A 51,430-nucleotide genomic window follows, 5' to 3' on the forward strand; every position below is an offset into this window, starting at 1 on the left:
AGGGCCCCGGCACCCAAAACAAACGTATCAACTTCAGCCATCTCTTCTTCTCTTTTTCGTCGATGGGAAATCGGCAATAAGAGATTGTTTTGTTCACGTTGTTTCTGTTATTGCAACACGGAATACAGCACTGCACTAATTTGTTTGTTTTTTTTTTTGGGGGGGGGTTTACGAGAATAAAGTCGTAATGTTACGGGAATAATGTAATAATAATACAAGAAAAAAAGTACCAAAAATAATAATTTTTTTCTCTCAGTATGGCCCTAATACTCTGTCCTACTGCACCATTTTACTGTTATTGAACCGTTAGAATATTAGCGAATGGACACGGAAGTGGCTTTTTGGATATGATGATGTAGCACCTAGCCATGCCCATTGGACCTTTAAAGTCCCAAATATTGATATTGGTATCACCCTCAAGAATCTACTATCGATTGGTCTACAGTTTCTGCGAAGCTTTTGATACATTCCGATCAGTCTGGGCCACCAATCCAAGCTTTTCAGTGCCACCTTTAAACTTAAGTACAGTAATTAATACTCAATCAATCGATAGTATTCCTTTGAAGCAATAATTCAACATTTTGGGAAATACATATATTCGCTTTCTTGTCTAAGATGATGAAGATGAGAACATCAGTGTAATTTGCATAAAGACCGTAAACGGAGGGAGACAGCTACACTGGCTCTGTCTAAAAGTACAAAATATCCACCAGTAGCCAGTAGTCATACATTTACCAGAGGAATGTGAGTTCATATTGATCTTCTCGATATTAACTGTTGGCAAAAAAGTATGTTTTGCTAAATGTTAACAGGGCGACTGCGCCCATCATTCCTCTGTCACAGCTATTGGAAGGTGAGGGCAGGCACGAGAGATGGCAGATAAGGGCAAAAGCATAAAGAAGAGCAACAGTGAACCTCCCTGATTTTCTCCCCGTGCCTTTTAATATTCATTCATGTTGGATTGCTTTCATGTTCAAAAGGAAATCAGAGAATCAAGGACATGGCAGAACCTCTCACAGTTCAGACATAATACTTGAAAGAGAAAACTGAATGATCAGTTTGTGATGAGGCACTGCCTCTAGAGGGCAGATGGGCTGATTGTAAATGAATGTATGATGAAGTACCCGATTGTAGAAGATATTTAGATGGTTCAGAGAGTTCTTTATGTTCAAGGCAAAGTTTTGGCGTCTGTCTTAGAAACCAAAATGTATTAGCTGTGGAAAACAAATATCACCTTCTTCACAGGAACATGTTGTGACATTTCAAATGGTGCTTGACGAAACCTACACTATAAGCCCTTTTTGATGAACTTTTGCTGAGATGTTAATGCTAACACTCCAGTGGGAATCACATGATAGCTGACGTAGCTAATGTGGAAATAGCACATCTCTAGTGTTATCTAGCATTATCCCTCAGTGTACTCCCTGAGCAAATAACAAAGCATCACATCTCTACTTCAAACCTAAAGGCCACTGTAGGATGCTCAGAGTGTGTGCGTACGTGTCTGTGTGTGTGTCCTTGCTTCACTGTGTTCTGTAAGTTTGATCTAACTCCGGTGAGGGAAGCATTACATTGGTCGCCTGTGCTTGCTCAACACCCTGGGCCTATCTAATCTCTGCTGCTCTGAAACATCCCATTCAATTTCTTCTGTTGATAGATGCCACTGCTCTTTGAGCCCTCTGGGAGCACATTCTTTCCTTCCCGCTTGTCTCCGACTCTTCGCTTGTGTAAGACAGATTCATCAGGTCAGCCACCTATTGTAAACAAGCGAGATCTGCTTCGCACAGATCCAAAGGTCAGCAGGAGGGCTGAAAATCAACATCCACACACCAGTCTCTTGTCCGCACTCGCTTCATTTATGTAAGTAGATGTTGATGAACACAATTGTTTGCCGTGCACAGGAAGGATGTTTTCATGAAGAGTGATACAATCACACTCCCATGTTAACAAGAAGTGACATTCTTGTTAATTGAGAGCAGTCAATTACAGTTAGTACATGGTGATACATTCTAATTGTAGTCCTCATTAAGGATGAGTAAGAAACTCAATCACAGCTTTTCTACCTGTTTATGAACTCACTTTTTTTCATTTGAAGACATGGATGCTAATGTTAATTAAATTAGATTTTGCAGCAAGGTTGGTAGACCACCTTTGAAACAAGCACACATCCCCTTGAGGTGAATAAAATCTAACCTAAAAGGGCTCCAAACACCTAAAGGAAGGAGAATGAATGTCCCTACTGTAGCAGCTCATATTGATCTCAGAGGAGAATAACATACATGTGACTTGTAATTGACAGCATAACTGCGTAACATTGCAGTAACTGTGGAATTATGAAACAATAAAGTAGAATTTTAAATATGTTATTCACAATTCTTGTTTTATTTGCGCCACAGTATTTTTCAACTACCATTTCCTAGTCACCTAACCACCTTCAAGACCCTCTGGAGACCCAGAAGTAATGTTTTTTTTTTTCACCATTGAGCATGGAGGACGATGGTCATCACGCTCTGAGTGAACACACATTGTGGGGAGGGTGGGCTGCAGAGGAAGGTCAGAAGGCCAGAGGGGAACAGGAGGTGAGAGGAAATATAATAATGATAAACAGATTTCCAGCAACAGCGCCCATCGCCTCGTCTCTGGGGTACCTTTCCACCTTGTCATGTCCAAAGACCTTGCATAATACTCGACAAAGGGACAGGAGATAGCAAAAAATGTGTGTGTATGTGTGTTTGCGCATGCATTTCTAATTTATTGGCCCACTGATTTGCTGATGTGTGTGAGGCTGCATGCAGCTCAGAGCACTAGCCTGGAACTTCCGGGCCTTGCTTCATTAGGTGCTCACGCCCTTAAGCTGCTGACATTTCAAAACTTGTTTCCCAGTCTTCTAATTGTCGTGAAAAATTGGACAAAGCCACCAAATTTGAGAGGCAGCGTGGTACATCTTGAATTGATAACATTTCTCTTGTCTGAGTGTCATTTACCTTGCTGCTTGAATGTGGAACACAAAAACTTGCTTACATCTGTCTTGGACTCAATAAGTGATGAAGGAAATGAGACTACTGTTCTTACTGTTCATACATCATCCACAACAAATAGGTCTGACTCTCAATTCTTTTTTTATTTGTATTTTTCAGACTACTTTATGCATTTATTTAACAGACATAGCTGAAGTGAGACAGGTAATGGGGAGAGAAAAAGGGGACAACATGCATGGGCCCCAGGCTGGAATCAAACCTGGGCTGCTGCGTTAAGGAGCCTTAGTACATTATAATATATATATATATATATATATATATATATATATATATATATATAAACAGAATGAAATACATGTGAATTTTATTAATGTTAACAATGTAGTGTTATCCATTGTATCAATGGTATATTGTAAACCACATATACATATAATATGTCAGAAGTTGAAATACCAGTAATCAAGAACTAAAGCTTTCATTAAATTCTCTGGAACACAGAATCCAAAAAGCTGCCATCACCTTAACATATAAACTTAAAATAACTAGATTTTGGATTATTTGTAATACACTTTCTATTTTTGTTACTCCGTCGCACTCCGACACACACATCCACTCACATGCACTAATACACAGAGCCTCAAATCAATTAACAGTGCATGCAAATCCATTCTCACCCAGATAACAAATGTCACTGCTAAATGTCAACACAGCATTACGACATTACTGTGGACCACACATCATAGCTTATAATGTGTTTTAGCATTAAAGTTCAAATTAAATAAATACTGACAAAAAGTTTTAAAAGACTATTATTTGCTGTTTTAGATTAACGAATGATCATAAGTATATCACACTTCAGAAAGAGGTTTTGTTTCTGTATTTGCCATTGACAGTATCATTTAGTATTCATTTAAAGCTGCAATAGGCAAAACCTGTGCAAAACCTCCCACCTCTTTCTCTGCTTTCTCCCAGAACACGTCAATTACAATAATCTGAAAGGTTAGTATGGAAGATTTGCCCAATGACACAAAAAAAAACCAACTACCACAGCTTTAACAGTAACTAAAAGGGTAAATAAATAAAGGATAAATCATCCTGTTACACCTGTAATACTTCCATTTCTTTGCTGGCAGCTACAGTATTTCATATGCGAAACCTATTTTTAGATTTTATAATAAGTGTTTACATTATAAGCTTTAAAATGTAAACACTGCAAGTGCAAAATATCTCTTGGTAGTCTCCTGAGACTAAGCACATTACCACAAAAACAATATTTTCATAGGCAGATTACAGTGAAATAACAGTTAAATTGAATAACAAAACAGAAAAGCAGATGTGTGCGTTCATGATCATTTGAAAAAAAATAAGTTATTTACAGCAAACATTCACTCTCAGATATTAAAGGACCAGTGTGTAGGATTTACTGGAATCTAGAAATTTGTTCTAACAATCGTGGTCCACAGACTTTGAAGATCCTCTGAGTTTTCCTCAATATGCGGTTGATATTTGGGTTTTTAAGGAATATTTCGACCACTATTGGTTGGACTGCCATGAAATTTAGTTAAAAAATCTTGTTCCCCTCAGGATGAATTGTAAGAACTCTGGTGAGTCCCTGACTTTTCATCTAGCTTCATCATCGTTTTGAGAAAATACTTGCAAAACTGACATTCCCATCAGCCATAATTAGCTAATGTTAGCATGCTAACACAGTACACTAAGATGGTAAACATGTTAGCATGCTGACATTAGCATTTAGCTTAAAGCCAGTGTTGTTGTAGTGCACAGTTGCTGAGATGACTGTTGACTAACAGATCGAGTGAATGACTGTGCAAGTGTGTTTCCATCCACCTGTTTATATGTGCATTTTCAATTTGTGCATTAAAAAACTGTTTGAGGTTTAACTGCGCCCTCTTCTTCTGCAAGGATTTAATCCCACCTGACCGGAGGATTAGCACCACCAGCTGTTTATCCTGATAAACAAACTGCTAATATTTGCATAATGGTAGTGGATGGAAAGTCCCATTAATTCTGGAAATTTGGTTAAAATCAGGGCTACAGTTGGACGGAAACATGGCTGATGGGCAAACTGCTATTTGGAATAGAATTGCATTCACACCTGCAAACACACTTACATACATGTGCCCCTGTTATGCATGCTAAATAGAGGAATCACATTTCATTTGGTGCGTTCTCTGGACATGGATCTCTCTGGGCTCCGTTCTTCTCTTTACCTTCAGGCTCAGATTGTTCCATCGCTGCCTCAGAGGTCTGTTTCATCTCCACCTGGTCCTTGTTCTCTATGTTTTTTTGGTTCTGCTCTCTGTCCTTTGCCATCTCCTCTTTTTTCAGCATGTGGTAGTTGAAGATGTTCATGACTAAAAGAAAGAGCCCGCCAGTCACGATCACTGAGCCACACATGAAGAAAAGGTACTTGTAGTGACCAAAGATGTCCACCAGCATTCCTGTTCAAAGAAGCATGCAAAGAAATTATTATATTTCAAAACCAAGGTGAGTGTCAGGTCTACCCATTTTATGCCACACTATGTCAGTAAAAACAAAACCACACTTGGAAATGTTGTACATCATGACAAGCAAAACACAGTATGTCGCCGAACAGTATCTTCATTCGACCAACAGTTTGAAGGTGAAGAGCAAAACCAAGTTCGGATTTGGCTTATATGTGTGTGTGCAAGGGAGTGAGAGTGACCATGGGCCAATTTGAGCAGAGCCATGTCGGAAATGACAGAGGGCCATTACACCCTCCTTGGCTCACCCTGCATCTCTGGGAAGGCAATTTGGACGGCCGCTACCAAAACGAATCAGAAGGGAGGCCCATTCTCAGAGCCATAAATATCAAGGCCAATTCTGCAGAAAAGTGACAAATGTAGTTTAGATCAGATTTAAGCCTCCAGAATTTCAGAGTCTTAACCGCACCCCACCCCGACCCCCCGGCCTCCAGACATGGATCGATGGGCAAGTGTCGCTATCTCTCTCAGTCTCAGCATATATGACGGCCTGTCTGTCTGTCCATCTCACTGTATTACAATCCCTCCTTTAAACTATTTTAAAGCCTTACTGAATCAATGGAAGAGTGATTCAATATGAGACTCATTTTGAGAAGGAATGTGTTCTCTTTATGGTCCTTAAAGTCACCGAAATTAACTTAACTTTCAAAAAATTCTGAGAAGGGAAGAGATATATTATTTGTTATTTGATCACCTAGTTCGGGAGTGTTTCTGACAACCTGGTTTAGTTCTAGTTCTTTAGACTCTCTGACTGGCGGGCTCCATTAAGGCGCCTTTATTGCGGAGCACATTATAGTATCTTATAAAAATCTATTAAATTGAAGGGCAATTTCCTTGGTAGGTCTCCTTAAGTACACCAATTACCATCTTTACGACAAACAATGACGGTAATGATGTTTGTGTGTGTGCATGTACTGTACTGTACTGTACACTAGGAGGGGTCACTTTGCATTTGGATGAGTTTCTCAGTGCAGGCTGTATCATCTGATTGATAGCACTCATCTGGCTTGTGTATGCCAATGACCATCACCCTCATTAAGACGGTCCTTGATTGGCTGAGCGGTAATTAAGTCCATCTGGCATGCTCACCTCTTTTTTAATGTATTCACACAGCTTAATTATGGCCCAGGTACAAGACTTCAATGACGAGAGTTTGAACTGAGCGTCATTAAACACCCAAAGCAAAAGGCTAATTACACCCACTTACCTCACTTCCTCCTAATTGGATTGACCCGGAGGTTTGGGGGAGCAGTAACAAGCAGACTAGTTAGGGGAGACACGATTGTGCCCTCTGGAGGAGATTGTTAGACGTGCAGGGAGGCACTTATTTACCCTATTAAATGAGCGCCTCAGAACAGGGTCGCACCAGACAAACTGGGGGGCCTATCAATTTTCACCTCATTAAAACTCAGGTTGGAGGCAAAGGAAAAGTTTGTCAGTGGGCCCACATGCACAGCTGATTAAGTCATGCAGCTACAGTGCTGTACGTCCGCAGTGAATCTTTCTAGGACACTAAACAGGCCTTTCTAAGTGAACTAGAAAGTTGACATATTGACTGGAACGCACGCTGAGTACTAAATAAGAGCTTTGGATATTTTGATAGTTTGTTAATCCTGAGTCATCAGAAGCACATCATTTACAATACCAGCATTATGATTGACAAAGTTGCTCTGTGTCCTGTTCAATATATGGAAACTGCATAACCCTACGCATTCCATATACTGTATATGGTGCCAATTTTGAGGGGAAACTGCGCATGTGGATAATGTCATGGCTACTACAGTTCCTCACATAGTCTAAGTAAAGTTAAGTAGAACAATGTTTGTTTGTTTGTTTTATGCTATTAAGCTGAGTCATTCTGCATAAAAAGCTGCAATGGCCAGAGTAATTATCAGCAAACAAGGACTTTTTCCAACATATTGGAGTATAATGTGATATATGCATACATACATACATACATACATACATACATACATACATACATACACACATATATATATGTCTTGATTAGTGTAACCGCAAACTTCACATTCTACAGCAGGATGCATTTGATTATGGTAGTGTGTGACAGCAGCCAAAAGGGTTATTTGGGACTGTCGAATTTCTCAATTTCTATCATTGATGTTAGAGCCCATCTTGGGAGCAATCAACCTCATTTAATTTATTATTGCAATTAGTAACTTTGGGTTTTTTTGTGGTGATTTCCAAACAGGTGAGAAGATAAAGATAGCGTGTTTAAGTGTGTTGTACAGAAGCCCTCTGTGACCAATTTGTAAGTTCAAGATTAAATTGACTAGGGCTGCAACTAACAATTATTTTTATTACAGATTAATCAGGCGATATTTTTGTTAGTTTTCCAGAGACCAAGTAGTCTTCAAATCACTTTCAAAAACCAAAGATATTCATTCATTTTACAATCATATAAAACAGAGAGCAATTACAATGGAGAACTGCTGATTATTTTTCTATTGATCAACTAATGCATTTATCAATTAACTGTTTTAGCTTTGAACTTGACCTGTCTTGACTAACGAGTGATAGTTTCCCAACTCATTGTGCCACACTTTCATTAACCAATCCAAGTGCTACTGCTCAATGACTATATTTGACATGTGAAAAATTATCATTAAGGCTGTAAAACGATCACTGCAGAGCCATACTCAGTTGGCTCCCAACTTTTAAGAATGCAATTAAAGTCCTGGTGAAATGAAACATGTCATTTTAACCCTTTGAGATTGCATCCTCAGTTGTATTGTACCCTTATTTAACAATATATGCCAGAAAATTCACAAAAACTCTATTATTACTATTTCTATATCAAAATCAGATCATGCTGTCTTCCTGTAAAACAAAATGTGACGCGTGCTTAAGTAAGCATGAACTAACCGAATTCAACCAATAATATCATCTGTCACTGCCATTAGGTCCCAGTCCTCTGCTTTTACCGAATGAAGACAATAATGTTTTATAGTGTGGGTTTTCCACAAGTGCACTAATCTTGAAAATGGCAAGAAAGCTGAAAGGGTAAACAATATCCTTCTGATTACACAGTTATTTAGACCATGAAGGTAGCTGTCCAACACTTCGATCTAAAGCCCTATCAGGGATGGAAGAATGGAGATAGAATCAGGAGGAGATAGAAGTCATCAGATGAAAAAGGGCTTTTTCTTTTATGTGATGGGCTGGCAGAAAGAGGTCAGTAATTCAGCTCGTAGGTTGATGCTGAGCAGTGAAAATAAAGTCTGATCCGTGATATACATTCCCTACAAACAACATACATGAAATGGTGCCACTTACTTAGTCTTCACCAGAGAAGTCTGTGACAGCCAATGATCTCATCAGGGTAAGGTGACCTCTGGAGCACCCGGGGAACTATCTGGGATTGTTCGGAGCTGTTTACATTACTAAAGCTCAATTAGCTATAAAAACAGAGAGTAGCTGTAGGGTTTGTGTTTTAACCATCTGTCAAGAAATACTGACTGGAAGAAATATGCTGCACATTTCACCCATCTCAGCACAATGCAGGTTCATGTGGAGCAGAGGTTTTCAAACTGTGAGGGAGAGTTGCAGTGAGGACGCAGAGGGAGAGACGTGAGGCAAAGATAGTGCGTGAGGTGAAAGATACTGGTGCATGCTACTGTTCTGAAAACAACGGGAAGTTAGTTATTGTAGTTTGGCCACAACACAGTCAGCAGTTGGAGCGGCACAAAACTAGGCAATTTAAGTACATTAAAAACATTACTGCCTGAATCTGTGACAAACATCTCTCTCTTTCTCATAGTCTGATCTCAGTTAAAGCTGAACACACAAACATATATTTTTAGATTCAGTGTGACTTTCTGAGGTAATCTCTGTATCGGATGTTCATCTCGCATATATGTATATATGTATCTCCCATAAATCGGAGAAAATGTTGCTCCTTATAACTTCCCTGAGAATCATCACAATGTCCCTTTTTGTGTATGTATTGCTAATAGTTTTCTACATTTGAAAGAAATAAAAAAGGTCTTTGGGAAAATGTCTACTTTTTGTCTCGGGCCGGCTCGAAGGGCATGTCGGTATTTGTGTTTGATTGACAGCAGCTGGCAGGCCATAGTGCCGGTGTTACACCGTACAGAACGAGAGACAAAGTAAACAAACCTGCACTGTAGCTACATGTCGTGGACAGACACCGTGTAGTTAGTGGTACTGAACAGTAAGGACCACACCAACTGGACTGAAGTGACATTTAACTAGTTAGCTGGCCTCCAAACTGATGTTAGCAGTTCACTTTTCTCTGGTGTAAGTTGTTGTTTGGCCTGTCACTTAACAAGGGCAAAATGTGCGTTAATGTTTTCTAAGTTAGATAAGAAGGAGACTTTAGCAGGAAAGCTAATGTGGGTTCTTCAGAGTCTGTGGCTCCTGTGTTGTGTGGCAGACTGCTGTCTGTCTCACTGTGACTGTCTGTTTGGCCTATGATAGTCAATGTGAAATATGCAGAATACACTCAGCTTCTTAGCTTTGTGTTCCAAATGTTTGATCATTTGTATGGAGATCAAGTCCTACATTAGACCTGTAGATACAAGCCAGAGACATGCAGGCAGCTTCTTTACAGCAGTAAATAACCGTGGCCAATTACTACTTTTTTGTGGACAACTCATGCACCCCAAAACACCCCTACTCACCCGTAATAATCCTGCTTTCTTACAGTAATGACAGCCTAGCAGGCAACTGAGCTCTGCTGCAACACAATGCTCAGCACATGACTAAGGTAGAGATAAACAGACAAAGGGAGAAAAAGAATTGCTCTTTGCTTTGTTGTTTGCAAAAGAGCTTGCTCCAAACTGGCTATTTATTTCAGCTGTAACAATGGAGTTTTTTTCAACTGCGTGTTTGTATATGTGTACATTATTCACTTCCTCTTGGCCCTTCAGTTGCAGAAAGAAGCAGCCTAAGGCGATCTTTAAAGTGAGCTGAAAGTAAATACTTGTGCCTGTGTCTGGCGTCTTAGATTCAACAATCCATATAAACAAAGTGTTTATGAACAAAAAGTGTTTTGCTGAGAGGTCTTGTTTTTCAGGGAGTCACACTGATTCTGTCAGGTCTGTAAACGGATAGTTAATGATCTGTGTGCACAATTACCTGCAGCAGGTGGTCCCAGTAGCATGGGGAAGCACTCGATGATGGTGACCAGTCCAACTGCACTGGGGAAGCGTTGACTTCCCATCAGGTCCATCAGACATTCAAATATCAGCGCAAAAACCATGCCGAAACCCACGCCAAAAAACACTGCGTAGACCACCATGTAGGCGTAGCTTGTTATCAGCGGGCACAGTAAGTGGCACGTGCCGTTGAAAATCATGGCAAAGCTGAAGAAGTACTGGATTCTTGGCCTGATCCACTTGCTGTTGGCTATCAGGCCTGTGCCAGGCCGGACAAACATGTCCACAAAGCCCATAATAGAGAGTAAATAGGCTGCGGAGTACTCCTCTACGCCTTGGCTAACAGCATAGGCTGACAGGAACACAATGGGAGCATAGGCACCGAAGATGAACATTATGTTCCCAATGAGGTAAATGACAAAGCCTCTATCCTTGAAGAAGGTCATATCCAAGAAACTCCCTGCATTCTTCATACAGCGTCCGTTTCGCTTAGTGCTGCAGCCATTTGGCAGTTCCTTCACTTCATTCTGTGGGGCACTACAGGATGGCTTACAAGATACAATAACAGGTCTCATCAGGGCCCCGGCAACACAGCAATTGAGCATCAGACCCCCGAGGATTAGGAGACTTCCTCTCCAGCCAAACTTGACCAGTAAATATTGGTTGACAGGGGCCAGGAAACATAGAAACACAGGACTCCCAGCCATGGCTAGTCCGTTGGCTAACGGACGCCTGGCAAGGAAATACTTGCTGATGATGGTGAGAGAGGCATTGAGGTTTAAGGAGAGTCCACAGCCTGTATGAAGAAAGAAAACAACACTCAAAATCATGACTCAAAATCACACTTCAAAAATCCTGAGTAAGAAAACCTTGATCCTAAACTCCAAAGGGTACTCACTAAATTAAATCAAGACTGATTCTGCCTGGTGCTCATTAAGTTTCCATCTCATTTCACTTTTGCTGGCTAAAATCTCATTACAGAATGCTGGAATTATTTCAGAAATAATTTCTCCATTTAAGTAGAAATAAATTAGAGAGCTTTGGTAATACATTCGCTCTCTTGCCTTTATACCTAAAATAACCTTATTTTCCATGAAGATGCAACAGGTAGATACTGAGGGTGCTTTACTTCTCCTTCTCAATGTCATCTTTGGTTCCACAATAAAGCTGAAGGAAAAAAAAGATTTTCTTTTTTTGTGAATATCTCAAAGTGGATGCAAACAGAGGGTTACCATATGAAGATATATAGAAAAGAGTCTTGGCAAAGGGGAATAGTATACAGTAGGGATAATATAATATTTCAGATTTCTCAACATCTGGGGAAATCTTTGGTTATCTAAACATTAAGCATCACAAAGTAGCATCTTATTGTGTATTTGGCAAAGAAGGGATGAAGGCAATACAAAAAACAGTGAAATGTTAAAGTAAAATGATGTTTAGCTTTAGATACATTAAAAAGTATGCTAAATTCTGACTGAATTTGACATTTGGTTTAATATATTTCTGTTAAAGGAATACTCCACTGTTGTTCAACAGTGTGTCTTTAGTCGAAAGGGTGATTATGGATGCATGGTCTAAAGTCCATCAACACTCTCTGTATTGCAAGGCACCCAACCAGAGCACACCTGATTGTCCACAAGTCAATGTAGACATGCAGACATTAAAAACTACAGAAACTGGATTGTTTGTCACTAAAAAAGATGCAGTGGGACAACAAAGAAAGACAATCAGTTAAATTTGAAATCTTGGCTAGGATAAATACAAGAATACGTCCTTAATAAAAGAATCTCACTGACTCTGAGGTTTTTCAACTTCATGGTTATCTTTTCGGGTCTGTGTGTGTGAGCATATATCTGCCTGTCTGGTAGGTGAAACTGCCCAATGCCTATGTGTCAGTGTGCCAGGGCACAGGGGAGAGGAGCAGGGTGCATACATGCCCCCGGGCACCACACATGGCCCAGCCACTTGCTGGGCCTATTAATCCTTCACAGCAGTCCTTGGCAGGGTAATGAGCCTCGCAGGGTGGCATGGAGCCCCCATGTGACGACCATGATGGGAGCCTACGGGAGAGTACAGAGGGCCACGGCAGACCACGCTCTCTGGGATCAGGGACAGTTCTGTCTTAATTACTGTCCTGGTTCCCCTGGTGCTCAAACTGCACCCCAGGAGCTGGGGCAGATGTCCTGTGCCCCAACAAACAGCATGGCAACCCAAGGGAACCAGGTCTGGCAACCCAAAGATTCTGAAGGGATGTGAAAAGATTCAGACTTTCTCTATCTCAGAGGGGGCTTAACCAGGGGCTTATGGGAATGGTAAGCAAAGAGGTAAACAAATGTGGGATCCATGTCATGAAATGAGTTGGATTATTCAGCTGACTGCAAACACTTTGTCTTAGTTTGGGGTTGTGATCAACTAATTGTGTAATGATTCCCCGGGCTGGTATGCAAGAAGTAAAATCTATCAACCTGGCTAAAGCTTTCCAGACAGCAGTGTATATATATTGAAATATATTTTTTAAAAATATCCAAGTTCTGTACCTCCAATGATGCCAATGCATAAGTAGAGGTAAATGATGGAGGTCCCAAAAGAAGCGGTTACCATAGAGACCCCGCACATCAGTCCACCCAGCATGACCACTGGCCGGCTTCCAAAACGTTTGACCAACACACTGCTCACTGGTCCTGCAAAGAGAAGGAGAAAGAGAGAGGGGTTCAGAGTTATCATATGTTACATCTCAATATAAACAGTTGGTAGTAAGTTAGTAATAAACGTACCTACTGCTAGTGATCAAGGGGTTCACACAACAGCACCAGTTCTAAACCAAGGGCAAAGCGACATCACAGTGCGTGATCGAACACCACCACACTTTTGTGTCCACTGCAAAGCAACGTGGCGACTCATTATCCTCTCCCCTGATAATGTCAAATACTGCACTCAGTGATCAATCAGCAATTAAACAGCCTTTTATATGCTGTCACTCTTCCCTTCATTCATAACCTTGCCTGAAAGAGTGACATTGCACCACTAGTCCTTCTGCAGCACGCCATAATGAAAACTTCTTTCTTCTCCTTGCTATAAAGACCAATCGTTTGAATATATATTTATTTTACCCAATTCATATAGAAAAATGGGGAGAGCATCAATCAAACTAATATACGGGCTGCCATCATTATTGAAACATGCCGCACCTTTTCAAGTCAGTGGTGGGAAGGGCCTCTGTGTGGATAGTGATAATTGAAAACAGCCCAGTGAGCAGTAAGAGGATTACATGTTTGGCAAACACCTACTGTCTTCAAGAGCATGTTTACCATGGATGATGATTCATTTCTCAGTGCATGAAAAAAAAATACTAAGAGGGAAAGAATGTTGTCTTAAACTGAATCTGTGTGAACTAAATTTTGTTCTGAATTCCTGCAAAACTGTGTATATTTACGATTTATTCGACTGATTTACGATTACAACCAGCCATGAAGGATTTGCATGACCGCATTCTTTATATCCTTCTCCTAATTTAATGTTCTTACTGTCTTCATATGTGGATTGTACTGTACTGATGCCTTGACTTTTTTTTTTCATAACCTATAGTTATGGAATCTGTACATATTTTTCTACAAAACCTTGTAAAAAAAACATTACTGCAGCACTTATCAAGCCAGCAGGCAGCAGTTTGTCCAACGAAATCAGGAACACGGGCCAACTAACAAAAACATTTTAGTGCATCATTTCTTACTGTTTCTTAGAATTAACTTCAAAATGCTATTGCTTGTCCAGAAATCTCTGAACGGTTGTAGGTCCAAGATCAGTACGAACCTTGCAGATCCCTCAGCTCGGCTGGTTCTGGGTTACTGGTTGTTCCCAGAGTCAGAACTACACATGGTGAATCTGCCTTTACAGTAACTTCTGTGCTGCTTAAATGTGGAAAAAACTGCCAGAAGAGTTAAGGCCTGAGACAAAGTTCACTACTTTAAAATTCAAAAGAAAGACCTAAAAGTTTAACGTTGCATTTACTGTAATTTTCCTAAATCAAATTTATTTGTTAGTTTGTTTTATTGTTTTAATTCTGTGGGATTTTCATTGTTAGTTTTAGTGTTTTTTATTGTGTGCCCTCCTTGCTTGTTTTGTTTTTATTATTATTATTATTATTGTTTTTGTGCTCCTGCCTCTTAGCACTAGCCTTCGGGTAGAAAATGTGCTGTATAAATAGATTTGCCTCGCCTTGCCACACACACATTTTTGACCATTAACAACATAACATCTTAAATGTGTTTCCCATACTTTGCTTCCCCGTCAGGCCTCTGTATATCTTTCAGCTACTGCAGTGCATTGCTATTAAGTCTGTTAGCATGTCATGCTGCCATAGGCTAATTCTGATGTCATTTCTTCCACAAACCAATACGGTAATTTCAAGATCCAGGCCTACAAATAATGATTATTTTCATTAATAATTAATTAATTATCAGGAATTAGAAGAAGAAAAACAGTAAAACCTCACAATTTAAGAGCTGGAACCAGAAGATGTTTGCTGTTTTGTCCGAAAACCTACTTGTACAGTATAGAGAGGTTTGAGGAGAATAAAGGAGCACATAAACTATCCCTTTAATAATACACTAAAAAACACATATTTATGCTTATATGCATATACACATATACAGTACATGTGTACAAAATGAGTAAAACACAACTGAGTCAAAATGAAGTTCTTTCCTTTTTTATCATGCTGAGCTGTACAGAACTGTCCTCAACAACTGTATCTGCTGCACCACTGTAACTACACTATATGAAATAAAAATATCCATCCTGCTGTTTATACAGTTAACCAGGTGCCTGCGGGGGTCAAAGATAGATCATCTTTCTCTCTGTAGCTGTGTCACAATAGGGCATCTCCCGCACCACCACCATTTCTACTTCCATTATAACTTTATCATTCGGACTTCTTGAGTCAGAGGTTCTCTGAAAAGGCTGTCACGTCTCTCCCATGGGGACCTGGTGTCAGACCCCAGTGTGCTGAACCTTCCTCTGATATATTCCCCCTGTCTCTCTCCTCCACTGGGTGACATTGCTGAAGCCTTGCCAAGGACAATATGATAAAGCCCTGTGCCTGAGCCACAGTGGAGGGGAATATTTCACCAGTTAGGCCTCTCTCAGTTGAGTGCAGGTGAGTCACATAGAGTGTTGTCCTGTAACCTTGAAAGCAGCTACTGATGTATTCACATAAAGCCTCCACAAGACTTTTATTTTGTCATATTTTGTGTTTTCTAATGAGTTTTCCAAAGAACTCTAAATACCTATATTTTGGAACGAGACCAAACACACATTGTGGAAAAGTCATGTCAGGTTTCTCAGATTGTTTGGCCTGTTGTGGAAGCGGGGATGTAGAATGTATATCCTGTGTGACATATGCCCAGGTGCAATAGTCTTGTTGGGGCCACACATGCAGATATAAATATAATATAAAATATGCAAGGTGAGTGGTAGAAACACATCATTCCCATTACTAAGTTATCTACCACGACTGTGTGCCTGCACATATTTTATTGGCCCTTGGCAGATGACATTGCATTGAGCTCCAGCGAAAGTTGAGCCAGATACAATTTTTCCTCCACAGAGACCTTTGGGTTGGCCTATTCAAATGAATGAGGGGGCTGTGTTTCTTCTGGGAGTCTGTTTGAACACAGCCTTAAGGGGTCGCAAGATTTATCTGGTCACAGTACTATTTATTTAATAGGTTATTATAGGACCAATGTGTAGGATTTAGTGGCAATCTAACAGTGTAGTTACAGATTACAACGCCCTTGCCTCACCCTCCCGTTTCAAGCATGCAGGAGAAATGATGGTGGCTGCAAAACTTAAAAAACATAAATGGCCCTATCTAGAGCCAGTGTTTGGTTTGTAACTTCAGCAATACTGTAGATACATGGCGGTTCAACACTGCGGACTCCATCCCTTGATAGATAAAAAGAGCTCATTTAAAGATAACACTAATGAAAACATAGCTATATATATTATATTCCATATCTGCCAATAAATCTCCTAAATGTTACACACTTGACAGTATACAGAAAAAAAACTTGTCTCCTATACAAAATAATGTTTTTGTATTTTTCAGGTATTTTTCCAGACCTTTCTCAAATCTTAACTTTTCACTTTTCAAAACAGTTTCTTTAATAAGAAACTATCATCATCATAAACAGCTGTTTCTTTAGGCTCTTAGATGCTTTTAAACAAATTACTGAGATACGTTCTGTTCAGTATGAACCTGAAAAAGTGAAATTACTCATAAATAAACAGTGTCAGTGTGCATAGTTTAATTTAAGTCAGGTGAGTAATACAAGCTAACATCACTCCTCTTATTAGGCAGCCTAACACTATTTCAGTGGGTGCAGTAACTCATGTGAACTAAATTGTTCAATTATCTATCTGGAGTATACAGCACAACAGTGGTTTCTTTGTAGAGAAGAGAGATGTTTTTTTCATTTGCTATGTGCGCTTCCGTAGTCAGCTGGCCATTAGCTGTAGTCTCTGTGGTGTGTTCAGGTGTGACTTTTAACGGGAGATGTGAGGCGATGAGTCTGATCAGCGGACCATTATCAGTGCTAGTTCTTGAGATGAACTTGGTGTGTCAAAGCCCTACGGGAATACAATACAATCCAAAAAGAGAGACAAGACCAAGAGAATAAAACAGTTCAGTATGGTTAGGCTGAAGGCTATTGTATGCAGGCCAATACAAATGTGCTATCTAGTCATGTAAAGAGTATTGATTAAGAGGTGCTGACTACAGAACCTGTGATAACCTGAAGCCATGTGACCTCAGATAACAATGAATACCATACAGCTCTGCTGCAACTCTAGATTTAAAGTTAGTGGTTTATTGATACAGTATATCTGTATTTATCATCACGGATATACGAGCGTATATGGGGGTTGATAAGTAACAAGAAACTACAGTACAGAAATGCCAAAGATATATGTTTGAGGTAGTTTGGTAACAGTAGCACCATTACATAGTTTGTCCTCCAGAGAGAACTGTTTTCAATTGTAAAATGTCCTGCTCGTTAAAGCAACTTGCACATATGTCGTCTACATACAAATTATTTATGTTGATTCTTGATTTTTTTCTTTTTCACTTCCCATGACATTAAAACGCGACTATATAACGATATGCTCAACGATGTTTACAGGAATGTGTACCATGTCACTCAGCATGCAGATACACAAAACAAAGATTCGCTCATAAAAAACAGCTACACGTCTAAAACTCCACAGGGAACCTTCAGGTTCTGCTGAACATACAAGAGCTTCATTGGTAAGGAAAGTGCGAACTAAAGTGCATCTAAACCTGACCCTGATCTAATCTGCATATATCCGGATACAAGACACTGGGTCTGGATATAGGTCTGAAATAAAAAACATGCATCTATATTACTGACATCCTGGAAGGAGTTTTATGGAGTGTCAAGGGAGAGGGCTCCACTTTAAATATAAATTGTAAAGGTTGTTGTCATATGACCCAAGTTTTTTTCTATAAAATTGCTATTTCCACAGTCAGTCTTTTTTTTATTGCCTTTAATTGATAGTGATAGCTGAGGAGTGACAGGAAAGGGAGAAGAGAGAGGAGACAACATGCAGCAAAGGGCCACAGGTCGGAGTTGAACCCATGGCCGCTGCAGCAAGGACTCAGCCTTTGGTACATGGGGCTGCCAGCTCCACCAGGTGAGCCAGGCACAGTACCGATGCTCACTGTAATCACCACCATAAAAAAGACAGACAACAGAAGCTTCTCCTGCACTACAACCGGGAAGCATTAAAGACCTGCTTATCAAAGAGACACACAAAGCAATATGCATACTGAGACCATCCCCTTTCAACAACAAATTTAATAAGCAAGCTATTGAAAGACACACGTTTCTAGTTAAATATATTACCAAGCAGAACAAAGGCAACTTAAAGGTAAGCTTATCTTCCTCTCAAAGTATAAAGAAGTGATTTGTGAAAGACCAGTGCTAATTTGTTCACAGGGATACTGATAATAGTCTTTCTTTTTCCATTAGGGTAGACCAATTCAACAAATACTGACTTAATCAACTCACCGCCTGCATACATGGCAGCTAGCATGATGGAGGAAATCAATGCTATTTCACTGAAACTGGACCCCAAGTCCTCTTGGATCTCTTTGAAGAAAATAGACAGGACTTTGGGCGTGGCGTAAGCGAATCCAATGGAAATGTGGGCCCCAAACACCACCATCCAGCCCCAACCACCATCCAGGGGTTTGTGGTCCAACTCATCAGCTGGAGCAGGGGACATGTTCCTGTTCAAAGAGTGGAAAACATACATGACATTGTGTTACCAAAATATATGTTGTGACCTAAAACTGAGACAATTAAGTACATATTAAAATTGCATAAATTATATCAAGCAGAAGTGAGTTTTGCTTTAACTGTAATGAGCTTAAAGTGAGCTTAAAGGAGCCGTGTGCAGGATTTAGTGGCAACTCCCTCACTTCACCCTCCCCTTCCAAGCTCAAAGGAGAAACTACAGTGGCCATGAAACACACAGAAAATCAGAACCGCCTTATCTAAAGCTACTGTTTGGTTTGTTCATTCTGGGATACTGTAGAAACATGGCGGTTCAACATGGCCGACTGCGGCATCTGTAGATAAAATTAGCTCATCTTTCATTTTCAGGTGATTATACACTAACATGCCTGTAAATATTATTTTCCATCTCAGCCAATAGATCCTCCTAAATGTTACTGCCCCTTTAATGTCAACAAATTCAGCAAATTTCAAAATAAAACAATATATATTTAAATAGTATTTTAATAAATGGACTAACACCAGCACTACATGGCAGCTAAATCAAAGGTGCGCTGTTTTCTGAAGCTGTGAAAAGGTTTGTTTACAAAAGTCATGTTAGTAAACACAATAATAGGATTGACTGACCTCTGCAATCAGTTCCTGATAATTAGCACACAATGCTGATTTATCATCATTACATCAGGCTCTTCGGTTACATAGCGACTGAATATGAATATGAATATACATACATGGCCATAATCATTACTCACTGGGCCTTTCATTAATGGAGTTAGTGTTGTTTAGACATCACGTGACAGCGTGCCTAATTACTGAGGGACAGCGTTGACAAAAGTGTAACATATGTCTTATTAAAGCAGTATAAGCAAGAGAAGTTTCGCCTGTATTTGTTGAGTGTTCGGCCGGGCAGACAGCATCTGTTATGTGCCTCCATTCACGGTTAAACTACAAATAACTCCCAACAAGAGCCGCTTCGAGTGTGTGACTGAATCCTAAACGCAGCTTTTTCTCTTAAATTAGTGAGCAAGTGAACCGCTTTCACAGCAGAGGAGTTCAGCGGTGTCAGATAAACAGTTTGAATGAAAGAAAGTAAGGAAGAGAGAAAGAAAGAAAGAGAGACAGGAGATTGGGGGGGGGGATCAGCCACACGTGGACTACGATCGATATCTGAACTGCGGTGTTAAACCCGCAACTTTCAAAGCATTACAGACGGATAAGCTCATAGATATATTCAAGAAAGCCGGAGTAACCCTTACCTTTGTTAGCAGCCCGCTTGTCTCTACAAACCCAGAGACTAAAGTTTCAGCCTGCTGCTTTATTTGACGTGTGGTCACGTGTCACCCCAGTGGCCTGGGGGTTTCCTCGCCGTTTTGACGAGTTACAGGATCATTAGTATGAGAGAGCAATGTCTCTGTCTGCATGAGGTTCAGCCTACAGGTCACACTGCTGCAACATGCTTTACAGTGACTGACTGCTGACTGGGTTGCAACAAGAAGAACAGCATCAACAATGGAGAATAAATGAATACATGTCATCTTTAATCATTTTATTTTCAAATTATGTGCAATGTGAATTTCACAGTTGAGCTCAGCCACCACTATAAACCCAAAAACAGACAGCGAATTTAAATGTGAGGAAAACGCATGAAGAACACAATGGAATAGCACCCATAAGCGATGCATGTAGATGACCGGGGGTGAGCTATGTACTGCAGCCCAGGGGCCACTAGCTCTTTTTTATTTTTTAGCTTGTTGGTTTACATGACTGGTGTTTGAAACGTGACGTAACAATGTAGTTACTTGATCCGTAATGCTTAGTTTCAGTGAGATGTTACAAAAGAAAACACTACTGTACAACAGAGGGAAAGAAAAATCAAAATGTATCACTCGTGCGGGTAATCATTTTTTTCCTCAACAGAGCAGGATTACTCTACCATAACTAAATAGGTAATTACATAAAGAAAAGAACAAAAAAAACAGCCACTGGAGACAACAAAAAGAAAATCACATCTATTTTTTTTTCAAGTTATAAAAGAAACTGAAGAGAAGTTTAAAAAACTGTGCAAGTACAGCAAACCTATAATACAGTATATTACACATAACAAAAACATTTAAATACAGTACTGTGTATCAGTAGAAATCCTGAGAGTTCTCCGTTCCTGGTTCTCAAATGGCCGTCTGTAGACATGTGGATGAAGCTCAAACCTTCTCTCACACCTCATGAGGGCTGTTTTGAGGGCATTGTTCAAGCTGGGTCAATTAAAAATCAGCTCAAAGTCAGTCAACAGTGGATCTTCTCTTGGAGAAGTTATATCCTCTAGTCCTTACTGAATGTGACTCTTCTGGTATTAATTTCCATGTAAATCTCTTTGATGATTGCTGTGTGGTTACTAAAACCTTTTTCGTAATAGAGGGGCACTCTTCGTTAAGATAAAATACAAAGGAAATGTGTAGTGCAAAGATGACACAGGAACCTGCATGAGGAAATTGACGGCACTGAAAATGTCACACTTTCACAGGGAACGCCACTCAGTGGTGGTATTAATTCTTCTATACAAGATTGTCAAAAAAAAAGCAGCACCAACAATTTGTGTCCTCTGTGATGTGGTGGCGTGTAAAGACGGATTCATGGCTGTTAGATGAATTAGCACACAACCCAGGCCACCCTCGCTTGTTTATATAGTCTGCTTGTTCAGGAGGGTGCTTCGTAAAGTTTGCAGTTAAAGGACTGCTGAAGTGGAGAGTGATTCAGTGCAACGCTGAGTAAGACTTCAGATATTCTTCATCAGGAGGAACAGTTTTTTGATTCTGATGCCCCTCTTTAGCCACAGGCACATTGGCATCCCAAATTATCTGCACTAAATTACACATCACTTCAAGCCTGCGCCCATGCAACAGCCACACAATCATTATTGGAACCACTGTGATTTTCACTAGCAGAGACAAGCACACAAAACAATTAATGCACTTTTACTAAAGGTAATATATAACGTAATATAGCCTAATCACAGTTCCATGACTTATTGCTACCACAAAATTATTTCCGATGTCCAGATCAATTATAACAAGACCTCAAATGCGTTTTTTGGCATTTAAGAGGAAGGCTCTTTCAACCTTTTTCAAAGAACTATAATCAAACGTCAAAAAACAACCTCAACAGAGCTCAATGCTGAACTGAGCTTTTCACACAGTTGCTAAATCAACACAATGGCCTGAAATGTCCCTTTTCTCCTAATCAAATATATCTGAAGTTTCTGAGGTAAGCCTGTTAGTTGGTCTGAACTTTCCACTTAGTGTTTGCAACAATTTTGACTCCGTCCTTATTTCTCCAATGTGGAGAGTGAGTACTCTTTAACATTTCACTTAAGTTGTCTTCGCATGTGACACAAAATGGACGCCAACTCAAAAAAGTGGGAGGTGTGAGCCACCCATGCAACTGGAATCTCAAACAAAACTTCAAAATAGCTCGGCAGCCATACATAGTGTATTGTTTGACACACTGACATGTGAAGGAAGAGGGGGCCATAAAAATATCATACAAGCTTCAAGCTTCAAAAACACTAAGGTAATGTAAATCACAAGCACACTTCAAATTTAAACTCATCTATAAAATAAGCTGTAGAGAGACTTGAGCACAGAATAGAAAAAAAAAACCAAACACACCTCAGAGCCAGCAACCTACTAATGAGCTATGGTACTCATCTTACCCGTATGAATATATAGTTTATATAGTTATTTATATATATAGATTTTCACTTTATGCTGACGTGTAGCATCCATATCTCCAGAGGGCAATTTTATCTTGCCAATACCCTCATTTGCATGCTTATCGTTTGTAAAAATCCATACCTATATAAGTATCCAAAACAAAAATAGAACAACATGGCTCAACAACAAGCAAAAAATAGAATAATTGCACTTATGATTCATTGTACGGTTTTGTTAAACAAGCATCAGTGTGGGTAGCTGGTGCCGTCTGGAAAAAAAATACTGCAATCTTTAAAAGCACCCCCATTTTGATCATGTTAAACCAAAGTTTGAAAGACTTAAGACTTAACCAAAAATGGTCCTTGTGGTGCAAACCCAAGGTAACACACCAGGCACAAGGCAGGCAGGACCACACAACTCCCCTCTGCCTCATAGATTGGGTTCACGAAACCAGCTACCTCAAAGCACTTTCTGTAGACACTGTGGGTAAAGTTTGGCCACCACACACTCAAAATGGCGACCCAAATCCCAGAGGCGGTCAGGTGTCTCATAGACTTTGGTCCATACGTCTGCGTCATCGTCGTACTGGTAAAGGGAGTTCTTGCGGCTGGTGCGAAACACGTGCTCCTCCACCATGACCTGTGTGGCTCGTACAAACAAGTGTAGCTTGCCTTGCAGCAGCATGGCCTTTATATATGGGCTTGTGGCTTGGTCAAAGGGCAGATCTCTCTTGCGACTCCATGTGTTCTTCTCAATGTCGTAGACCTCCACAGTGAAGGTGCGCTGGTGGTTCCTGCAGATGCCAGCAATGTAGTAGATGCAGTTCTTATACAAGGCAGCCAGACCCTGACTTCGAGGGACACTCATCGGGGCAAGATGACTCCAATAGTCCTTACGGGGATCAAAGCAAAAGAAATATTCACCTGCAGAAAAAAAGAAAAGTCATTTAGAGCTGTGGTCAACTTCTTTAACATACTGACTCAAATAGGTTTGTCACATAAATATGTTATGTACACATTTTCTGATAAATGAATTGAGTGAATGAGAAATATGACATTAGCACTCAGAGTCATCGTCAGTCCACTGTAGAGATTGCATAGTTTCCCTTAAGCAGTTAAAAAAAAACTCACCTTGGAGGACATAGATGCGGTCCCTGTACTCTACGGCACTGTGAAACTCCATAGCCACTGGCATAGGACTGACTGCTGTCCAACAGTTGTCCCTGGCATCATAGCACTCTACTGACTTTAATGCATTTCGCCCATCACCTTCGTACACTCTGCCTCCCAGGGCATAAAGCTTGCCACAGCAGTGCACAAGCCTGCAGCCTATCCTCGCTCTCAGCAGAGGTGCACGTGGAAGCCATCGGTTGCCTGCGTGCTCGTACTGCCAGAAGTCGCTCTCCGCCCGATGGTCTATGGACACCTCACTGTTGCTCGGTCTGTAACCCCCGGCAATGTAGATGTCATTCTCTGAGGACACCAGGATACCGACCTCCCGGAGATCATTGGGTGGTTTGCAGAGCTTGAACACCCTTCCTGTGGCTATGTCCAGGCAAGGCACTGTCTGCTTCTTCCCTGAGTGTTTGTGAGCAGCGTCAAAGCAGATGACCATCTCAGAAGCAGTCATACCCAGGCGCTGTGGGCAACCATTGGTGCCAGTGAGGCGGGCTTTGGCCTCAGCAGGGTCCTTAGACAGGGACAGGGCACAAGCAAAGGGGGCAGGTATCCGACTGAGGAAGGACTCATCCAGCAAAGGCAGACGGATGCATTGGGAAAAAACTTCGGCTAGGTGGGCTTCACGGCCAGGCAGATCATGCTCCAGCCAGCGGACAATGCTCTCATAGACATGCTCTTCCTTCTCCACGTTGAGATCATCATTGTTCAAAATGCTGACAAGCTGCTCCTTGGTCATCTGGAGGAACTCTTGCTCCCATGACACACACAAGAACTACAAAAAAAAAAAAAAAAAACACAGTTACAAGACCAGAATAAGGGTCTTTTTATGAATTAAGTAAAATTAAGTAGTACCAAGCACAAGCATTAAATCACAATTTAAATAACTTTAAAGAAACCAATCCTGTTCTCATGTTAAACTGACCTTCTTGCGGATGTAGTCCTGCGAGCGTTCCCTCAGCTCCTGGTGCCCATAGGCATCAGCAAACATGTAGACTCCAATACAGTTCTGGGGGTCAAGTCTGCTTATCATAAACTGGGCACACTGGTCCTGCAAGGCAGGAATCTGGAAAATGCTGGCTGCAGTGAACAGGGCCTGGACATTAGATTCAGAGAGCGTGACCCTGGATGTGTAGGCATAGTCTAGGACGAGGTGCATGGATTCAGATTCCACCCCAACAATTCTGACCTCACGCTGGCTGCTCTCTGTAAGGCCACTGGTGAACATGGACCTGGTGAAGATGGTGGCAAAAACAAAAGAAATGCACAAGAACCTATGTTAATAAATTCTCATGCAACACCTGTATTATGATTCAAACATACTACGACTTGACAATGAAGTTGTATCTGAATATTACTACATTGATCAGTTACCCACTAACTGTAACCAAGCTGACTATATAAACCCAGTAATGTTTTGCTTCCAACATTTCCTACCTAAAATAAGGGCTGATTGCTGCAAGGACATTTCGGTGACATGAGAAAGTCCTGCCATGGTCCACTTCTACTACAATGTCTGTGAGCTGTGCTTCATCATACAAGGCTTTGAGCTGCTGAAGGATGTTACAGGCATGAACAGCATCTACCCCGTTGTAGTTGGTGCTTGGAGGTGTCCCATTTTGTACTTGTAACAGCTTCCCTACCTCTGAACAACACAGTACAAAGAAAGAGAAAAACATAAGATCATCATAACACCTTTAGAAATACACAACACTGAAAGACTTGATTAACCTTCAATTAAAAAGAATAAGTGATTTGATAGAGGGCCATACAATTGTAACTGGTAAACATTCATTACGCTTAGCATTTTGAGACCCTTAATGCAATCACATTCATACAGTAGTAACATACATCGACGATGACACTTGTACTGTATTATACATTTTAACAGAACAAAGTGAGTTCACAGATATACACTATGCAAAAACATGTTATATAATTCAAAAGGATTTACAGTAAATGAATACAGCACAGGTTGCTGAGACATGTACAGTATATACTCAGGTAGATCACAAATGTATTGTTCATTTAGGAATAACAATGTGCAGTGTGTACTACAATGGCAACACTGGCAACTTAAAAAAAATAATTCTCATCCCCTTCCCTGTTTTTTTTTTTTTTGTACCTGCTTTTTTTTCTAACTTTGGGACAAAGTTGTTCATGTTCTTACTGACCGACTCGAGACATACGGATAACATGTAGGCCTATAAAGTCGTGGATTCAGTGTTGTCCGTTCCCCTGTGCTACTGACTGCAAAGTAAACATGTTGCTTATCACACGTCTTATGGCAACTTATACAAGTGGCACCCCAACTTTATACCTTCTGTGATGTTTCACTGCGGTCTCATACTCTCAGCTGCTAAGGGACAAAAAAACTTTCCCAACAAATACACGAGGTGAGCAACGCTAACTCCTTGACAGGACAAAGGCTCGCGATGAGTGAACAGAAAACTACTGTCTCGCCAGGTGGTAGCTAGCTTTGCTAACATCTCACATCACTGCCCCGGTACCTGCAGTAACTGTGTGGGTGGCTAATTAGAACTGAAAGACAACTTGAAGAATACAAACCATTTAACGAGCAGGCTGTATGGTGGGTTGTCTGAATGTTTGATCAACAGGGAACAGCAGTAATGCTCGCGGTAACGTTAGCTAGTTGACATGCAAGCTGAACTTTTAGCACACAGCTAGGCACCGAGCTAATGTTAGCAAGCTTTCTTTGACACAACATTGCGAGATAAAAAAAAGGGCGATAAAAACTCAAATGTTTCTGGTCCTTACGTCCCTATCCTAGAGAAACGTGACAGTATTTCGCGTTGTCTAGTGCATTACTATCGATACCAGTAACTATAACTACCACTTGTCCAACCTTTGTCTCTTGTCATAAACAAGTGTTTACACAATCAGCTGTGGGTAGCGAGCTAACCGGCCGAAAGTTAGCCAGACAGCTAACGTTAGCTGCATAGCGAGGCTAACGATAACCAACACTTTTGAGGAGTCGTTTGGAGCCTGACCTCTTTTAGGGAGAATGCAACATGTCATGACGCTTTACATTAGACTATAAGACAACACTCCGTGGACATAGAAACACACAATTTACAACTTTAAAGGACGTTATTTGGGTCTGATTACTACACAAAACAATGAAGATTTTGCTAACCTCCACTGGCAGCCATTCTCTCCGGTCTATCTCGGGGCAGACCGAGAAACGTCAGTGAGTGCACAGCGGAGCCCCGGAAACAAGGAGCAGCCAATCACAATGAGAGCATGGATCTCACAGCCAATCATATTGCTTCCATCTGAAATAGCAAAAAAAAAAAAGTTTATGCTGCATGGGCAAATTACGGTATGCACAGTAACGGCGTTACACACCACAATAAACAACCCAAAAAAAGTCAAAGCAGCCCATCTGTACAGGTAGATAGAGAGTTGTTGAAGCAGTCTGAGTGAAACTGTGACCTGCGCTGTTTGGTATCATAGTGGAGCACTGTAGCAAGACATTACTCTCTGGGAGGAGTCCATTTTCTTTGCATTTGTTCCCATATACTATAGGCAAGATGGTAAATAAGAATGGGGATAGAGGAAGCAATGACATAATATCAACAACAGACTTACTTGTAGAATTGTATTATGTGGTGATTAGAGGGAGCGATTGGCCTTTAGGACTGACATTTTTAATTTCCACTTTATATCAAAGTATATAAAGTCAAAGTTAAAACACTAGTTTCTTGTGACAGTGTATTCAAATATCAATTCAATTCAATTTTATTTGTATAGCACCAATTCACAACAGAAGTTATCTCAGGACACTTTTCAAATAGAGCAGGTGTAGACCGAACTCCTTATAACATTATTTACAGAGACCCAACAGTACCACCATGAGCAAGCAATGGTACGTAGCTTCCCCTGTGTAGCTTCACCCTGACATTATAATATACTCTTACATTACTCTTATTCTAGAATTGTAAAACTTAAACAGCTGGAGCTAAACTACAGTAGAAAACTGACAATGTTGAAGAAAAAAAGGTTTCCAGCTACACAACTGTACAATACTCATTACAGCATTGATGTAAACTACAGAGACTTGCACAACACACACATGCATAGAAAATATATTTGGATAATTGAACATATTTAGCTGAAGTTGGTCACTGCCATTAAAATCAAATCAGTTGGTAAGTGACCATAGAACGTACAATAAGTAATTTCTGTTGCTAAGTGGTTTGTCACATCAAAACAATAGTTCCAGAGTTTGATAACGTTGTGAAGTAGGGTGAGATCATGGGAGTTGTTGTCTTCATCACCGTTGCAGTCACTGCAGTCAGATTCTCCCGGTTAGGATTCCTTCAGTGTTCATTGTTCAGGAGGTTTCTGCCAAGAGCCGAATTATCTGCAAAGGTCTCATTCTCTCCAAAACAGACAGACCCGGTGATACAAACCAGTAAAAAACACAGAATAAAGCAGTTTCACCTTAAAATTCTGTGTTTCTCCGACATTGTTGATCCCGGTGGGCCTGCCAGCTGAGCTGGTGCTGCTAACGCTTTGGCCCAGCTTGTTTTTTTCTGACTTTCTCTGATGACTAAAATCCTTCATCTGGTATAGTTGAAAAGTGTATCATAACAAAATATGGCTTCTGACTGCATGAAAAGTCAATTTATGACAATTTCTGGCAGACAACCTTAACGCTGACGCATACACAACAGGGATATGACGTCATTGACAGGTGATTACATTATTCCTTACGTTTGAATATCATTGGAAACATTTTGGATAGTGTAATTACACAACTTAACAACATATAGAACATAGGTCTTGTGTTTATAGACTTTTTAATGTGAAAATGTTACATATTATAGCTTTAAGGTGAAATCTGTAATAGTCCATTTGTTTTTCTCATCCAGTAACAAAAAATTCAAATAATCTCAAATTGTAAATAGCTGTACTGTCTATATTGACTTTTCAAATTGATTTTATAAAATGTTGTAATCATTCAGTCAGGCAACATGGCCTGTGTGTTGCGAGTCCAAGTCCAAGCAGGAGTCTTTCACAGTCAGTTGAGAGGCTCCTGATTAATCTGGCACGGTGTGACAATAATACGTTTTCCTTATAGCCACATGGAAAGTAATCAACAACAAATACACGCATACAGATATGTAAGGAAAAATATGGTGTGCTGGGATTTATTTTCTTTCTACTGAAAAATATGTTAAATAACTATTTTTTTCTAACTTTTTGGCATATGTGTTGTTTTATGGCCTTGCTCAGGTACTGCCAAGCACAACTCTTTGTTAGCATAGTGTGTTTGTGTGGCACAGAGTAAGTTCAATATCCACTACAGATCATCGAGTTAAATTCCTCACGTAAATGAATGGTGCTGTTCTACAAGGTCGGATTTAAAAGAGATAATTTTTCACATTAAATACATTTTCAGAAGAGCTTAGCCTTGTTTATACATTTACAGTACTTGTTAATGTTGCATATCAGTATAAAAGTGGTGAATACCACAAGGCAATAAAAAAAATGAAAGTTCAAAACACGTACATTTTTTCATATTTTTGTTCAATTTATAAAACACCTCTTATTACTCCTTTCACTTATATTACAGGCCATTTAGATCACAGAGAATTATGCTGAAGCTGAATACCTCTGGCATTTATATTTGACGACCTGGGAATGAAAAGGCTGTGAAGTCTGTAGGAGAAACTATGCTGGTCGTCAGCCAGTGTTTGGTTTTTCCATTCTGGGCTCCTGTAGAAACATGGTGGCTCAACGTGGTGGACTCCACTGCAGGCGACATACAGGATTTTTCTGCATCTCCATCGCTGAGGCCAGTGCAATATACATCTTGATGCATTGCCAACAATTCAATAGATTAAAGATTTTAGAGAGGAGGAATCAATTCAATCTAAGATTATTGGTCACATTTCTAAATAATGAAGGCATAGGGCCTCTACTAATGATTATCTGTAATATTTAAAAATAAATTGTTTTTTTTTCCCGATGCAAAGATGTTAGAAATGATGCATCCCGATTTCATCCCAAATTGTATCCAGTGTACTCTTTTTCAATCGGGCCAATCGCATCTTGAACTTTCATGCTGGTGCGTCTTACTGTCCCTACAGATTTTTATTTATTTATTTATTTGGATTAAATAAATGAGGATTGGTGGTGGCAGAAAATGGAACAGCACTGACAAACATTTATCCCACACAAACTACATTTAGTTTGGCGGACCCCGGCTATGTGCATACACTCTGTGACTCTCCCCAGCATATGCCACCATATGTTATAATTTGTGGTTAACCGGTTTCCCATAACATAAAATTACTCACTTAAGTAGGTGTACAGCAACATTATTAAATCTCTCCATCAGAAGGGAAAATTTAAGATTAAATATTAATAGTTGCTACGGGAAACATGCATTTTTCATCTACCAATTAAGTCAAACTTGAATGTTTTATTTAAATTCTCTGTTTTTACGTTGATTGCATATTTCAGGCTCTTCACACAAACTGTCAACAATAATGAGGCAATGCCCTTTGTGGCGATGGCAGTTGATAATTCATTACAATTATTTGAGCTCTCTCTCAGGGTCCAGTCGGGAGGTTTTGCCATGGTGGATCTTTTGACATTCACAACATGTGGCAGCACCTGCAACCTCATGCTGTCAGGAGAAATAGACTAATTGCTGCTTATTGAACACCACGGCAATTGCCATGTAATAACATGCTGTCATTTAATATCTATTGCTTTTCAATTAGAATTCATCTATTAGTGGATTTGTAAGAATAATTACACAAGCCTGTCTGATTATGTTATTGTTTAGCATCATAAAATGTCTATTGAATAGCGAAAGCATTAGCCTGCTGCTTATGTTGTGCATAACACTTTTCTTCATAATGTGATATTTGTGTTGCTTATTTCTAATATGGAGAGTCAATAAAGGCAATTGACTCTTAATTAATTGTATGTTTTGGGTAACAGTTATCAGATATGAAGCTGAAAAAATATGACTGATAACTTTCTTTACCAGTTTGTAAGAGTTCCAGAGTTAAAACTGTGTTCAGCTCTTATTATTTAACTGAGAATGTATCTGCTTTCACATATTCAATTTCACCTCCTTACACTGTCTTCATTTCCTCTGACACTTCACCTTCCATCAGAGTTTAGACTGAAACTTCTTTTAGCACTTCCATTTTCATTAGCATTTTATCTTTTTTCATAATTTCACTTATTTTAAAAGTTTCATATGCAGCAAGCACATATACATGTTCTTCAGAAGACTCACCCTTCTATATTTATACACACCTTTTTCACAGTAGCAATTTAGACATGGAATAGTAGGGCAAACACAGGTGTTTGACTGTACATTAACAGTAAATTCTGGCAACTACATTACTTTCACAGTAAGTTACTGTATCATTTTACAGTGAATTATTGTGAATGAAAGCTGTATATGGTGACCTCACAGTAGTTATGCCTTCATATTACTGTAACTTAGCAGCCTGCTCCTATACAATCACAGTATTTAACTGTAACCTGACAGTACATGTCCATATATTAATATAATCTAGCAGCCTGCTCCTATATAATCACAGTATTTAACCTGACAGTACATGTCCATATATTAGCTTCATGCCCTAGTAGAATTGCTGTATTTAACTGTTATTATCAATCAGATGCTGTAGAGTTAGTGTTAAATGAAATAGTAATGCAGCTCAGTGCTGTGCAAGACAGTGCAACTACTGCATAAATGTTTCTCTCATTTTCTTTTTTTTTTAAAGCTTTGAACCTTTATACGTCATCTTTTTTATGTCACCACATCTTCAGGAAAATTATATTTATTACCAACACAAAATGTTTTCCGCTCAAAGTCAAAGCCAGTCTCTCTGCTCACCAAAAATCTCAGTTTAAGGTGTGATGCTGCAATAGTTGCCGATTAATTATCATTCGATCAACAAGTAGTGTCAACTAGTAGTAGTCTAGAGGACATATGAGTAATTTATGACATACACTACATTGGAAGCAAATCATAGCACAGTATGCAACTTACACAACTGTCAGGATATTGTTAGTTAGCTTTTAGAGCCAACTACTAGAGCTGCATAGGGGAGAAAAATAACATGGCACTATTTTGACAGATATTATGATTGCAATATTATTAACAATTAGTGGAAATGGTCATTATTGCATCACAATTTTCATTTTCACTGAAAAAATTTCACCATTCAATCATGAGGAAGTGACATTTGTGGGGGGCTGTACCAAACAAACGTGTGTTCTTACAACTGTAGAACAGTAGGCAAGTAAATCTCTGAAGCACAACAGTACTTCACTATAATGCTGTTTTCACACATTTTACCTTTATCAAACAAATTGCAGCTGCTGTGATTTGGATATTGCACTTGGCCATATTGCGATTTCAATAATGTTTTGATTAATTGTGCAGCTCTACCAACTGTCTTAATTGATAAATCATTGATGATGTAAAGTGAATATCTTTGGGTTGTGGACTGTTGTTTGGGACAAAATCGTGAGCTTTGGGAAACAGTGATTGACAAGTTTCACCATCTTCTAATATTTTATAGACCAAAAAACTTATATTAAAATTTTTTTTTTTTTAAAAACTGAACAGTGAATATTAAAAAGACACTCATGTTAACCTTTAAAACTGAAAATGCCCATTGCATGTCTTGCCTGTCACACAATGACCACATTGACATCCAGTCAAAGTCAATGAATTTCCTGATGAGTGTACTCATTTGCTGGTTGATATGTCCTCGCTGCCTCTTTGACTTTGTGCCTGTCTCTGTAATAATTCCCAAGAAGCACCTATAAACAAAAAGGTGCCAGTTCCCCACCGCTTTCAGTGGGTGTTTTTGCAGTATAGAGCAAAACTAATGTTAGCTCAGTTTGGGCAAGGTGATGTTGCTGTGGTTCATTTACAGCAACCATTTGAACAACACAGTCAAAAACAGTCCTGCAACAAAGTGCAGGTGAGTGATTTACATTTAACAGCACATTTTACATCAGAAGTTACACTGTGATTGTATTAAGAAAATGACTCAGTCCAAGTGCTAGCACTGTAATCAGGGTAGTCATGCCAAGCCATGCCATATGGAGTCATGCTTTTTTTCCACAACATGACAAGGTAAATTAACTTGCTTACCTGTTGGAGGTGTGCTGTTTGCAGAGGACGCAGTTAATCAATTATCTCGCTGTGGCTGTTTCTGATCAGGAAACGATTAAATAGGGCAGATATCTGGGAGTACCAACAGAAACACAAGAGCTGCTCTCAGGTTATCTTTTTAACAAAAATAAGTTGCAATGCAGTCACTGAGGGTCTATGTGCACCCATTATTAGCTTACCAAGACATCATGCTGAAAGTTCCTCTTGCCTAATATGTTTTCATTTTAAATATTGACATAGTAACTGTTAAGTTCCAGGTAGTACTCAACATGCTCTGGAGAGGAGTATCTACTGGTGTGGACGTGAGCTTCTTGACTTTCTTAACTTAAACCCTTCACTCCTTTAGTCCCACCCCTCACAATATTAAAGGTCCAGTGTGTAGGATTTAGTGGCGTCTAGCGGTGTAGTCGCATCACCCTCCCCTTCTGAGCGTGATGAAGAAACTATGGTGGCTATGAAATGCGCAAATGCCCCTATCTAAAGCCAGTGTGTGATTTGTCCCTTCTGGGCTACTGTAGAAACATGGCGGTTCAAAATGGCAGACTCCATGGAAAGCACCCTGCGGCGTCTGTAGACGATAAAGGTTTCATTCCAAGGTAACAAAAACATAACGAGTGTTATGTTTTCTCAGAAGATGTTTCATTCCAATAAATTTCAAAAAAAGGTGTATGAGGATAGAATCAACACTAGCAGCATATTAGATTTACATTTCTACCTGGATTATTTTTAGCAATTGCTGCATGCAGAGGGAAACTGTTACAAACCTAGAGGTAGCACCTTTACGGCAGTGCCATTATCAGTACTGTGCCGGCTGGAAATACACTCTAACACTGCATAACACTGTAAAATGACAGAAGGAGACAAATAAAAGTACAACTGCAATCTAAGCAATCGATTTCACTTTTTCCCCAATTTCTTCCCATTCAGCCACAGTGCAGCCTGTGAAATTGGGCCTAGCTACTGTTGAATGAGAGAAAAAGGCTTCCTGGGGTTGTTGTTATTTGATGATAGCTCTGGTTTCTGTTTACCCGTCCACATATGTCCCTTTTTGATACATTGAAACTGATCACCTGATATCTGCACTTTCTACTTTATCCACATCTCGCACAGAATTTTCTGGTCACAGCACTACGAACGAGAAATGTATTATTACAGTGTGCATTCACAATATGATACCAAAAACCACAAGAATAACTGCAACTAATAAAATTACAAGAGGTCTCTCAAGAGAATACTGGATTGGATCATCTTTTGCTGCGTACCCTCAGATCCAGAAACACTGTTTGGTGTTTTTATTCCAAGTATATGTGTCATTATTAGGTTATAAGAGAATTAAATGTGTATATTCATCTTTTACTGGTGAAAATATCTAAATAATTAATTGTTTTTATTTGGATTGGCATTCTGTGTACATACAAAGAAATGGCTTACATTTGTAATAAGTGGTCTCATTTCTTCTCTAAGTTTCCTCTTTTTAGCCGTGAGCTTGTCTCTTGTAATCTCTTTGTGAAGATGAGAGAAAGACAGTGTGGGAGGTTAATGGTGGAGTCTCAGGTTGGCAACAATTGAATTGCAGAACAGAAGAACAGGAGACAAGATAGGATGCATGAAGAAGAGGAGGCAGGGGGTGTAATTGTAGTTTAAATGTGTGTTTTGTCAGAGATGAAGGTAATGGGTTATTATATGCTTCCGGGGGCCTGTGGAAGAATGCCTGCAGATGTTGTGAAGACCCACTGGCTCCCCCACCCCGCCACTCAGGAGGAGACAAATAGGAGCACTATGGGAGGCTGCTGTAAATACAGACCTGGAGGTCCTTTTCCATGTTTAAAAAGTCTCTTTCTTGCTCTTTTCCTCTGACTTTCTTTCTTTCTAGCCCCATCTGAGGAGCTGATGAGCAGATGGTGTGGAGTCTCCAGCACCTTAATTTCCACACAATTCCACCCTAGTAACTCAAACTGCTGACGACGCTGTTTGTTAATGGTTGTTGTTTAGCTGTGCAACTCCAGATATGGAAGTTTTTTATTGTCAATAAATCATGAAATACTTCTCTATATATGATCAGAACAGTTTGACATTCAGGGAAATACACTGGCCAAGAGTTAGATGAGAAGATTGATACCACTCTCATGCCTGTTGCTAAATATGAAGCTGAAACCAGCAGCTAGTTGGCTTAGCTTAGCATTAAGACTGGAAACAGGGGGAATAGCTTGCGTGGCTCTGTCAAAAACGGTACTAGAATCACCCTTCTGATAGTGAAACAAGTCATTTTGAGATGAGCTTAAGAGGTGCTGGTAGGTGTACCTTTGGACAGGCCCAAGACTAGCTGTTCCCAGTCTTTGTGTTGCTAATCTAACTGTCTATAAGGGTGGTATCACTTTGCTCATCTAGCAATTGGAGCGAGTAAACATACTTCCCAAATTTTCCCTAGACAGGTGCTGATTTTTACTCTCTGATAAAGCCAAACTATTTTTTTTTTTTCAGTTTTAGTATTAAACAACGCTAACTGGCTGCTGGCTGTAGATTAATATTTACTGAACAAATAGAGAGTGTCTCTTCATCTAACTCTTGGCACAAAAGTGAACAAGCCTATTTCCTAAAACTATTCCTCTGAAAGGTTTGTCTAAATATTGTCTGGTTTGCATTAAACCTTTTTTTTCTTTCTTTTTTTTGCGGCAAAGGTGTGAGAAAAACATTTATATTTATGATTTAATACTCCAATTTAGACTCTGCCAAGAATTCCTCAAGACTGAGTTCATTTGAGGAAAGATAAGCGTGTACAAATATCAGTCTGTTGGAAGCTGTTGTATTATAAGTATTATCCCGTCTGTTGGAGTCTTAATGGGTGGTCCTATCAAGTGGTGACAGTAACCGTTCATGCTTTCATTGCTATGAGATGGAACGCAAGCTCTCAGTTGACAGTTGTGAGAGAGATGAGCCCAAAAAGGAAATGTCCTCTCGTCTCGCATTGAAACTGTGTTGAAAATGTAACCGCGCTGATAGCTCTGGATCAAAGCTCCTGTGTTTTGATCTGTCTGCCAAAAACCACAGTGACTAGTAGGAAGCTAAGGTTCACATTGGCTGCAACTTTGGGGACAGTTTCAGTGAGCTGCTGCTGGGTGACCGTGCATCGTCTGCCCTTCAAGTTGTAAAAGCAAACAAATAAGGCTGTGCTGCCTCCCACTGTGAGGTCGACTCATTTGTTCCACTTGTCCGGCTGATGGATTTGGTTTTATAAAATTTGGCTTTTTTTAGCTTCCCGCTAATTAGTTAAGGGAGAAAAAAAAATATACACTCCACACATTTTGTCCAATTTGACTAGCCTCTTTTTTTCTCCTTCTAAATTGTCCTCCTGTGATCTTCTTCACAGACCTGTGCGTCCACAGCATGGTTGAGCTCTCTCTGTGTCAGGGTGAGCTGGGAGTGGCCGGGAGGCTCAAGACACCCAGCGGGGAGGTCTGGGGCTCTAATAGCAGAATCGGATTAGGGGACTCCCCTGGTGTGTGCTGCCATGCACCCTTGTGTGAATGCTCTGCCTGTCATCAATATTGAGGCGGTGGCGCGGGGAGATCTATCAGCAAATCCGATTCCACGCAGAGAATTCTGAGGTCCCGGCAGAAAAGGCTGGGATGGGCTTTTTTTTCCCTCTCTCCCACTTTTCTTTTACATTATTTCAGGCCCCAGGAGAGTATTCTCCATCATGTCAATGTAATGTAGCACACAGAGGCAATCATGCAGCCTCTCTGGCCTCAGGGCTGCCTGCTCGGAGGAGAAAATGCAACTTTAGCACTTAATCATCTCACCCGTAGCTGCCGCACCAGTCTATGGAAAGGTTTTCCACACAATATGAAACCAGATCCCTCACGGTGAGCATGCTGTTGTGTATCCCCCATGGTTGGGGGCTTTCACTCCTCTATTTCCCCTCTTCCCATTTGAAGATCAGCGAATACGCAGACTTGTGCTTATATGTCAATTCAGCCCATGCGGAAAAATACCTCAGTTGGGCGCAATGTTACCTGCCGACACCTGCTGAAACATTTGGATTCATGAATCCCATCTTCTCACTGAGGAGTGCATGGCAATCAGAGTCATTCTAGTGTGATCAATGCTGCGCCTCTGAGGAAGACCATGCATGCCAGAGCAGAGTAATCTGGGGCTTTATTGATATTAGCTTACATGCATACCAGACATTACTGTTTCATGTTTCAAGGCCTCAGAGTTCACATTTGATAGGAAACAGATACAATACAGCCCTTGTGTGTTTGTCCAAGGAAAGCAAGAGAAAAAAGTAGTATGTGTGTGTGTGTTTACATGCATAGAAATGAACTGGGAGGTGTGTGTATTATCAAGTGATTGATCAGCTGCATGCATAGCTCCAAGGGAAGACATAGGGAGAGGTCAAACAAGACTGTTCCAAATAGACCTGTCGGAATCAGCCTCAGGGAGGCCTAACTGGTTAGACAAGGGCGATACTTTTTTACTACAAGTGCCCTTGCTTTACTGTGCGTGGACTGGACAAGCCCATGTATTATTCACTGGTCTCACTGGGTGATAAATGGGAGACCTCCATTCCAGAAGCAGTGGAATATTCACTAGTGCTTATCTCTTTTAATCCCATGACCGCAGGCCAAGTCACTGAATTAGTGGACAAGGCATAACAGTGCTGCTTAAACTGCAGGGGCAAGGTTGTTTAACCAGGAGATTCATCCAAAAGCTATTTGTTTGATAAATAAGCTTGGTGATGTTAGCCGACAGTGTTTGTGGAACATATTTAAAAGGAACACATGTAGGATTTTTGCCAAAGATGAATTGCAGTTGGGAACGTATACTATATTTTCTGGAAACAGTTTTTTAAACATCTGCATGTTCATTTATTTCTCCTCCTGGCTGCACTTGATGTACAACATGAAAGCAAAGCATTAGTGAATTTGCAAGATATGTATTTTTAAACTATGGCATCAAAACAAATGGTGTGTCAATATGCTAGTGAATAAATCACGTTACAGTAAGTCACAGTCCTCTTGTTTTTATTAGGTTTCTTTTATTCAGGTCTATGAAAAGCCGAACTCCACACTGTCAAGTAACTGAAAGCAGGACTTTTTGGGTCCGTCATAACATGTGCCTAAGAACAGATCATTTTCTGACTGTTTTTGTGTCTGTTTGCGTAAATGTTTATGTGTCATGTACTGTGTTAACTTTGGTTCAGATTGTCAGTGTTGTGCATGATTTTTCTCTTCACAGTTTATATTTAACTAGACATCGTTTACTTAAATAACTTCAAATCCCATGAAAAGACAAAAACAAACCCTGTGTTATCCAGACTCTCAGTACTTTGTGACTTCCCTTTCCTCTTTGGCTGTCAGGCCTATGTACATTTGTAACACTGAAGATGTAAATCTTATATGGTTTTATTGTTGAAAAAGACTAAACTGTTTCCTTAAGGCACTGTAGCCTTTAGCAAACCGTACTGAAACAGAAGTATATAATGTATTTTTTGGTAACTATTTGCAGCCGCGGATTAACACACATTTTGTGCTATTGTGAGTATTTACAGCACCAAGATGATGTAAAACTACAGTGCCCATGTTCATAGTAATGAAAGAACACGTCACCCAGTGCAACAGTGCGTCTCACTGATGTGTTTGTGAGCAATAATGGTGCTGTGTGGCACAAAGGGATAAGATATACAGACAACACTTGTTAGCAGAATCAAGTCATTGATGGTTTTGTTCTTTTGTTTTTTAAAGGATTTTCTGACTCATGTTTTAAGTAAAATTGTCAGTATCACAATCTAAAAATTTAGCATTAAATGGATATACTCAAGTAAAGTACTTGAATATTGTACAGAACTTGAGTAAATCCACTTAGTTGCATTCTACCTCTGGTTTGAACAACCTCATGAGACATAGGCTTGATCCATAACCCTTCAATTTAAACACAAACATTGCTAGAGTTCCACATACTTTTCTACAGGAGATTCTTTTGGAGAGTAACTAGTATGGCAGAGAGGATTCTCCTCAGCCCTCTCCCTCATATCACAGCTATTTGGAAGAAGTACAATTCTACAGTACAACTACACCACCAGTCTTTGTTTTCCCCACACAGAAACTGGATGTCTGCCACGGAGCTTTCTAGAATACTAATGAGGGTGGTTAGCGAGTCAAAGTTACTGACCTGAGGTGTCGGGATAGAGCGCAGACCAAGGAGTGGTGGGGTTGAGTGCAGCCAGACACCGTCTGCCACAATAAGACTGGAAATGTCAGAGTTTATTACCTCTGGCCTGGCTTGCCCTCAGTTGGTTGGGGCTGAGAGCAAACTATACTCATGCCTCATTTGTCCTATTATGGGGATTCTTTGGCATGATGAAGGCGAGCACAAGGTTTTGTTACACTACAATCGCTGCAGCAAGAATGAGATGTTTTCCATTATATCTCACCTAGTGGAGACATGTCATTTTTTACTCTCCTTGAAAGGCACACTGTTTCCAAGGGACATATTACCTGGCTGTCACACTGACACGACACGAGTGTGAGTGAATGTGTGTGAGTGATCTATAATTAGGTGTTCAACCTCAGAAGACTCCCCCCAACCACCCACCCACCCATCCCCTTTTCCTCCACATCAGGGACGAGCGTTAGTGGAGAAGGAGGATTTGAACAGCCTCTGGAAGCGATGTCTCTCTTTTTATCACCACTTCCCTCCGTCGTCCCTCGTCTCTAGCTTTACCTGCCCTCTCCTGTCTTGTTTTTGGTTTCATTTTGCAGCTGATTATGTTTCTGTCAGCCCGTATCTCCCATTTTCTCCGCCTATCACCTCCCACTCTCCTAACTTTTCCAACTTCATTTAAATTCTGTTCCACCTCCTTCTCGCTCCCTCTCTCCCCATCTCTCCACAGGTGGTGAGGCCAGAAAAAAAGAGAAAGAAATAAAAGAAAGGGAATGATCCCCCTTTTCTGCTCCTCGTGCCTTTCCATAAACATGGTGAGGGTTAGGATTGTCAGACAATTAATGTAGCTCCTTGTGGCTATGAGGAGCCTCTCCATTATAAACAAAGCCTATTCATGAGCTGGGAGATAACCCCTGTGCCTTCATTTGTATCAGGGGGAGAGTAATTACCCCCCATGCAACTAATCTGTCTTTGCAGCCACTGATTCATCCTCTGTGTGGCAATCTGTCTAAGCAGGCATCCCCCATTTTTAGCAGTCTTTTATTCAAATATCAGTGGAACATTGTGGAGAGAGAAAATTCCATGAGTGCAGATCTGTGTCAATCTCCCATTCATGCACATGTGGTTAATGTAGCATGAATGTTTCTTATTTCACCAAAACATAATTTAAAATGACAGCGGATCATGGATAAAAGTGGTTTGTATAAGGAAAGAGAACACACTTTTTTTCCTTTAAATTTAAAGACTAAAAAGTTAAAAATTGTCAAATATCAAATATAGAAGAAAAAAAATATTTTAATGACGAGAACATTATGTATCATGCATACAGAAACTGCATGGGTTTTGCATTTTAAACATTTCTTTTTGTTTTTGTTTTTAATACGTGACTGCTCAAGTGTAAAATTAAAACAATATTTTCAGTTATAGTAGCAACTGAGAGTTATGGGTCCTTTTTTTTCTAATTTGGAAGTCCTACATCCTCATAATACATGTTCCCTGCCTTCATAACTTCAAGTGTTTCCTTCATTTGTGTTTCCATATAACAGTGTATTTGCCAAAAGTGCGTTCTGATGGGCTTAAATTGAACAATTACTGAGTATAAATGTTTGCAAGAACCAGCTATTTGAAAATACCGAAACCACCAAGTGTGCCTGAGTGGTTTTCTATGGAAGAGCAACATTGCCATCTATCACTAAGGAACAGAACTGCAGATATGCCATAAACACTGAGTTGCTGAAATTAGATGACTACAGAGAACGATAATCATGAGACACAACAAGATTATTTTGTCAGAATGCTAAAAAAAAAATCTTCTAATGCTATCTCTGCTCAAACCATACATTTGGTGTATTGTTTGCTTGCTACAATGGCAAAAAAAAAGCTTAAATTTCAAATTTAGTCAATGGGAGTATGTGAGTAAATTGAGGTCAAGATTAAGCAAGCAAAAAGTGATGGATACTCCCCCCCAAAATATGGTTTTTAAAATGACAAAAAAGTTGATCCCAAACAAGCCAAACATGATCCCTCCCTCCTCACTCTGCCCTGACTGACATGCTGATGGTCTACTGACTGACATTCTTCATTCATATAATGCTGTCAGCACAGCTTTGGATGGGAACACTCCACCGTCAGTCTGAGATTTATTCCTCAGGCTTGTGCTCAGGCACCGTATTTGCATGGGATGCGGTGATGCTGCCACATTGTCGAATGATAATCCTGCCTCGTCCCACCGGTGCCTCGTGTGGATGTGATTTAATTTCTCCTGGCTAAATTAGTGAAGAGTGTAGTTTATTGAGCGGCCTGTCTGTCTGTGTGAGAGATTGCACATGAAGGTGGTGCGGGTGATTGAACGTGGCTGTTGTGTTTGCCCCGTTGCCGGGATGGCAGTGGTGACATCAGGGTGTGTGATGCATGACCTTTCTTTTTTATTAGCACACATGCAAACATAAAGTGCATCTATCCACACACAGCGAATGCCACAGGAGTGTGTCATTGTGATTGAGAGAGATGGCTTCTTTCTTAACCATAATTTCATGCATAATGTCACAGATCTGGATGCCGCGCAGCCCGACTGTTCTCCCCTGAATCCTAATTCCACATTCAGATTGGTTTATTTCTGAGACGCCACAGCAAATCATGCCCCTAATTAATCGGAATGATGCATCGATTCCAACTTCCTTCTTCCCTTTCCTCCGCAATTTTCAAGGGCTTATGAGGAATGCATGAGGAAACAGAAACACAATCAAAGCAGAGAAACTCTCCAGAAAAAGAGAAGTATTTCAGCTGTAGCATTTGATTACACAACTGTGTGCAACTCAATATCCTTTCTGCTGTGCTATAAATCTGCAGAATAAAGATCTTCATCAGAAATGGTAAAACTATCCAGGTCAAATGTGAACAGGTATATGTGGTGTATAAATGTATGTGGCATCTCAAACACTGGAGTTCCAGCGGGCGTTGTCGCCTTTTTTCCAAGCTCAGCCCACTACATTTCTTTTTATTTTATATCAACTTTGACTACCTCTCCCGCTCTTCTTTCCCCTCCCTCCATCCTTTGCACTTCAGCTCTAACAGCCCTTGACAGCTGGAGATGAAATAGAAATTTTGATATCAAACACCTACACAAAGGAGGGCTGACCTTTGATCAGCACGCCGTTTGATGTTGTGACATGAAATTTGCATCATGGGAGCCCGGGCAGCGGACGCTACCGCAGAGGGCTAATGCCAGAACCCTGTCAGGGAGCTGCGAAGGTCAAGGGCCTATTAGGAAGGAACAAGCCCTCTAATCCCACACAAGGGCCTTGCACAGCATTTGATGTTCAAAACACAGAAATAGAATGGAAAATTGAGCCCTGAGAGCAGGGTGACGACAGTAAGAGTATTCATTAGGTATTAGCCCATGAGTGAACAGGGAAGGAAGGGCATTATGGAATTATTATTAGATATGACATTGTGTTTAGAGCAAGACATTCATAACCTCAGCTGGTCAAACAAGATGATACTATAACAGGCCTCTTGCTGAAAGAAAAATGTGGTCATTCAACGCCAAATTTGTTAAACTATCCGTAAAACATTTCATTACTGCTAAGCAGCTCCTTGCCAGAAATAAAATGGACATCCTCTCTCAGGTCTGTGGCGGTGTGGGCCACTTTAGAACATATGGCACGCTCCATCCGAATGTTGTCTATTGATCTGTGGACAGGTGGATCAACGGAGCTCTGAAGCCGTTTAATTATTCAAGCTGGCACGTCATTTTTCATGCTCGGTGCTGTTTCAGAAGACCAAAAATAAACCTGTCACTCCCACTGTCCATCTTTCATCTGGCCATCAGCTTGCAGCCTCATTACCTACACAGCACAGTTGAGGCGAGGGAGGAAAGGGAAGGGCAGAGGGGAGGAGAGGCGAACAAACACATTTACACATACTTTCTCTCTTAGTCTCAGCCTTTCACACAAAGTTTAATAGGTCGGCAACACCATGTCAGACAATCATTTGATCTCATTTCAGGCAATATCATCATCTTTCCTCTGTCCTGTAATCAATATTTCAGTTATACTTTTGGTCCCAACGTTCAAAGTAAAGTTATAATACATTGCAAAGGGTTTTGTAATACAGTGAAGACAGTGGTTTGTATGGTTCATTTATGATAGTTACTCGTATAAACTTTGACAAATTGGATGTACGTTCTTGAAGTGTGTATCATTATTATGTTACAGGTTCTCCCAGGTGTTCCTGTAAAACACTGGTAGTCAGTTGTGCATGTCTGTGTGATCATAAACCGCTGAGGTATCACAGAACTATCACAGAACTTGGCAAAATCATAGAAAAATCTGAACTAGGTCTTTTAAGTAAACGTGCTGTGAAACCGAGAGTTTAACCTGTATTTGAAGTCTGTAAGAGTACAGGCAGTGAGCCAAACTATTTAGTATGCATACTTTACTGATTCATATTCGACTGTATATGTTCTGAAACAACATTTTCATTTAATCATTTATTATCTGACATTGCACAGTTTAAACTGTGTAAATGTGCTGAGATACATCAAATCTATTAAATAGTTCAGAATTAAAGACACTGGACCTTTAAGGCAAACAAAAATTTGAGCTACTACACTACATTTAGTGATATTAAGTGATTAATGTAACTGAAAAGATGGAGTATGATTTTGGAGACAAAAAACTAGCACACAGTGGTGTCAGATAAAATTCTTTGAAGCAAACACCTAAAAAAATGACTACTACTCCCTAAATGTACTAGACCCACATGGCTTGAAACTGTCTTCAGAAGTTGCTGTAGTCAGCCCATGGCCTTAAAATGGAATCTTGTAGAAATGCTTTCTAGTTTTCTTCATGTATCCAAAATGAAACAATAAGCCAACATTAACAAAATTTACAAAATACCTGTACAACCAGCATTGATAAACTATACTCACCAATCTTTCTTTATCATGCCCAAGGCGAGTGAAAGACAATGGTGTCTTGCTAATTCCTGAACAAGCATGCCTGCCCTCAGAGGTTTCACTGTTGAAGATGTTATACAGACGCTATGTTCTTATATTCACTGTTCATAACACTGTGCTTGTTTTTTCCTCTGATACTGTGTCAGTTAAACTCTTATTTTAGACAAACTGCCTAAAAATATAATCTTATACTTACTAACATTACACACATGGTACAATGTGGCAAACACTCCTATAATGAATTGATACTGAGCTAGACTCTCACCCCAAATACTGCCTAGATAAACCCTGGCATTTTGTTGTTATAATAATAACACTTTTTGCCTCAGTGAAAATCAGCAATCATTCAGAATATCCACTCCAGGTGAATCAAATCAGGTCAGAGTTCAAGAATCCTTCTCACTTCGAGACATTCTTTATGCATCTCAATAATCTCACAGGAGTGATGAAAAACACCAAACACGGTCCACAGTATTGCATTACCTCACTCACCATATTTCCTGACAGCAGGATGAGGTAAGGCCTTTCAGGTCAGACGTTTTTAAGACTCAGGAGTTTGCTGGTCTGATCAATAATTTTGTTCTCTGTAATTATCTCACTATTGCACTCATTAATTACACTTTCAAGGCTCATTTCCAGTGTTGGCCACAGATGCCCATTCGGTGGGAGCATCCCGAGAGGTGAGGGTGAGCGTGGGGCGGCGGAGGAGAGAGTGAGGCCTAATTAATTCTCTGTCTCTCTGTCTAAGGTTGGATGCCACTCGCAGGGGGTAAAATGCAAGTGCTCTGTCATCTGAGACTTCACCAAGTGCGAGACAAACGAGGTCTTTGGCGGCCAAATCAATAAGTTCCTCTGATGAGCCAACTTTAGGGAGTGCTGCTTCTGCTTTGAAGTAATCCACTAACACCCCGGTGTAAGACTTTTCCAGAGAACTTCCTGTGTAGCCTTCTCTGACTGAAGGATAAATATTGTATAGATTGAGAAACTGAGAGAAAGCTCATATGGATCAGTGGCTACTGTGCAGATGCACCAAACTTAATCAGTGAAACATTGTGGCACTTTATAGGGTGGCAACCTCAACCAGCCTTCTGGTTGGAACTGAAGGTACCCATCAGAAGTAAGACACTTTGCAGCTGGATCAACACACCACTCCCTAAACTTTTTCTGGGCCTGGTAGATTTTTAGCTACTTTTGAGGTGTGTTTTAATGGATGGTTATGTCTGTCAGTCCAACACTTTGGACCAGACTGAAATATCTCATCAGGCTATTGATGGATTCACATCGGATTTAGTAAATATAGTTATGGTGCCGAGAGGATGGATCCTAGAGAGTTTTGGTGATCCCCTGATTTTTTGTCTAGCAAAACCTTGGATGACCACCAGCTGGCAAACAATTTAAACTATCCAGAGAAATAACTAAACATCTGCCTGATGGATTGGCTCAGAACGTTATACAGACATGTATCCTCATGACTTTGGAGATCCCTTGACTTTTCCTCTAGTGTGGTTTTGAGGGAGCTATCCCAACAACTACTGGATTGCCATGATATTTGGTACAGAAATCATTCATCATTCATGTTCTCCATCAGCATGAATTGTAATAAGTTCTGTGAGTCTCTGACTTTTCATCTAGCACAATTACAACTTTCATTTGTCCAATACCTGCAAAACTAATGATATTTGCATCAGTCTCTGCAGCCTGTGCTCTGTGCTGATCAGTGTTAATTTCGTTGATGAAGACTATGACGCAAAATATTCGCCAACAAACCTTTTTCACGGACGAAAACTAAATAAAAAGTCAGATATGATGACGAAGACTGTGACGAAATATAACTGACACTTTAGTCAACGAATAAAAATGAGACGAAAATGTTAGGGAGGGACGAATGGAGAAGAGATCTAATCAGAACTACTCTTCTTGTGGGACAAGTTGGGAAGAAATCCAATCAGAGCGAATCTTTGAGGGTAGGTTGATCTATGCAGAAGCAGCAGAGCCATTTTAAAAAGCCGCTGCAAATGCAGGCGCAATAGTTAAACAAACGCAGCAGCAGTTACACAGGAGGAGAACAAAGACGAGTTTGCAGAACTTCGCACAGTTTCGAGGACGTTTTCACAACAGTTAGGTTGTTTACATTATATTTAGTTGTGTTTAGTTGCACAGTCTGAGTTACACAGCTTTGGCTGATTTCAGTTGACTTCGCTTGTTAGCAACTCGCTAACGTTCTGCAGTGCACCCGGTCCGAGGGCAATGGCATGTTTCATGAACAACAGAAATGTCAGAGCTAGGTCTAGGACGAAAACGAAGAATTGACATCTGGTCACACTTCACATATGACAACAAGGACAACAAGACCGTCTGTGAACCGTGTGGAGCAAAAATCACTGGGAAAAACATCACCAACTTGTAGTGACATTTACAGACGACTCATCCAGAAATACATGTGAAGGTTAGCAAATACGCTAAGGTTATTTTATCAGATAAACCACCGTGATTTAGTCGACTAAAATCTGCTAATATCTGGTCTACTAAAACTAGACTAAGACTAAAAGACTTAAGACTAGACTAAGACTAAAACTCTTATGATATTTAGTTGACTAAAACTAGACTAAGACTAAAAGATTTTAGAAGACTAAAATATGACTAAAACTAAATGGTGTGTTAGACTAAGACTAAGACTAAATCAGAATTTGCTGTCAAAATTAACACTGGTGCTGATTAGCAAATGTTTGCATTATAACACACGGAACTAACATGGCAAACATTATACCTGCTATACGCATGTAAACATAGTAATTGTGAACATGCTGGCATTAGCATTTAGCCTAAAGCATTTAGCTCACTATGTCGTAGATCTGTTAAAACAAAAGAATATATTTCAGCTGTGGATTTCAGAAATGTGTCTGTGTTAAACAACATCTATAGCTGCTTTTGGACCAAAGAGAGTTAGTCTGTCCATCTGTGTTCACTTTGACAGAATCCCATCCTCATTTTTCTAATTTCACATTCTCTAGAAATAGAGTAAAAAAACACAGCCAAACCTGCCTTTTTTTTTCAGGGAGGAAAAATGATGGAATGAGTTTGGCTGATAGCAAATCCAGAGTGATGTGTGACGTTGCTAAATGTGATCGCTACCTTGCCAACCTCTCCATCTGTCCAGGAGGCGGGGTTGCCAGATTGGCTGAATAATTTCACTAGACCCAAACAGCTGTCAGCTCCCATCTTCGGCATGTTCCCATGACAACACCTGGATACACTGGGTGGAGAAATGAATAGGCTGACACCATCACAAGATTAGAAAAATCAGATTACAGTGCTTGTCTAGTGATAATTTTTGATTAGTGTTGTTAATGTGCGAGTTAGAATATTAACTTTGCGTGACTTCCTTCCCTTGGCGACACTGTTTGCCTCTGTAGAGTGCGCAGATGGGATACATGTCCCATACTGCTTAGAGTGCAATGTCAACCCCCAAAATATTATTTTTTTTCACTGACTCGCTAATTATCATATCATTATGGACCGTGTTTAGGTTTAAAACCACCAGAGGGCAGACAGAGGTCAGTATTAGTTATACATTCAGCACCTAATATCCTCCTCTCAACAACCTGGGTAAAGCATCAACTGGTCAGAGCTCAGCTGAGAACACACTGAGAGGTTTGGTACACTGATGCCATCTGCTGTCTGTTCCCCCAAATTTAAATTTAATGAAATATTTTGTATCAAACAATTGTTACACACTGTTAATTAAATAAGTATTAGTTCGATTAGTGTTTGTCCACCCTCAGTATCAGCCATTTTATTTGTAAGATGTTTTTAGCTCTTTTCATTAGTTTCAGTTACATGAGATTCACAAATTCAATCATGGAGTAAGTGTTAGAGTAAGTCATGTTCTTCCTGTTTCTTGCTAAAAATAAGCAATGCTTTGCAAGTATGGCACATGGCATACATATGGATGCATTCTGAAAACCATATAATCGTTTGGTGGCAGAGAGGGCAAGCGCAAGAGAGAGACTGTTAAACTCCTGAAATATAAGTGGTTTGGCATGTGGACGGAGGAAGGGGCAAAGAAGAAATGGAGAGAAGAGAAATAGTGGAAGCGGAGGAGGGTTAAGAGAGAAGAACCAGCTGGGGTTGTACCTTGAATCAGGATACAGCTGCAAGCACAGTGGCGTGCATGGAGGCTTAGGCCAGGCCAGGCCTAAACATGGAGCAGTTTCACGCCTCAGCTGCAGAGAAGTCAAGTGGGAAACGGGGGGCTAATAAAGAGACTGGGAGCAGATGAATTTCTGCTTTTGCAGAGCTTTTCCCCAACACAAGTCTGTTTTAGAGGTGTTGGACTGTATCTGTATGTACTGTATGTATCTGTGCATAGGTCTGTGTGTATTCTATATGTGTGTGCCTGTGTATAACTGCTCTCTTATTTTTTTTAAAGCACCATATGGTAAAAGACATGGGCCTGATCCTGACCATGACAACAGAAAACAGATGGCTCTCTGTCATCCGGCAGGACAGCAAAGACAGGTACGACTTCCAACCTGAGAGGTCCAATAAAACCAGACAGCCTTTGGGAAACATTGCTTGTTGTGGCTGTTTTGAGATTAACTGAGGAAAAACTTTTCATATTAAATAGATTTTACTTTGCACAAGTGATTCTGTCTGATTTTGCAGACATTCTGGCCCTGTTCATTCGTCAGACAGTAAATAAAGTGCTATCTTCCTCCACAAGGGGGCAAACTCTCTCCAATATTTGCATGTACGTAGGGCCATGTGAACCTACTGTAACTGGAGTCATGAATACAGTACACTGCAGTTACTCAAACAACAGATCTGTAAAGTATGATAGAAGTGGCATAATTGTTTGGCTCAAATATTCAGGTTTGAGCCATGGTCTGCAGTCTGTTGTTCAAACAAGGCTTTAAAGCAAAGCAACTCCTTTTTTTTCTTCTTCTTCAGTGGCATGCATGCCTTTCCTTTCACCTCGGAAATTAATTTCCCACCCCAATATACAAACTTGGCCGTTTCATCCCCTTTTCAGTGATTTTTTTTCTTTCTTGCTTGAGGCAGGAAACGAACACAGGAGGTTTTGTGCTACGCTGTGGTGGGGGTTGAGACCCCCCACCCCTCCCAGCGACTCAACTTGATGTTGGGAGATGAGACGGGAAACAGGTGTCACCCATGACCTTCAGTGCTCAAACACTACAGGCCTCACAATCAGGGGCGCTCCAAAAGGGGGGGTGCTGGTCTCCTCACAAGCTATTTGTACTCTCATCGTTTTCCTTCTCAGTGACAAATATTAGGTAACCCCACACTCCCACGTTTGTCATCAAAGATTATTTCCATCACAGTGGATGTGCGTGAAGGATTGTGTGTTTAACATCAATACTGCATTACCCAGTTACATTGCATTTCTCTTCTGTTCACCCTGATCTCACCTCAACTCAGAAAGATGACCCCTCAGACAAAGAAGGGGACACAAAGTAATAACCTCTAAATCCCGACGACTGGCTTATGTGAAGCCGGAGACGATTGGGAAGTCTGCCGTTGAGAAGGATAGATGTGGGAGCCGGCGGTGTCCGTGTCCTCAGTGTGTCTGTCAGCGCTGCTCCTATCGCCCACTCTGTTTTCCTCATAAGAAAAAGATTAATTCTGCAGATTATCAAGCTTCAATAAAGTACTTACTGTTAACCAGTAGTTGGGAGAAGTTGATGCCTTGCGGAGACGTGCACAATAGGCGGTCAAACAGAGGTAAAGGGCACTGTAGACACCAATACACCTTTAATCAATCTGGAAGTGTACTTTACTACACCTGTAAACACAACTGGAAAAAGGCAGACATTGTTGCATTTTGGCTTTTCAGAATTTCTGAAGATTAGAAAACTGTATGTAAAAATATAAAATGAAAGAAAATCAAATTGCAGGATTGTTAAGAACATACCACAACAACTTAAAAGCAATACAGTAAGAATATTTGGGTGATTCCTGATTGGATTAAGACTTGTCCTCATGCTGTAATAGCAAGCTGCGTCACATTATCCTAGATGATCCTCAGTAAGTCACCCAGTTATTCTTTGACACATAAGCAAACCCTCTTTAAAGGCATTTTTTCTTCTTGATTCCGGTTAGCCTGTATTTCGCATGAACAGCTGTATGTCATAGCTTTATGGCCATTATCTCACCACAGACATGACCATAGAAATCCCTAACCATTTGTCTATAGAAGGGCGCCTGTTTATGGACTAATGGTTATCCTGGTTGTGTGTCTATGGCATGAGCCTGACAGCCAACTGTTTGACACTGAGGCCACAGAGACAGATGGCAACCAAATGCCTTTTATTGCCTGCCTTTACCACTTGTGTGTCCCGATCACATCAGTCATGAACACTGCAGGGACTGCGTGACATAAAGCTCTCTCTCTCTCTCTCTCTCTCTCTCTCTCTCTCTCTCTCTCTCTCTCTCTCTCTCTCTCTCTCTCCCCCCAAGCTGTCATCCTATCAGATCCAAATGAATTCTGTGATACAATCAGTGATTTATGCTTTTCATATTTAAACCTGTTCCATTCTGCATGTCTGAGTGCAGCATCTCTACTGTACGCGTGTACATACACTGTGTGTGTCCATGCAGTAAATGTTTGTGTGTGTATGTGTGTGTTTGTGCTTCAGAGTGTCGTATTGCCACGCTATGTGCTGACACAGCGCCTAGAGCTACAGGTTGCACCTGGTGTGTGAGAGCAGTTCACCAGCTGCTGATGCTTGAGTGTCAGATGCACACACACACACACACACACACACACACACACACACACACACATTCATATCCCATGCACACAACTGTATATTTGTTCATTCCATTCCTTACACATGTGCACATGTATACATACGCTCTTTCATTGACATATGCTCCTTTGTGTCACGCATGGCCTACAATGCATGAATGCATATTGCTACATTCACAAGTGCAATAAAGAGAAACACACACTGCAGTGATCTTTAATAAATGTGAGAGAGAAATTCACCAATTGGAAAATCGTGAATTATGTCAACACATGCATAAATATGTATATTATATATACAGTGCTTCACTATAACGTACCTTTACACATATATTGAATGTCTTACTCACTTTAGCACTTTATATATATAATATAATATAATATAATATAATATAATAATATAATCGTGAAATCCTGAAAATATTATCACCAGTGTGTAACATTTAAGAGGATTTAAGTATAATATTTATAGTTATGTTTTCATTAGTGTATAATCACCTGAAAATAAGAATTG

At 40.2% G+C, this 51,430-nt stretch overlaps 2 protein-coding genes across 3 annotated transcripts; both read right to left on the bottom strand.

The window, feature by feature from the left end:
- Positions 1 to 3,102: 3,102 nt before the first annotated feature.
- LOC127371583 (monocarboxylate transporter 2-like) lies at positions 3,103 to 20,333 on the bottom strand. The gene is made up of 5 exons (XM_051414462.1): positions 20,216 to 20,333; positions 18,732 to 18,952; positions 13,182 to 13,325; positions 10,625 to 11,440; positions 3,103 to 5,440 (listed from the first exon to the last, which is right to left on the bottom strand). The coding sequence occupies exons 2-5, from the start codon at positions 18,946 to 18,948 to the stop codon at positions 5,148 to 5,150; spliced, it is 1,470 nt and encodes a 489-aa protein (XP_051270422.1). The 5' UTR covers positions 18,949 to 18,952; positions 20,216 to 20,333; the 3' UTR covers positions 3,103 to 5,147.
- Positions 20,334 to 20,490: 157 nt separating this feature from the next.
- On the bottom strand, positions 20,491 to 27,084 carry kbtbd8 (kelch repeat and BTB (POZ) domain containing 8). Of its 2 annotated transcripts, none has more exons than XM_051414456.1 (5): positions 26,999 to 27,084; positions 25,279 to 25,486; positions 24,767 to 25,073; positions 23,797 to 24,616; positions 20,491 to 23,589 (listed from the first exon to the last, which is right to left on the bottom strand). In XM_051414456.1, exons 1-5 carry the CDS (start codon positions 27,012 to 27,014, stop codon positions 23,126 to 23,128), a joined length of 1,815 nt encoding a protein of 604 aa, XP_051270416.1. In that variant the 5' UTR covers positions 27,015 to 27,084; the 3' UTR covers positions 20,491 to 23,125. The 2 variants fall into 2 exon arrangements, with proteins under 2 accessions (XP_051270416.1, XP_051270417.1); XM_051414457.1 differs by lacking the exon at positions 26,999 to 27,084 and adding an exon at positions 26,410 to 26,927.
- Between the last annotated feature and the right edge of the window lie 24,346 nt (positions 27,085 to 51,430).

Source organism: Dicentrarchus labrax, unplaced genomic scaffold (genome assembly GCF_905237075.1).
Source record: "Dicentrarchus labrax unplaced genomic scaffold, dlabrax2021, whole genome shotgun sequence".
In the NCBI taxonomy this organism is placed as follows: domain Eukaryota; kingdom Metazoa; phylum Chordata; class Actinopteri; family Moronidae; genus Dicentrarchus; species Dicentrarchus labrax.

Coding starts and splice junctions, on each gene's coding strand:
- LOC127371583 (XM_051414462.1), bottom strand. CDS start 18,948: ATGTCCCCTGCTCCAGCTGATGAGTTGGACCACAAACCCCTGGATGGT. Junction 11,441..13,181: donor ATGCATTGGCATCATTGGAG/GTACAGAACTTG, acceptor TTCTTCATACAG/GCTGTGGACTCTCCTTAAAC. Junction 5,441..10,624: donor ACTGGGACCACCTGCTGCAG/GTAATTGTGCAC, acceptor TTCTTTGAACAG/GAATGCTGGTGGACATCTTT.
- kbtbd8 (XM_051414456.1), bottom strand. Junction 24,617..24,766: donor AGGACTACATCCGCAAGAAG/GTCAGTTTAACA, acceptor TTTTTTTTGTAG/TTCTTGTGTGTGTCATGGGA. Junction 23,590..23,796: donor CCGCATCTATGTCCTCCAAG/GTGAGTTTTTTT, acceptor TTTTTTCTGCAG/GTGAATATTTCTTTTGCTTT.